At 42.3% G+C, this 72,089-nt stretch overlaps 2 protein-coding genes across 2 annotated transcripts; both read right to left on the bottom strand.

Annotated features, from left to right (window-relative positions):
• Positions 1 to 4,061: 4,061 nt before the first annotated feature.
• On the bottom strand, positions 4,062 to 12,710 carry serf2b (small EDRK-rich factor 2b). Its single transcript, XM_084081967.1, has 3 exons — positions 12,577 to 12,710; positions 5,520 to 5,631; positions 4,062 to 4,786 (listed from the first exon to the last, which is right to left on the bottom strand). The coding sequence occupies exons 1-3, from the start codon at positions 12,581 to 12,583 to the stop codon at positions 4,714 to 4,716; spliced, it is 192 nt and encodes a 63-aa protein (XP_083938093.1). The 5' UTR covers positions 12,584 to 12,710; the 3' UTR covers positions 4,062 to 4,713.
• A 567-nt stretch (positions 12,711 to 13,277) lies between these two features.
• On the bottom strand, positions 13,278 to 51,828 carry LOC311042210 (RNA polymerase II elongation factor ELL-like). Its single transcript, XM_084052804.1, has 12 exons — positions 51,688 to 51,828; positions 49,475 to 49,522; positions 28,898 to 29,037; positions 26,150 to 26,313; positions 23,575 to 23,879; positions 22,099 to 22,262; positions 20,815 to 20,968; positions 19,892 to 20,360; positions 18,152 to 18,209; positions 17,731 to 17,902; positions 17,242 to 17,286; positions 13,278 to 16,982 (listed from the first exon to the last, which is right to left on the bottom strand). Exons 1-12 carry the CDS (start codon positions 51,817 to 51,819, stop codon positions 16,872 to 16,874), a joined length of 1,962 nt encoding a protein of 653 aa, XP_083908930.1. The 5' UTR covers positions 51,820 to 51,828; the 3' UTR covers positions 13,278 to 16,871.
• Between the last annotated feature and the right edge of the window lie 20,261 nt (positions 51,829 to 72,089).

Here is a 72,089-nt window from a genome sequence, read left to right on the forward strand (position 1 = left end):
TTTTCTCTTCATGAATGTTTGCTGGAGGTGAGACAGTGTTGTGGACATTTCCAGCCGCGGGTCCTCTGCATCAGATCAAACAGGGTGACTTTGTGTGGATCAGGAAGTTCGCAGCAAGGACTGGAGGTCACCACTGTAGGAGGGTCCGTGCAAAATTATTATTTCAGATTTTAAAGGCATGTCTGTTACTATACCTGTTACCGGCTGAATTTAATTACATGGGTTGCGTCACCCAGCCAGTCATAATGGTTTAGCAGAGATGCCTTACTAACCCAACCTCACATTAGGCCATAGATTAGGATGATTTTTGTGTCTGTACTCAGTAAAAGCAGTACAGGCACTAGCCTATGGGTATTTGTCTTTCTTTCTTATCTTATGTCCATTGGCTTCGTTGAGATAGGTGTTGCTTTCATGCTGTTTGCATATATAACTCGGCGTGTTTGATGTTTTGAGGGAATGTCTCATTATTAAACGCTTTTTCCCACAGCCCCCATTGCTTTTTGTTCTGTTATTTACTCACGTATGCAATGTCATGATTCTCAAAGAATTGTGGAAAGTATCTTGCTAAGGGTTAAAGTTTCTATCATGTATTTTATTGTTGATAATGTTGAATATTGAATTCATGTTTGCTTCTGAGGTACTGATTCACACCATTTTGTACTCAAGCTTTAGTTAGTTTACTGTAGATATTTTGCTTCCCTGATTCAGTTTGGTGATTAAATGTGTAAATAAAGGCGAGGCGAAATTATATTCTTATATTGCTTAGCATTGATGAGCTTGTTTTCCTAAAAAGCTGTGCACTGAGAAACAGGGCTTAGTCTGCTATCTGCTTAGATCAAACAGGGTGATAAGGCCAGAATGTAAAGGAGTACAGATCGCAGGTCACACAGCTCAGCTGCCAGCAGTAGAGTAAGCTTTTGTTTTATGGCTGTGCGCTTTGCTGGTGTAGGATGTATGTGTATGTTGTGTGACTGTTACAGTGCTGTAAATAAAACTTTATATTGTCATTTAATATTGTATCCGAGTCAAGGTATTTGCAGATCTTTTGAGAGTTTCAATTCCGCTAGACTTAAAGATTGGAGTCCATAAATTAAGCAAGGATTTCCATGTCAGTAGTGCTCTGATTAGTGCTACTAAACTAAAACAAAACTGTATACTGTTGTAAAGTTTTGGCTTACTATGTAATCATTAAACAGTCATTATGCATCTCAGACACAACAGGGTTTTACATTCATAGCAAACAATATAAGCCCAATAAACAAGTATAGGGCTTATGTGTTTAACATTTTGATGTGATGGAGACATGCTTTGTTCATAGAAATAGCAGACTGGAACTCAACACAGATAAGATGACGTCCTGATGTAGCTACTATCAGAGAGACAAACTCTTGTGAAGAAAGGGTTTAATAAAGTGACCTGAAGATTTAATCACTTTACTGCTTTGAAAATGTATTCAACTAGAGGTGCGGGTCGCTACGCGACCCTTCCGTCTAGTCGCTGGCGCAAGGCTCTCGTCTAGTAGGCTGTAGACGTTTTCGACACGCAAACCAAAAGCGAGAGCAACAGCAGTGTTTGTTTCGAGACGCAAACCGAAAACGAAAGCTTGTAACGATTGTTACAAGTAGAAGTCTCGTATTCAAAATGTACTTGAGTAAAAGTACAAAAGTATCGGCATCAAAATATACTTGAATGCCAAAAGTATAAGAACTCATTGTGCGGAATATTCAAAATGTATACAAAAATATTTTGAAAATAGGCGATCTACAAGCTCACTATGCGTCGCGGGCATTGTCAGCTTGTAGATCTGCTTTCTTCAAATGGACGAAATATATATATATGGCTGAAGTGGTTGGTGTGTTTGGTAATAATAATCAAAATCTACAAAGTAACTAGTTATGAAGTTTTCATATCATTGTAGTAAAAGTACAATATTTTCCTCTGAGAAGTTGTGGAGTAGAAGTAAAAGTATTGAAAAGTGGAAATACTCCAGTAAAGTAAAAGTACATCAAAATTGTAGTAAGTAAAATTCATTCATTCTATGTATTTATCATTGCTCACACTTGCTCAAGTCTTTTCTATTCAAGCTATTCTGCTTGCACAACTTCCTGTATTTTTGTGTTGAAAGACTGTGCCTAGACTGTACACAACAAACAATTAACTATGCCACTTAACCACATGAGCCCTAGCATCCTATTGTGGGTCCAACATTCAACTGAAATAGGCGATCTATAACGCATTGTGAGATTTGGAATAGTATATACAGATTCCATGACTAGATTCCATCATCATTCATATATACATATATGGAATCTAGTCACACAAGCACATATGTTATTTAAATAACAGATTTAACTCTACACATGCTGCTGAGCAGTTGAAGGTGCAGAAAGTGATCTTTTCTTTTGTTAAAATAAGTGTTAATTAGCTCTACATTCTGTTAGTAAACATTGCTATATTATTTGTTCAGTAACAGGGTCCCCCTTTCTCTCCAGCTAATAAGAAAACAGAAAATGCATTTTCAGGTTAGAATACCAATGTTATCCAATCAGGAAAGAACACATACAGCATACAGGTTAAACAAGTTCAAATTGGAAGTGAAAAAGAAAATGATCCCACAAAATTGGAAATGGAACATTCTCTTCTGATTGGATGGAATTGTTTTAACACACCTGGAAATGTATTTTCTGTTTATTAAAGAGCTGGAGAGAAGGGGAGACCCCTGTTACTGAACAAACACTCTATAGCAATGATTACTATGACAATATATATAGCTTTAACTTTTAAACAAAAACCTGTTTTAACACAAAAATATTTATATATCACTTAAAGCACCTTTAAATAAAAGGGCTTACACTTTCTCCAAATTTTCTTAAGCGTTTGATTTACCCAAATCCAAATCAATCTAGTGAAACATTTAGTCTTAAAGGTAGGGTAAGTGATATTTTTTGGTTAAAACAAAAAGTATTTTGTTAAAAGGTTAAAGCACTATATTCGGAGAGTAATCATTGCTATAGAGTGTTTGTTCAGTAACAGGAGTCTCCCCATCTCTCCAGCTCTTTAATAAACAGAAAATGCATTTTCTGGTAGGTGTCAGAATCTCAGCCAATCAGGAGAAAGTACCCATTTTTAAGCTTAATATTTATAGTGTTCCAGTTCCAATTTTGCCTGCTCATTTCTTAGTGTCATCACTTCCAATTTCACTTGTTTAATCTATATCCTGATTGAGTTCTCTATCCTTATTGGATAAAATTGAAAATGAAACTGAAACGAAAATGCATTTTCTGTTTTATAAAGAGCTGGAGAGACATGGAGACTCCTTTTACTGAACAAACACTATATAGCAATGAGTACTATCAGAATATAGAGCTCTTTAACACTTATTTTAACCAAAGAAAATCACTTACCCTACCTTTAACTAACCACATTAACCTGTGTCCCTATTGTGGGCATGTCATTATAGGTGAAAATCTCAAAAGTTCCCAAAAAAGCAAACCTATTGAAAAATACAACCTTGTAGATTGGTTATCGCTATTTGTGTTATCGCTGTTTGTCATAAGAATATCGTTGCTGTCGGGGAGAAACCTTGTATCTCCATTTTCTTTTATGAATGCCCTACTTCAGTGTAGCACAAAAGTAGTGAAAATAGCCGATCTACAAAGCTTGTATATCAGCCATTTTCACCATTTTAAAATATGTTTCGGACATACATGGTTTCCACCCGACAGTGATGATATAGAGCTTATGTGGTTAATATGGTTAGGTAAATAACCCATCTGCAACCTGTGTAAAATGTATTACTCTTGAACAAAAGATAAATTATACATTAAAGTCCAGACTACCTTGAGAAAATGCTGTTTTTATTACATTGTCATTTCTCCAGCCATCACCCGATTCAAACTTCATGACGTGATGTAATCTAAACAACTTGGTACTTAACATGAAACACATGAAAACAAATCAAAGCCAACCGTTTGTCATCATCTGTGGCTGAGGTACGGAGATAAGTGACTAGAAATTTGATTTTTGGGCCAATATACAAAATAAATCAAGTAAGCATGAACTAAAACCATACACTTTATTTGGAACCAGCGGGGACACTTTGATACAAAAATACATAATAGTTACGTAGTAGTTAGACCAGATGTTTTGTGCTGACATTTTTTCTTCCTTCGACCTGCTGCTACACTGAAATCTCCTCGGAATTGGCTTTTTTAGACTACGAAGGGTTAATCCAGAACTTTCCAGAACCAGTTTCCATAACCAGAACTACCCCTGCCATTAAAAAACAAAAGGAAAACTCATAAAAGAAGTGAAAATAGTCAATCTACAAGCTCACCACACGCATTGTGAGAGCATGTAAATGGGCAATTTTCACTATCCCAGAACTCTGGGTTAGTACCACCTCCTGAGCAGGGCGCAAACTAGGTTCTAGGAACATTATTTGAAACCAAGCCATAGCGTATGGAAACAAACCCAGAACCCGTGAAAATACGTTCCACGACACTGAAGGGTTCGCTTAGTCCTTGTAGTCGAAAAAAGCCATGAATGAGACATGCAGGACCATTTTTAACTCACCCTCACACGGGTAAAATAACACAATTTCATAATGTCGTCATTTTCCGTAGGGAATCCTAGATTTCTTGAAAAATGTGAGGTCAGTTCCCACGATTATTGAGAAGAATGTGGAACTAACTAAGGGTTGTATACAGGATGTTATTTTGCCGTCGTCTCGGGGCCCTTTGGGTCGGTGGCCTTTTTCTGCTTCTGTCGCATCACCTCTGCATCCCTTTGAAAGAAGAAGAATACAGGACGTGAGATGGAGCAGCTTGAGCTACAGAATAAACATAGTATACTGTTGTTTAAAATGCAACTTAAGTATATACAATATGAAGTGGGGGTCCCTGCTTCATCTCCCTCAGCTAAAGGGTTCTTGGCCTGAAAAACGTTGAAGACCCCTAGCTTAACCCATTGAGACCTGAAGCCGATTCTACATGTCTCCTAAATCTCAACAGCTTTCTGAAAAACGTTTGTTTCTATTTAAGTGGTGCTCAATCTTTTTCATGTCAAGGACCCCCAAAATGATATGTATTTGGCCACGGACCCCCATCAAAATATTTTGTTCCAGGGACCCCCAGAAGCAAAGATTTTAGTTAAAAATGTTCGCTTAAAAATATATATATTCAAAGATTTGCACACATTTTCACTTTTTTTCAAAAATAGCGATCTACAAGCTCTACGAGCTTGTATATCTGCTATTTTTGAATAGCCAAAGTGTAAAATAATGCTTTTTAGCTCAAATCTAAAAACGGATGGGTTCCAGGTCTTAATGGGTTAAGTAATTAATTCTCAACCTTTTTAATTTAAGGAACCACAGCTTGACACTGCAAAATGAGTTCAAATAAATTAACTGGAACAGGTGTGCAAACCTTCTGGAAACCCAGGACTACAGTTATGCACAGAGCCTGGTGTAATACAGTTTTTGTTCATTTTGACAAATAATGAACATGTTCCTACAGTACCTCTCCTTACGAGCAGCGGCGGACAGGCCATCCTCTTCCTTCTTCTTTTTACTCGAATCACCACCATTTTTCTTGGCATTCTTGGCGCGTGCAAGTTCACGCTGGTTTCCTCCTACACAGCAAACAAAAACAATAAGTGACCCAACAACACAAAGATAAAATAGAGATACCTATTCAATAAAAAGGGCAATAACTATGATAATCAGCACATAAGTGAAGTGAAGAGAGAACAATGTAGTGCCTCAAAGAAACTAGGATACCAGGTACACAATGAATCTTATCTAGCCTTTGACTAAACGACATGCTACCTAAACTAGGATACTGAAAAAAACAAATCTAAGAAAACAAAAACATGAGAAACATTACAATTTAACCACTATCAAAATTGGTGGTTCTATTTCATCCTTCCTGACTGCCAGAGGCAGTGCTTAACACTGGATATATCCGTCTCACGCACGTGCAGTCGAGTAATTAATATCAACAAAGTCACAGCTGTGACATAATGACGGTGGGCGTGGAACGCAGTAGCCAGCGTACATAAGCCCACAGCCGTCATTAATGACTTCCCTTTGATCTTCTCGCAAGCTACGCGTTGCAGGTTTGAGGTTCTAAAAAACAAACTACTAAACCATCGTCTTTTTCGCAGGGAGCCCTGTAACCTACAGTAGGTTGGAGCTTCGCGTGTCGCGTCCTCCAAGGGCTGCGATTAAGGCTCGCTATTTTCTGTTCTTTCCGAAGACCAACATAGCTCCCCAGCAGAGCAGTGTTTGCGCGGCCACGCTGTGGGAAACGCACAGGTTGGTATAGTAATCAGAGTCTGTTTTCGGTCTCTGTCTCTTTATTATTTAAGTTGGAAAGACGCCATATATATATATTTAATTTGCATTTTCTGTTGAATTGCATGTTTCAGTAAACTGAACAGCCTATGTTGCAGATTTAAGAATTTTTGATTACCTGTTGAGTGTTTCCGCTCTTTACGGTGTTTTCTTTTGAGTTGAAATTATAACTGTCTCCCTATAGTGGATCGTATTATAATACTTATTTCAGCTTTATAGCTCTTTCCCATTTTTGGGTGTTTTTTGTTTGTTACTAGGGGTGCTTTCGCTCCACAGTAACTGAGTTGAAGTTCCCAAAGCGTGCACGCTTAGTGGGTGTTTTTTGTTTTTCCTTCCGGAGTGTTTTCGCTCCGTTATATACTGGCCATGGCACATGCGTGCCGCGCCTGCGCGGTGCCTTTGTTGCCCGACGATGGCCATGACGAATGCCACAGGTGCCTGGGTGTAGCACACCTAAGGCAGGGGCTGACAGAGGAGCAGTGCACAAACTGCAGTTTCATGCCGCATGATCTGAAGCTGGCCAGACTGGCTGAAGTGGAGGGGCAGCAGCCAGAGGACCGGATGCCCCCATCTGGTGTCCCTCCACAGGCAGGCAGGCGGCGGAAAGGGTCTCCGCACCGTCATGCCCCGCACAGCAAGGAGAGGAAGAAGGACCATCTGGCTACCAAGGTAGACACCTTGGCATCCCAGTTTGAGGAGTTGAAGGAGCTGCTCCTTAATATCCAACCGGACAGGCCTGTTCCCCGGGCCGGCAGTCCACCGGCAGCCGCCCCTGCCCCAGGGTGGGAGGTTGATTCACTGTCGACAATGGCCTCCTGTACCGATTTCAATGATGGTCCAGAGGAGGCAGAAGAGGCCACCCACACCTCATACCCCGGCTCTCAACGGTCGGGAAGTGAGTCTAGAGCGGGCTCGGGGCCTGCCTCGGCTTCAATCAAGCCTGTGATCCGGATGGCGCTAGCACGCCTGGGCCAGGACGAGGCCCCGGCAGCAGCAAGGCCTGCAAACGTTTTCTTTAGACGCGCTCCACCTCAGGCTGCCTTCACTGTACCTCCCGCAGAGCAGTACATTCAGGAGCTCCACAGGTGCTGGGAAGACCCCAAGTCCCAGACCCATCGGGTCTCCGACGCTAGGGCCTTGGCGTCTATGCGGGATGCGGACAGGTACGGGTTGGGCAGCATGCCATCAGTGGAGCCATCCATCGCCTCCCTGATATGCTCACCCGATGAGGTCCTGCGGCCGGTTTCCCGTTGCCCCAGGCCCCAATGCCGCATCACAGATGACCTGCTGGTCAAGAGCTACGACGCAGCGGCCCGTGTCGGCCGCATAGGCAACTCTCTGTCACATATCTTGCTGGCCTTGTCCCAGTCTCTGCAGCCCCTGGGCACGGCGGCTCCCTCAGGCGCGGAGGCTACGTCTGCCGCAGACACTAACCCAGGCATGGACGCTTCCGTCCAGAGCCTGAGCGACGCTTCTCTGGAAGCGTTCGCCTACATGACAACGGAGCTTGGCAGATTACTGTCAACGCTGACTCTGACGCGCCGACAGGTGTGGCTGGCTCAGTCCCCACTGTCGGAGCCATGCCGGAGGGTACTCCGTGCACTCCCCGTGGTCCCGGGGCAGCTGTTTGGCCCTGCAGGACAGCAGGCCTTGGAGCGTAGCCTCCAGGCCAACCAGACACGGCAGCAGTATGCCAGCCTTCAGGGGCCTTCCCCTGCAGTGAGGCAACGGCCTGCGCCAGGTTATGGCACCGGTCGCCCCCGGCCACAGCCGCGGCAGGACAGCTACCCGAGGTCCTCGACCTTCGAGCAGCCCGACCAGCGTCGCCGCGCCCCTACTCGCCCAGGCCCTCCACGTCCGGCACCTCAAACGCAGAGGGCTCGAGGGTCTGGGTTTCGCCCCTCAAGGGGCCAGAGGGGTAGGCAATGAACGCATGGGGCCGGCGGTGGGACGCTTCTCCCAGCAGCAGCTCAGCTACTGGGAAAGCTGCGCTTCAGACCCTTGGGTGGTGGCCACGCTCTCCCAAGGGTACAGTATCCAGTTCCGCCGCCGCCCCCCCACTTACAGCGGGATCAGGATGACCATCGTCAACGATCCCACCAAATCCGAGGCACTCAGACAGGAGGTGGCCACCCTCCTGGAGAAGAATGCCATCGAGGAACTAGATCTACATACACGGCAAGGTGGGTTTTACTCAATGTATTTTTTGGTTACAAAAAAAGACGGAGGTTTTCGCCCTATACTGGACTTACGGGGGCTCAACGCCTACCTGAAGGTGTTGCCCTTCCACATGTTGAAGACAGCGGATGTGCTCCAAACGGTCAAAGTGCACAGTTGGTTCACTTCAATCGATTTAAAAGACGCATACTTTCACGTCCCTATAGCCCCGCATCACAGGCAGTACCTGCGCTTCGCGTTCGAAGGCAGGGCCTACCAATTCAGGGTGCTCCCGTTCGGGATTTCCCTGGCCCCTCGGGTATTTACGAGATGCATGCGGGCTGCGTTGGCCCCAATGCAGGGCCGGGGCATGCAAATCCTCCCATACCTGGACGACTGGTTGGTCTGTGCTCCAACCAGGGAACAGGTGGGGCGGGATACGGCGGCCCTAATACGTCATGTGACACGACTAGGTCTCACAGTCAACCACAAAAAAAGCTGCCTTGTTCCCAGCCAGAGGGTTGTATTTATCGGCTTGGCCCTGGACTCCTGCCGAATGCTGGCCTCTCCCACTCCTCAACGGGTGGAAGCCATCCTGCAGCTTCTTCTCTGGTTTCGGGGGAACAAGAAGTTGAGATTCAGCCTTTTTCTCAGGCTGTTAGGGATGCTGACGTCAGTGACTGCGGTAGTGCCACTGGGCCTCCTACGCTTGCGGCCATTCCAGATCTGGGTCAATGGCCTACAGCTAGACCCAAAGTTCCACGGGTCCAGGAGAGTCAGGGTATCCGGCAGCTGCCTCCTCACACTACAGCCCTGGAGAGACAGGGCATATCTGTCCAGAGGTGTCTCCTTGGGTTCGATCCCCTCGCGTCGCGAGGTGGTGGTGACGGATGCCTCTCCCTCCGGGTGGGGGGCAGTATGGCAACACAGGGCTGTGAGGGGGCTCTGGACGAGGCAAGAGAGGACGGAGCACATAAATGTGCTCGAGCTTCGTGCTATATTCTTAGCGCTACAACACTTCGTACCGCAGTTGGAGGGCCGGCATGTGCTTGTGCGGTCCGACAGCAGGTCAGCTGTCTACAACGTGAACCGGCAGGGGGGCACCAGGTCGACCCTGTCGTTACAAGTGGCACGGCGACTCCTCATGTGGGCTTTCCCTCATTTTCCCAGCCTGAGGGCTATGTATCTGCCAGGGCCACAGAATGTGGTGGCGGATTTTCTGTCACGCCAGAAACCTCCTTCGGGGGAGTGGAGACTCCACCCGGAGGTAGTGGAGGAGATTTGGCACAGATACGGCGCTGCGGAGGTGGACCTGTTTGCCTCAGAGTCCACAACACACTGCCCTCTTTGGTTCTCCCTGACGGAGACATCGAGTCCGTTAGGACAGGATGCTCTGGCGCACCCATGGCCAGATCACCTCCTGTATGCTTTCCCACCTTTTCCGCTGATAGCATTGACGCTACACAGGGTCCAGCAAGACAACCACAGAGTCCTGCTAGTTGCTCCGGCATGGCCGGGGAGGACGTGGTTCTCGGCGCTGCACAATCTTTGTTGCAGCTCTCCATGGCACCTCCCCAACAGGGAGGATCTCCTGTCCCAATTGGATGGCCGCATTTGGCATCCGTGCCCGGAACGCCTACAACTGTGCGTGTGGCCCCTGAGGGGCCGGACCCGCTCCTGAGTCTGTGCGACCAGGCTGTGATCCAGACCGTGTTGGACGCAAGAGCACCCTCCACCAGGGCAATCTATGCAAACAGGTGGAAAATATTCTCGGAATGGTGTGGGGTGAACCGAGAGGTCCCTGAGTCTTGCTCGGTGCCGATGATATTGCGTTTTTTGCAATCTCTACTGGAAAAGAGACTATCAGTGTCGACACTGAAGGTCTATGTGGCCGCGATCTCGGCCAGTCACTGCAGGGTGGACAACCAGACTGTGGGGTCCCACACTCTGGTGACCCGGTTCCTTCGTGGGGCCCAGCGGCGGAACCCCCCGCGGGCCGTGAAACACCCCTCATGGGACTTAACCCTGGTCCTGGAGGCTCTTCGTCTCCCCCCCTTCGAGCCCCTAGAACGATCAGGACTGAAGTGGGCTTCAGCCAAATTGGCCTTTCTTCTTGCAATGGCATCGGCAAAGCGGGTGAGTGAACTGCATGCCCTATCGACGAGTGACGCGTGCATACGCTGGAACTCTGATGGCACGGGGGTGGCGCTTTGGCCTAACCCCTCGTTTTTGCCCAAGAACTTGGCTTCAGACCATACTAACCAGGTCATACAACTGGCGGCTTATGACCCCTCAGGCCTGCAGGGTGAGGCTGCTTTGGCAAGGCAGCTCTGCCCGGTGAGGGCCTTGAGACATTACATACAGGTGACTGCTGGGTTCCGTCGCTCGGACAGCCTATTCGTCTGTTATGGTGGGCACAGAAAGGGGCATGCCCTGTCCAAACAGAGGCTTTCCAAATGGGTTGTCATGGCAATAGAGGAGGCATATAGATCAAGAGGCCTACCACCGCCTCATAATATCAGAGGCCACTCCACCAGGAGCGTTTCCACTTCCTGGGCGGCCCTACGGGGAGTTCCTCTGAGCGAAATTTGTGCAGCAGCCACGTGGGCTGCACCATGCACCTTTGCCCGGTTCTATAGGGTCAATGTGGCTGCAACCAATGCGGTGGCAACCGCTGTTCTGGGGGTCCCCTAGGCCGTTCCCGGCAAGGTAAGATTCCTCGTGACTTTGTTGATATTAGTCATCCAGTGTTAAGCACTGCCTCTGGCAGTCAGGAAGGATGAAATAGAACGTAAGTTACGTATGTAACTATGGTTCTATGAATCCTGGATGACTGCCAGAGTTCCCTGTCACTCGGAATCTCGCGAGAAGATTCCGCAGGGAAGTCATTAATGACGGCTGTGGGCTTATGTACGCTGGCTACTGCGTTCCACGCCCACCGTCATTATGTCACAGCTGTGACTTTGTTGATATTAATTACTCGACTGCACGTGCGTGAGACGGATATATCCAGTGTTAAGCACTGCCTCTGGCAGTCATCCAGGATTCATAGAACCATAGTTACATACGTAACTTACGTTACTAGTAGTCCCTATTTGGAGAGTGTCAATTTTAGGTAAAACATTTCTAAGAATGTATAGACAAAATAGCAGATCTACAAGCTCAAAACGCATCAAGCCACTATTCTTTTTTTAATAGAGCTTTAACAAAACAATAAAAGCAAGTTGTTCAGTTACTTAAGTAAGTTGAGTTATTCAAAGAAAATGATCTATCAGTGATCAATCAATGAATCACCTAATTATTAGCATAGCTCATTATCATTAAATATATTATTTTTCTTTTTTTAGTGTTATGCTTTATAAACTTGTATGAACACTGATGACAACAACAGCCGACGTGGCAGGGAGGCGCTGTTGAGCAGCTCAGACAATAACACTGTAGTGACGAAATAAACACTGATCAAACGGAACAACACCGTCCGCCACTAATAACACTAATAACACCCGATATGATCGAATATCGATGCATCGTCTGTCTCCCTGCTGTGGGTTTAATACACATCGGGCGGTGTTCAGAATGTAAAGAACACATGTAGGCTACACACCCTGTGTTACAAATGTCTTTAAACGCCGTCATATCGCCTTGTGAGTGAGGACCAACAAAGTCATCAAATCGCCTTTTTTTTTTAAATCCATATATAGAATTAGAACATTTCCACTTACACTAGCGTGTGAGAAAATATAAATACATCAAAACAACTCGCTTTTAAAAGGTGCGTTCCGTGAAAAAAAAAAACATATATTGCTTGTATTTATGCTCCGTCGTAGGACGGTATAAATAGCAGTTCTACAAGCTCACAACACGTCACACCCGTGACGCACTGTGAGCTTGTAGATCTGCTATTTTTTGGCTCGTCCAAGTCTCTTTTCCAGCAAATAGACGGACGCCATGTTCACTAACTAACTACTGCTGCCGAGGCTGTCATGGTGATCAAATCGATTAAAAAACGACACGACGAATCGACAAACAAATCCCTTAGCGATATAAAGACATAAGGTACCCACTCGTCATGTTGTGTAGTTGATTGTTGTTTGGTAACGTTGTCGGTTGAAATCCCAGCAAAGAGGGCCGCTCTCTCACTGGTGTGTCGTGCTCTCTCTCTCCCTCTTGACTATGTTAGTCTGTTGGTGCGTCAATGGGGAAGGGGGATATCGCGAGATCTGCTGCTATTGAAGACGTCATCAATTTCACGTCATTCATGAATCAGTTCCAAGGGGATTATCTCTCTCTCTCTGTGTGCGTGTGCGTGTGCGTGTGTGTGTGCATGCGCGTGTGCAGGGGGCTTTCACATATAGGAAGTGGCCAAACCCCAGAAGGGAGCTTTTTTTCTAGTATAGTATATATATATATACACCCACACATAAAGAAGTCCAAAACATCACATCACACGTCACTCATGTACACATGAATCAGTTCCCGGTACTCCCCTGGTGCGCCTGATCTTGTACAATCATCTTCTATTTTCACTATTAGGTTTCTGGAAAATATTTTTGTACCTTTGAAAACTTGAGTATGTTTTTAAGCAAGTTGTCATGTTTTGTTTAGTGACTGAGTGTTGAATGTGTTTAGTGGACCACAATAAAAAAAAAAAAAAAAATGTTGTGTTTTTTTCAAAAGGGTGTTTTGCATTAAACAATGAAAACTCAAAACCCAGATCACCTTGAGGAAGGTTTTATTGTTTTCTGTTTTTATTTGAACTCCAGAACAACAGAAAGTATAACATTTGTAAAATGCAGTTTTTAAAAAATGCAACAGAATGCATATCGTTGCTGTTGGGGCGGAAACCTCTTATCTCCATATTTCAACTTTGTTTTTTTTCGTTAAATGAATGGCTTGCTGTCATTCATTCTAGTGTCACACAAAAGTAGCAAAGATACCCCACCTACAAGCTTGAAGATATGCTATTTTCTTTAAAGTGGTTAAGTGTGTGGGTTTTATAAATACTGAACCAATGAAAAGTATTAACAAGGATCCATTGGACGGTTATTTTTTCCATTTAGAAAGAAAAAAAGGTTTTGGACATTTGTAAAATGCAGTTCATAAATAATGCAAAAATAATTCTCTCCTACAACCTGTGCATGAAATAGAGATTATATTTCCCTAAAAATGTTAACAAATAAAAACATTAAGTGCAGTGATTCTCAACCTTTTGAATTTCAAGGACACTCAGTTTGATTATATATATTTCTTAAATCTCTGGGATCACAGGAAAAAGCCAGGTCTGATCAGCTCAGAGACAGGTGCGTAGGCAGGGATCAGGTGTCTAGAATACAATAAAATGATCCGCACACAGTCTACACTTGCACAATAAAGACAACTTTATTTAGGCAACGTTTGGGTCAATGGACCTTCTTCAGGCATCAGATGCATCAGTTGTCCTTATTTTGCGAGTGTAACACTGTAAAACCCTCAGTGTTAACGTTGAGAGTGTACAAATGGAACCAAATGAGTTATAGACCTCTTAAGGCAGTGGTTCTCAAACCTTTTCATGTCAAGGACCCCCAAATTGACGCATATTAGCCTGCAGACCCCCATTTGAAAATGGATGTCAAACCTCCTGTTTGACATGCATTAGGGCTACGGACCCCCATTTAATGGCATTTCTATCTCTGGGACCCCAATTTATATTGTAAAATCAATGTTAATTTAACTCTGTGTACAAATGGAACCAAACTGTACACTTACTGAGTTACAGACCCATAAGGGTCCATTTTGTTCCTAACTATCTATCATTTAGCTGGGTACCCCCTGGAACTCCCCCGGACCCACTTTGAGAACCACTGCCTTAGGGTCCATTTGGACCCCTGGTGGTTGCTGGACCCGACGGTGCAAACCAGTGATCTAGTGTGCACTCATCTGACCCAAAAAAACTAAACATGAACCATTTATTATTCTCATCGTTGTTATCGTTATTAACGATTAGAAGACTTTCACTGATGAATGTGATCTTCCTTTAGTGATTTTTGCTTGTAGATCTGTCCTTTTTATTAGACTCAAGTGGTTCTTTCATCAGCCATGACAAAATCCACAGTTCATTAAGATCTGCAATCAACTGTTATTTAACTTAATCAAGATCTTCAATCAACTGCTGTGTGGCACTTAAACACTATTACACTGATGATCTCCACAATCCGTATCCCCCCCCCCCCCCCTCAAGTGGTGGACAAAGTACTCAACCCCAGTCCTTGAGTCAAAGTATAGATTCTGAAGTGAAAGTTGAAAATGGCAGGCTATGGCTATTGTATGTGTTGTGGACACTGTGACATTGGTGGTTTGCTTGGAAATTCACTACTAGAAAAGTCTAACTTCCCTCAACTAACATTCAGTAGAATACAATCTGCAGCCTACAAGTAGTCATTGCCTTTTCTTGTAACAGTCTGGATTAATGCAAAACTGCCGTCCCTAGCCAGAAGGTAAGCCTGAGAATTGTAGTCTATTTGTAGGCGGTCCTTTATTTTCTTACTCTATGGATAAATTAGTACCTTTTCACAGTCCGTTGATGCTTCATATACATGAGTAAAATCGCTGGACTCATTTTGAAATCTTTGGAACAAAAAAAAATGTCTATAAGATTTAGATTAGGAAAAACAACTCTGTGACCCTGGGGGGGTAACGGAAGTGACGTCATACTTCGGTGCTACCCAGTCATCTCCTCCTGCTTACAAATGCTACTAATATGACATCACACTTCAGACCCAGGACAGAGGAACCCATTATAAAAAAGAAAAAGAAAAAAAGAACGTGTCTCATAATAAATACATCAGTAGTTTAAAGCATTAAAAAGTTAGAATGTAGTGTAATGTAGGGCATTTGAAAACACTTACTACTAGACTTGGAGGCTCATGCAGGGAAATTGTTTCAGATTTTGATCCTAAATCCCATTGTTCTGTTGTGAGGAGTGGGGAAAATGTCTTCAGTGTATTTCTGTGCCTTATGATGTCAAATATGGCGTTTCACGTAATCGTCCGTAAGGAATCTACACTTGATGACATGAAACCACACGTTTGACATAATCGGGTGTACACTTTCGCATTTCATGGAGGAATACACAGAAGACAGTAGGCTCATTTTACATCAAATATGTGATATTTCCCTTAAAATGGGAGGAAGGCACATAGTAAATCTCTCCCAGCACCAAACCTGTGCATCAGTCACCAAGGCTAGCCTCCATGCTTGTCCCTTTAGTTGTCATTCAAAAGAGAAGGGAATGGTCAATAAATACTTTCTATCTTTGTAACAAAACCTTAAAGGAACACCCATTTTCAACCTAACTTGATATAATTGGTCCTCCTCAACAATTATATCATTATTATACATTTGTTATATTTGTCAATATAATTATATTGGTCTTCCATTATGAAAGTAAAGTTAAGTATTGCAAAAAAGAAAATAAATGGAGCAAATTGGTCAATTACAATTGTGATTATAAATGACAGCTCCAAATTTCCGTCAGCAGTTTACAAGACTATCCACGGACAGAAATACAAGACACACAGGGGAGAAAACATCTCTCCCCCTTGACTTTGGCCTGATGTTGATAATGAACTGAGGGTTTTTACTGGGTGTCCAAATTACAGACTTGATAAGAGGACATATTTTATACCTTTATCATACTTTGTTGCTGTCGGGCAGAAACCTTGTATCTATATATTTTACATTTTAATGTAATAAATGAATGCCCAACAGTATCACACAAAAAGTAGCAAAAATAGCCGATCTGCAAGTGCTGTGAGGTTGTATGTTATTCTTTGTTTTGGGACATATTTTAATAGTGAAAGTGGTTTAGTGTGTCTGTGGGTTTTATACATATTGAACTAATGAAAAGCATTAAAAAGAGCTTGTGATTAAGTAGATTGGAAGACGGTTCTTTTTTCCCCTGAAAAAGTAACACTTTTGGACATGCAAGATTTGCACCCGACAGCAACAACTTGCAAAACAATGAATGACCGGGTTATAAACAGGACCTGATCCCAGGTCAGGCTCCATGCCTGAACGCAGCGTCAAGGCGTGGCCCCAGTAACTGGAATAACCTTTGACCTTTTTTCTCCCTCATCAGGGACAATGCCTGTACTTCACACTCTGTGGTCTGATAGCTACTGTATTCTTAAAAAAAAAGAAGCTTTGTGTATCAGTAAAATATCACACCAAATGGACTTGTAAGGGTCCATCTAGCGCCAATTGTACACACAGAGGTAGAGACCTGTAAGGGTAGGACATCGTATTCTGTGATGGTAAGTTTTAAGTGAGACAGTTTTTTGTGGATGTAAGACAGTTTTTCATGGAGGTACTCGCAGCGCTGCTAGGAGGCATTGTGCAGAACATCATAATCTGTGATGAGGTGTTTGATGTGGGACAGTTTTTCGTGGAGGTACTGGCAGTGCCTTTTCTCTGCCCGTGCGTCTGGGAACGTCTGTACGGATGAGAGAAACCAGAGGTTTTCAACATAACTTGATCCCTCTGTGTGTGTGTACTGTATGTGTGTGTGTGTGTGTGTGTACTGTATGTGTGTGTGTGTGTGTGTGTGTGTGTGTGTGTGTGTGTGTGTGTGTGTGTGTGTGTGTGTGTGTGTGTGTGTGTGTGTGTGTGTGTGTGCCCCCATAAAGGTTAATCTTATTTTATCTTAATGTGTATTTGTGCATTTATTCAAATTCAAAGATAACATCACATACCTTTCTATACTTTGTGTACTTCTCCAGTATTTGGTCTTCTAGTATCTAGATGGTACAAAACGTTAAACAATCAATTGTTATTATTCACTTTAAAAAGTGCTTTTCGCGTTCCAGCATCCTCGGTGTACAACGTTTTTGTGGAGCGCTCTGAGCAACTCAAGCTGAAAACAGTTGAACTTTTGGTAGAGGAGTGATGCTCATCAATGTCACTTTGCTATGCAGAGGGTTGGAGAAACACGCCCACAGTCACTGAGCAGAGGCGTCTGGCTCAGTGCACATGTAGCTCTGGACATGATGTCCAAAGCACTCCTTCACTCAAAGAACACTTTTGTGGACACACATAGCCCCTAATATTTCTGTATGTGTGTACCATTATGTTCTTGTGTTCAGGGGACAGTATATGAGTATACAATATTATTTCTATAGTATGTGAACCTTATATTCTTGCGTTCCCAGGGACAGTATACGTATTATTTCTATAGTGTGTACCTTATATTCTTGCGTTCCTGGTGACAGTGTTTTGATTTTGTGTCCCAGCTGGACAAACAGTTGTGTGACGGTGGCGATTCTGGAGTGTAGGTCTTTGTACTCGTCATATTCTGCACAAAAGTCGTCCTGGTAGCGCTGACGCTGCTCCACGCTGGTGATGGTCAGATATGTCCTATATGGGGCGACATGGAACATGAGTGATGTGACAATAAAGTTGATGATGGCTGAAGGCCGTTTCTCCTTCCATCCTGAAGATGGCAGTATGGTGCCAGTATAGTGTTTCTTTGCTATGCCTAGAGATGAGATTTGCCATCAACATACAATACACAGCATATTTAAATGTGCAGTGATACAACATGAAGAAAAAAAAAAATCAATCAATCAACCAATCAATCAATTCATCAATCCTGTTTGTACTCACGTCAGGTAATCTGGCTTGCCTTGGAGTGGTGAGCTCACACAGTTTGTGATGTTGGGATCTGAAAAAACACACACAGATGATGATATAAACTAACTCAACAGGACTGTGATGACCAATGACACTTTGTCAGTTAGCTAAAGATTTATTTTCATCTGCTAAACGCTCACACAAAGCTAAAGATAGCTTTATTGTCCACACAACCAGCCACAAAACAAAAACACACACCCGATGACCCAGGAGAGAATGACAATGAGACTGTGGTTGTACTGGGCAGCCACCAGGTGTCACTGTGTGACACTGTGGTTGCGCTGGGCAGGTTATTTTTCCACCCATTTCCTGTAAAGTAATGGTTTTGGACATACAAGGTTTCCACCAGACAGCGACGCAAACAAAAAGAACACAGACAGGACTTATGGGTATTAAGTGTACAGACGGCCGGTAAAATAAACACTCACTCAAAGAGACCACACACACAACTGTGATTGGTCAACAGCTCAGCACAAGCAGTGGTAATGTGTTATTTTGTGGCAATGTGTGTTATTTTTGTGTGCAATGATACTCAGGCGTGCCATGAGTCATTTCACAGCAGAGATCATAGCATAAGGTAGTGGCGGTAGCTATATTTACGCAGATTATGCACTAGAGTACAATTTTAACCGGATATTCTAATGAATACTGCAGCATTTAGTACTGTAAGTATATATATGCAAAATATGTCTCATTGGTGAGACATATTTTGCAGAAACCTGCCTACCAGTGACATCATCAATGGGGATTCCAAGCTAATACAAACTACAGCCTGTCTCTTCCTGGCATGCTGAAATGGAAGCCATTGTTCTTGCATCAATAAAAAATACAATAAAAAGCTTGAAATATTCTTTGAAATGACCAAACCTGCCTAATGACGTCACTGGTAGGCAGGTTCCTGAACTGTCCACAGCCCTCCTCTGAGACACAGAGTGAGCAGACCTAAATGGAGCTTATTATAATTAAAATGATAGTGAGTAGGTTGAAATGGGTGATGTGCTCCTTTAAGTGAAAAGAAATTATTTGAGTACTTCTTCCAAGTGACGTCATAATAACACATAAGTTACATTAACATACGTTAGGTGTTTTCAAAGCGCAAGCTGCTGCCACATCGTGACACATGAGAATGCGATATTCACAGGAAAACAGGTCCGGTCCGGTGCAATAAACTCTAATCACTCATCTCTATACCCGGCCAGATGTAACTCCTCCCACATGGGCGGAGTTACCTTCACACACAAAAACAGGAAAGACTTCAAGCTTTAAACAGGAAATGCAAATATGGATTTCTGCAGCTCCCTGGCTCCCACTCTATTGTGTTTCTATCTCCTATATGATAAAGGTAGAAAGTTTAACAGGGAGGCAATAGAGTTATGCCTAAGGCAGTGTAAGACAGTGGTTCTCAAAGTGCTGTCTGGGGCCACACAGGGGCCCTAGAGGAGATTCCAGGGGGTCCTAAGCAAAATGTGTTAGTATAGCACACTTTAACCCTATATGCATCAGCTATTTGAAAACAGCCGATCCAGATCACAACACGTCGCATCACCATGACTAAAAGGCAAAGCTAAATCAATCAATCAATTAGTGGTTCTCAAAGTGGGGTTCTAAATGGATCCTTACAGGTCTGTAACTCTGAGTTATGGGGTCCTTGAAGTTTGAGAACCACTGAAATAAACAAACAAACAAACAAGCAAAAAAATAAATAACTCTTACTGTCCAGTTTGTCAGGGTTGTGCTTAAGGTCAGGGCTGCTCTCTAAGCATCCAGGGTTGTTTTTTAACCTCTCTCTCTCCTTGTCTTTGTGCTTTTTGGATTTCCTCTTCCTGTGGTCTGAGTCGCCCGGCGGCGCCCTCTTCTGTGCGCCCGCGGTGGGGCCTCCTTGCCTAGCACTGTCTGAAACGCAGAGCGGCGTGTCCGGGGAACTAGACAGTTTGTGCATAGGTGGTGGGGAGACACCATTTTGGCTGCCAGCGTGGTTACTGGTCCTCTGAAACGCAGTGTCTGTGAGGAAACTGGGGTTGAGCGGAGTGGGCGTGGGCGTGGCTGTCGCAGGGTCCCGCCCACCTTGGGAGATCAACGGTTGGTTGGCGGGCGGCGGCTGCGGTCGCAGCCTCTGGTTCGCTGGTCGCTGTCTCTTAGCGGCCAGGCTGTCCTGCTGCGCGTCTGAAGGCACTGGACGTTTCTGCAAGATGAAAAAAATTATAATAATGGAACTTCATTACAAATGTTTACATTTAGCAAATGTTCATGTTCATAACCAGATCGAAACAAAACGTTGCGGTCGGGTGTATGTCCAAAACAAACTTTTCAGAACACTTTTCAGAAAATGCAAATAAGAACGAATGTAGTTATTCTTTAGTCATAAGTTCTTGCTAATACTTTGGTTCAGCATTTATAAAACCAACAGACACACTTACACACCTTCACTTTAAAACTGTACAAAAATTGTGTAAGCAGTCAATCTACAAGCTCACAACACGTTGCATTGCAGCGCATTGAGTGTGTAGATTGACTATTTTCACTACTTTTGCACGACACTGTACGAAGAAGTAGGGCATTAAATTGCAAAAAAAGAATAATTATGAATTATGGAGATACATGGTTTCTGCCTGCTAGCAATGATATATCATTTTTACCATGGTAGGGTTCCTGACTGTGCTCTGATGAGACGATGATTCCCCTGACACCTTGTGGACGGACGGTGACTCCCCTGGGACCTTGTGGATGGACATGTTGCCGTGGACACCCCTCGACTGCCCGCTGCTGCCACTGCTTTGAACCTGCAGCTTCCTGCAAAACAGAAAGGAAGAAAATGCCAATTAGGAGACTGGGCAAATAGCTGTCAATAGCTGTTTTCAAGTTTAACTGTTGCAGAAATAACAGTGTAGCGTTTATAACTGTGAAAGTATGGGGCTTTACAGCAGAACGGGCCAAACTGTTAAGAATGCTAAACGCTCCACAGCTAGCAGGTTGAGGCAGGCGCTGTATTGAGGAACACCTGGACACCGTTATGCCTCATTTATGCTCTGTGATACGACGGTGTTGCACGCCGAAAACAGCAGATGTACACGCTCACAATGCGTCGCATACACAACGTGTTGTGAGCTTGTAGATGTAGATCTTTATGCATAGGTGGTGGGGGCTTGTAGATCTTTTTTTGTTGAATCACTTCCCATTTCACTTGTTAATCCTGTATACTGTATGAGTTCTCTTTTCAGATTGGATTAAATTAGTATCCCGGCCTGAAAAGGCATTTTCTGTTGACTAAAGAGCTGGAGAGACGGGGAGACCCGTTACTGAACAAACATACTATAGCAGAATATAGAGCTATAACACTTATATTAACTAGAAAACGTTGGAGCACAGGTCTCTGCCAGGTCAGGTTGCAAAAATCGGCCTCCTGGTGTGGCTAAAACAGGCGTGTGTGAACCTTCACGGCAATCGGACGCTGCATTCATGATTTGAGGCATTTTGTTCAAAACGTCTCACTCGTGCAAACTTTAGATGCCAATCTTAGCCAATCAAGATTGACTGTAAAAGAAATCAGACAGATCCGTCTTGATCACATGACTATAGAGATAATATGTACCGATTTGCGTGATGTTTGGACAAAATGTGTAGGAGTAATATAAATAATGTGTTTTTATCACAAATCGGCCTCCTGGTGGCGCTATAAAAGGCCGATGGGAAAAATGCAGGGCAGAGGTTCTGCTCTGGCATTCAGGGAGTGTGTGTACACAGTTTCACGTAGCTGTTCACAGACGGACGGACACACGGACACGGACGGACAGGTGGCAAAACATAGTCCTGGCAGAGACAACAACAGCAACAAAAATGACTCCCCCCCCCCTAAATAACTGTTTCACAATCTCATTTTCAATTAATTAATGATTAAAAGGGGACTTCGGGTAGACACCCACCCGGTCAGCATCCTGCCCATCAGCTGTCTGTCTTCCTTCCCGTCTGTCTTACTGCTGGTCAGCTGTCTCTCCTCCTCTGCGTATCCAGGCCTGTCTCTCTGCAGCTGTTTATACAACTCCTCCTTCAACACGTAGCTGCCGTCCTTAACATTCACCCTAGCCACCTGAAAGCCACACAGCACACCCAACCACCTTCAGAATTACCTTAACACAGCGCTAGGGCTGTCACCATCATGACATTTTACTTGACAATAGTAAAAAAAATATAATATAAATAAAATAATTGGATTGCCCTTTGTTTTCCGAAATATTCTGTTTTGTTCAATAAAGAGGTGATTAACCCCGTCTGTGCCATTGAGCTACAGTATATTATATCGGTATGTGCCAGAAGTTGTGGTGAAAGCTTTTATTACACTCCATGGAAACATTAAAATACAAAAGCATTCAGGCACAGATGGGATAAAAACAAAGAGGTACGGGCATTAAACACGGAACTGCAGGGGCTGTTTGGGAAAGTCTCCAAGATTGTCAGAGACACATAAAAAGTGATCAAGAAAGTTAATCAAAGAACAAGGATTTCCTCTTTTGTCAACAAAAGTGCTCTCAAGACTCTAGCTGGAGCCCTCATTCAATGCCATCTTGATTATGCTCGCACCTCTTGGTTCTCCACCATCTCAATGTCACTAAAAACTAAGCTTCAGACCTCCCAAAACAAATTGATACGACTACTTCTCTGCCTTAAGCCACCTAATTCCAACACACTTTGTTAGTTTGGGATGCTCAGGGTAGAAGACAGGTTTAAGAAAATATCACTGATTGGTATTTAACCCATTAAGACTGGGAACACGTCTGTGTAACCACTTAATCCATTATTTTATTTGAATGGCTATTCAAAGCTAGCAGATCTACAAGCTCATAGCGCGGCACAGAGTGCTGTGCTATGAGCTTGTAGATCTGCTATTTTTAAAACATCTTGAAAATCTGTGCAAATCTTTGAATAATCTTTTTTAAAGCAAACGTTTGTTACTCAAATCTTTGCTTCTTTGGTCCGAGGCTAAAGCAATAGAAGGCTACAACAGTACAAACATTACATGGTTGGTTATTTATACTACAGTGTCACAAAAAAAGTAGCAGAAATAGCAGATGTACAAGCTCACAAGTTGCAATGCAAAGCGTTGTGAGCTTGTGGATCTACTATTTTTGGAAATAAATAAATAAGTGAAACTGGAAAGAGTGTGTGTGTGTGTGTGTGTGTGTGTGTGTGTGTGTGTGTGTGTGTGTGTGTGTGTGTGTGTGTGTGTGTGTGTGTGTGTGTGTGTGTGTGGTAAATATTGAACCAATGAAAATATTAACAAGAGCTTGTGAGTAAATAATAACTACTTTGGATCCATTGTTTTTTTTTTCCCATTACCTGAAAAGTAACAGTTTTGGACATAAAAAGGCAACGATAATCATTTATTTCAGAGTATAATGTACCTCGTCCAGCACTGATCCCAGGTCAGCCTTATCTTTGGGCGTCGTGGCTTTCTCTCTCTCCAACCACAACACGAGTTCTGCTTTCCTGTACGGTTTGACAGCCAGCAGGTGGATAATGCGTTCTCTCAGCGACCCGTGATTGGCCACCGGGCCCAGGGGGGCGTCGATGCGCTCCTTCAGTGGCCTCTGATTGGCCAGCGAGCCCAGGGGGGTGGTCCTCCGCGTGGTGGGCGAGTGCTTCTGGACGCAGCTGTCTGACACGGACAGAAGGGCTCCGGGTCTCTTCTGAAACTTCACACATTTACCTGGAAAAGAAATGATGGATTCCTTTATCCATCTTTTTGACAGATGACTGACTTTCTGGCCAACGTTCACACTTCACAGTAACAGAATCATAATATCAAGAGAGAAGCATGGTTTAGGCCAGTGCTTCTCAACCCTTTCTGCATCAGGGGGGGCCAACTTTAAAATCTCAAAAGTGGCAGTGAATTTTCACAGCATGATTATCTAAATTTAAATTGTAATCAATCAATCGTGTTCCGGCTTGGATCAATGGAACTAAAGTAGCATGCTTTAAGCTCCTATTTATCCGTATCAGAATGAAAACACATTCCTTTGAAGGTTTTAAAGAAAAAATGCGACGGAATTATTTCTACATAAATGTTATAATTTGAATGTCATATCATAAAAATCTGCCATCCCATTACATTAAGCTCTGCTTTGGAGGTCAGAGCAGGGCAAGTGAGACATGCTGACAAATTGCCAAGATTAAATAAACCTATGGCAGTGGTAGAAATAAACTAAGTACCTTTTATTTAAGATTAATTTTTGGGGCTTTTATGCCTTTATTTATAAGACAGTAGACTGATAGGAAATGGGGAGAGAGATGGGGAGTGACACGCAGCAAAGGTCATCGGGACTCGAACCCGCGACACGCTGGCATTGCAGCCTAGGGTGTCTGGACCGCCACGCTGCGTGTGGTACTTTTACTTTACCTGAGTGTGTCCATTTTTCGATACTTTAAACTTCTGCCACTTCCACCACTTCTTGACACTTTTACTTAGGTAAAAGAAATCAGAGTACTTCTAACAGTAGTGCAAGTGAGAGAGGAGAATCCACAGGCAGCACATAATAATGCTACATATTATCATTAGTTCACTAGCTGTCACTAACACCTCATAAAACATTCACTGAATTACACAATAACCCTGGGGTGCTAAGCAGTGGTGGAACAAGTACTCAGATACTTTACTTATGTAAAAAGTAGCAATACCACAATAAATAGCAATAGTATTGGCATCAATATATACTAAAAGTACCAAAGTAAAAGTACTCACATTTTTCAGAATTTTCAGAATCTATAAGCTCATAACGCGTCGTGTTGTGAACTTATTTTTTGCCTATGTGGTTAATGTAAATTTTGGAATAATAATCTAAATCTACAAAGTAACTAAGTAAGAGTCAATGGAGTAGAAGTATAAAGCATTACAAATAATTACACACTCAAGTAAAGTAAAAGTACCCCAAAATTGTACTTAGAACTTGAGTAAATGTATTTCACACCACTGGTGGTATGTTAATGGTGTACAGAATAATGCGCTCCATGTTTTGACATGCCTGATAATAGCACATGTATCACAGAAAAGAGAATGCAGAACACGTTAAAAAAGCTACAGTACGTAACGTTTATGTCCTACCTGGGGACTCAAACCCTGGTCTCCTACGTGAGAGACCAAACACCTACCTACCGCTTATCAAGAGGGAAGCCCTGCCTGGCCACAGTGGCCACTGGCCATGCATGACGTTGGGCTCATGATTCAGGCAGTACTACTCCTCAACCAGTAGGTGTCCTAGTTCTACCCAGAACCAGTGTCTAAAAACGTCAAAGTAGGGAGACCACCTCCAAACTACTTACAGATAAGTACAATTTTGAATACACAACTTTTACTTTGTAACAGAGTGTACGTTGTGGTATTGCTACTTACAGGTTATATTGTATAATGCAATTTAACCAGTGTTGGAAGACGTACTCACTAAATTGTATCAACATACTCTACATACACATTGGTTAAAATAATGTTTCATTCATTAAAATAAGTTGCGGACAGTAGCTTCAAACGTGTCTCTATTGTGACATCTGTTGCAAACTCCTCATCAGCTGAGGACCTGATGTTACGCAACACAGCCGGTCTAGAACCGGCCCAAACTGCCCCGAGCCAGAGCTAGAATTATGAAAAGTAACAATATTGCATAATAATGTGAAGGCTTGTCAGTGCATGTCTCCCACTGTACCACTGATGCACTTTAAAGCACAATGTACGGCATAGGCGGCGGGTAATGAAGACTAGGGTAAGCCTTCCCAAATGTTATGCTGGGAAATTCTGGGAAACGTTGCCCATCTACAAGCTCAAGTGTTGCAAAATGTTGATATTATTATAATTTATGATATTATTTTTGAAAGTTTTGATTTTCCTTTTCATTTATGAAAACATAAAAAAATGTTTTTACAATCTTTAGAAAGATTTTGTGAATAGAGTCAACTAAGTATAGGGTTTAAGTGGTAGAGTGGTCTTACTTGGATGTGTGGCCCCGGGTTTGATCTCAATGGCAGAGCGGCTCCAGCTGTCCTTCTCCACCTGGCTCATCCTCTCCCGGGTCATCTGGTACGAGTCGTCAGTGGCGCACACTGTGATCTTGTCCTGGATGCTGCCCTGGCCTTCCAGGCGGTCCCGACCATCGCTGTGAAATCAACAGAAAATAGGGGTGAAGCAGTCTCAGGGATTAAAGCAAAGAAAAAAAAGAACTGAAGGTTTTTGTCAGGCCGAGTACCAGTCTGTGATTTGTGAAATGGCATGAAAGGAGCCCTGCACGCTAGCGTTCTGTTTCCTAAACAGGGATAAAAGTGTGTCTAAGAGAAAACATCTGAAACTAAGAACAGGGTGAGCGCGTGCGCTAACTTTTGGAGTGGGAATACCACATGGTTAGGCTATTAAGATGTGTTCTCCATGACTAGAAAAAATGTTTTCCCTGATGTTCAATGTCTTCACTGTGAATGTAAGTGTGCTAATCCATTGCTTCATTTTGTATCAGGCTGTGACACAGGACATTAAAAGCTGCTGTAAGGCTTTTGAATATTTGCTGATGGATGTGCTTTGGATACATCAATAAGCACAGGAAACATAGTATTGTATATGATACAGAATGCTCAGCCAGACAGGAGTACACTAAGAATCATACCCCACTGAGAAGAACATCAGACTAATATTATTTCTTAAGCCTACATTTACCATGTACTGTTTGCTGAACCAGTAGTCTACAAAAAACCCATTAACATGGTAATGTTAACTATTGATATGGATATGGCAAAATCACAAGCAGTCTAGCAGTGTATTATTAGTCATGTAACTGTCCCTACAGGAACCTACCTACTACAGACAGCCTATCAGTTCATTTATGTAAAATCCAAAATAAATGTTATACAAATTGGCCACCCGTTACAGACCCTGCTGAAAACAAAACAGCAATGCATGACTTCACGTACAATTTAGGCAATTGGGCAGACGCTCGTAATCCAGAGCGACTTATAAGTAAGCAAGGAAAACACGTAAACAATGATACAGTCTCTGATGTAGTTATTATGACATGAACTTTCATCCATGAGCAGTTAATCAAAGTAATCAATTTGATAATTCATTCATTCATTCATTATCATACATTTTGGTAAGACTTTATATTAAGGTTGGTTCTATAATGCATTATAACCACATTTATATAATGCACGTATACTAAGGCATTTTAACACTTGTTAAAATGCCTTGTGTCTATAATTATGCATAACAACACCTAACAACTTGAAACAAAGACACTTTATGACTAACTAAGTTAAGGTAGTTATAATGTGCTGTTCCACTGTGCTTATAATGCATTATGACCAGCACTTTTAATATGTTATATAAACCTTGATAAAGGTTGTCAAACATGACTATAAACATTTATAACAGTGTTATAATGCCTCATAAGCGCATTATAAATGTGATTATAATGCGTTATAGACCCGACCTTTAAGTAATATAGTGTTACCGACTGCAACTTAGAATGTACTGGGGCCGGCTGAGGACAGCGTTCAACCATTACAATATATAGCTGCCATAAAGTGAGGCCAACACAGTGTCAATCATGTGGCATTGTGGTGCTTTATGGTGGTGTTTATGTTATGTCACGGTACAGATATAGCTCTCACGCTAGACGGGTTCAATGTAGGATTTAATGTGTGGAAAACCAACTGGGATTAACATGATCCCTGACTACAGGCTGACAAAACAAGAAGAAGAAGAAGAATCACTCCTTGTATTTAAAGCATTGGTTCTCAAAGTGGGGTCCTTGGGGGGGCAAAATGAGCTAATAAAGCGTCATTTTAACCACTTTATCCATATTTTATACTTTGGCTTTTGAAAAATCTCGAAAATGTGTGCAAATCTTTAAATCTTTTTTTAAAAGGCGAACATTTTGAACTCAAATATTTTGCTTCTGGGGGTCCCTGGCACAACATATTTTCAGGTGGGGGTCCACCGCCAAATACATATTAATTTGGGGTTCCTTGGCACGAAAAAGTTTGAGAAGCACTGATGTAAAGGAGCACAAATGTGAAAAAAAAATACATTTTTGTTTGGCTTTTAGGCTTTCTAAACAAAAGTTCCACTGGGCAGATATGACAAATAACTTAAATATACAAAGAAATGGCTGACCTATTTAATAATTTTATACATATATTTTTTTAGAAAGTAAGTGGAACGTCCCTTTCTTCCCTGCAGTGTTGATTTTGACAGCACATTTTGATTTTGTTTTAGTCTTTTGAATAAAATTCCATTTAGTTATATTTAGTCATATTTTAGTCATCTGAAATGTTTTAGTTTTTGTCTAGTTTTAGTCGACTAAATATCATAAGACTATAGTCGACTAAATCTATAGTTGATTTAGTCAACTAAAATGTATTTTGGCATCCCTTGATGGCGTCGTAAATGCCTGATTTTACACTTGGTTGCATGCTCAACATAGCCGATCTACAAGCTCACAACGCGTTGCAGCACGAAACGTTGTGAGCTTGTAGATCTGCTATTTTCAGAGCACAACACCGAGCGCAAATATAAATAAAATGACTTGTATTTTAGTTCTACTGGATCTCTTCTCCACTAACCTCTCCCTAACATTTTAGTCTAGTTTTTATTTGTTGACGAAATTGTCAATATATTTAGTCTAAGTAGCTTAGTTTTTATTTTGTTTTCATTTTGTTTCTGTCAGTGAAAAAAGGTAGTCATCTTCTTACCTGGTGACATGCTGGTGGACACAGTCGAAGCTGGCCTGAGGCTGGTCCTTGCTGTCAGTGGACAGGTAGAAGGAGAACACACGTACTGTAGAGGATGAATCGGCACCGTCGCCACCCGCAGACACCGGGATCTTTATGTACTATGAGAGGAAGACAAACACAAAACCGTCAAGATACTGTGCGCACACACACACACGCACACGCGCACGCACACACACACACACACACACACACACACACACACACACACACACACACACACACACACACACACACACACACACACACACACACACACACACACACACACACACACACAAATCTTAAGTTGCACCTGCACACCAGTAAGAAAAAAAAGAAGAAGATAAAACAAAATGACACAAGGCAGCACACATGCATGTGCATACATGAAATGTCATAATGCATGTGCATTATGACATTTCTGTGGACTGGTTAGGGTTGGCAATATTCATGTATACAGGAACATTTATGATCATAATATAGAAATACATGTCAACCACTTAACCCCATTTTATATTTCCTCTGCAAACGTTGCCCATCTACAAGCTCAAGTGTTGCATTGCTATTTTCACTATTTTGAAAATGTGTGACCATTTTATTTCAGAAAATGGCAAACTTATCCCAAACAATGGCTTCTGTCCTATGTGTATAATGCAGTCTAAAACAGTTCTCAACGTCAGATGTTGAGAACCAGCAGGGAAAAAACGGATCCTATTGTGTACAGTTTGAACAGCAGCCAGTGTTTGGTTTCAAGTCTTTAACTGGTCAGTGAATGATGTGACAGCACCATGCATCTCTTATTATGGTTTTAACTGTCATCTCATCACAGAGGGAAGGAAATTACCTAGTCAGCAGAATGTGAGACGCTGCTAGCTCTCTGCTGCCAGCTGCATCATGGCTGTTGTAATCTGCACAAATCAATGGATCACAGCCCAGTGTGGGAGCCACACATTGAAAAATGCAGCTTCTATTTTAATGTTAGGCCTTGAGAAAGAGACCATTTCTCGAAGTTCATAGAATGCACCATAGGCTGGTGTGTTTTGATTTGAACTATCCCAAGGGATCATATGTGCCACGCACGCATGCACACACACACACACACACGTACATCTTTAAATAAATCACCCTGGGTAAACAGTGTTTTGAAGAGGCTGCTCCAGTGAGGCGTGCCTCAGATCCCCTGGCAGACGCGCTGGAGCACGGCACAACCTCCAGGGCCACACACACTTGAATTATTTTATTTGGATCTGCACAAAGAGTGCCATACATAATAGATCCAAACACTGATCAGAAGAGTGTTACATTACGGTCAAACCAGATACAACTGCTGCACATGCTTATTAACGCACAGAGGAACACACACACACACACACACACACACACAATCTTCTATCTTGGCTTGGTAAACGGTGTATTAATATAGCACCTTAACCAAAGTGACAGCAACAATATGCAACATGTGTTGAGCCGCTGGTTTTTCATCAGGACACCGCATTCCCAGTCTTCCAGAGTTGTATGATTCAGATTCAGGTGTTTGTTCTCAGGCTTGCGGTGGCAACAGAGCAGCAGAGACACACCTAGTCGACTGTATTTTCTTATAACACCACAGCACATGTCTGTGCATGCAGGCCTTCCCTGCAGGAGCCAACACTAAACACTATCTATGCCCTGATAGTACTGAATGATGAAGATGTTGCAAGACTGCCTTCATTGTGGCTGCACAGGTGGCTTGATTTTATGCACGGGAAAATCCTCAGTGTTGACTCTGAGGATGGACCATTACAGGTCCATTCGGTTTCATTTGTACACTCACTCTCAGAATTATTTTAACTAGACCATACCCGGTCGACATATCCGTGGGGGGATATGCGCACATGATCTGGCAACCCGGGAGGCAGTTCGTCCCATAGCTGGGCAGCCCCGTAACCATGGCGACAGTGTTTGACACAAAAACGCTAATAAGAAGCTGAGATTTGATGAAATTGAAAAACGGGCTTCACAGTTAAGTTCAGATGGTAATGGTCAATGGCTGTGTGCAAAATCAGAGCAATTGCTCCAGCCACTGAGGAGAACCGGGTAGCTTCACATACTCACGTACTCACCACTACAGACAGAGGTTACTACTATTTTTGTTCTAGGAGCATTTAGCATAACAGCTGCAAAACAAGGTTCACAACGTTGACATTTCAACAACCGCTCTGACAAAATAAATGAAACGCTGTAAAAAAAAAAAAAAAACGTTTCCCTTTCTGTTTGGTGCCACCCATCTTAAAACACCTACGAAAATCTGTCAAAGCAATCTCATGTTCCTCGTTGCGCAAACACTCATGAAACTGGAAGAACAGCTGGCACCAAGGGTTTTATTAAAACATTTTTTTTTATTCTCTCTCCACTCCCTATAAACTGAGGTTTGGAATAAATTGTTTATGGAGTAAAAGTAACAGGATGTCTCATAAGAGACAGAGTCAGGGTCAACTGCCTTTCAACCCCGCCAATTCAGGAAGGGAAGGGGCCATGTTCATGTCAGGTCTAAATGAAAGAATTGCAAATAAAACCGGCATTGTTAAAGATGTCGGTTTATCTTTCCAAAATCGACATCTTATTTATGCGACTGCAAAGGCGAACGTAGGTGGAGAGGCAGGACATCTGCTTTATGTTCTTTGCATTTTCAGTGCTCTGATTGTGTTGCACAGACTGTGGTGGCTCTCCACCAAACACACTACTTCAGACTATTACCGACTGGCAGTCGAATGAAGTCGAGACAACTCTGGAGATCAATCTGTTGGAAGGTGTGGAATAAAAGTAGCTTTCTGTGCACCTGAGCCGACACCGACAGACGGCTACTATGGTGCTAAAAATTGGCTATGGCTTGATGTCTTTTTCAACAACAAACACATGAACACGTAGATGCTTAAATCATTTGAGAAATTATAAACATAACTACCGCACTGCAGGGTGCTTAGGGCAAGGGCACAAGGTTATCTGTATTTAGACTATTTTGTTGTGGCATATATCTTTTGTATTTAATGTTCATCAAAACAATACCCATTGCGTGCTCGCACCAAGCGCAATGCTTGGCCGTGTGCGCACACAGCCATTTCATTTTGCTTCAACTAATGAGAAGGCAGAAGCATTTGAAAATAATGTGAGCCAACAGTCTGCCTCAAGAGCTTAATGCATAAGTGACTTAAACCTGCATTCTATCTAATGGCCAGCGGGGGGTGGCTTCACTGGTTGCTAAAATAAATCAGATTCTATCGGTCTATACGAAAATGACCCCACTTCTCACTTGATGTATTGTCTCTGTAAATATTTAAGTTATTGTTTCTAATCACTAGTTTCAAGTCTTCTTCAGGGTACATTGTGACTGACGTCATTACCACGGCGATCAGGAGAGAGGCATCGCAACAGGTCAAAACCAGGCACCGTAAAGTAATGTTTATAGGCTAAAGTAAAAAATAGCCGATCTATAAGCTCACAACTCATCACATCGTGATGTGAGCCTACAGATTGGCTATTTTTGCTATTTGTTGTACAGCTAAGTATATAGGGCTTAAAGCTGCACTAGGCTATATAACTTTCCTGTTCTACCCCGGATTTGAACCCGGGTTTCCTGTGCAATAGAGTCCGTCTGCTGGCTCGGGGGAGAAATTTAATTTATTCGTGTCAAACCAGAAACAGGATTGTGTCAAAGGTCATGTCCAACCTCTACACAATAATTGTCTCAATAGAAGAGGAGGGAGACCAAATACAACCACCCCAATTGTATAAGTTATATTGTATTAACATACTCTACCATACAGATTGGACAAAAGGACAAAATGAGATTTTATTCACACAAAACAATTACACAATAGAGCTTTAAGTGGGTTGGCAGCTGCAAAGGTCAACGATGAGACCTATTTGAAGCTCCATATTTCCTTAGGAAAAAGCAGAGAAAACGGGCCGCTGTGTCTCTCACTTAAAAGCCACCTGATCTAAATTAACACCCTCTCACTTAAAACCCAACTGATCTAATGACACACACCATCTCACGGCAACCATGTATGGGAGCTGATCTGTAAACATTTAAGAGCCAACTCAACACAGTCATAAAACTACAAAGGCCTTGTTCAAACGCAAACATGAAAAAAGAAATGGCCCTCACAGTTTACACTAACTGGAAGAATGAGGCCACCTCTCAGCTGGAGATGCATTAGTGCATTTTAGTGTTGAGGGCCCCATAGGGCCCCTGAGCTGCTGACGCGGGGAATCCCGACAACTCTGCCGCAGGGTTTTCCAACCTGGGGGCCAGGCCCCACTTGGGGGGTGCCAAAGATCACAGTGTCCGGACTTAGTCCAATTTTCTTTTCTTTTTTTACTTACACAAAATCACAATTCCTGCCTGTTAAATCATACAATCATAACTGTCTGTATGTTCTCAATGTGATACCAGTCCAACTTGTCTTAAAGAAAAGAAAAATTCTAAATCTTTTAAACGTTTAAAACTAAAGTAATAGGGCTTACTAACATGACCAAAAAACACAGGTGTGTGTGTGTGTGTGGGGGGGGGGGGGTCTCAGCTTTTGTCAGATGTTAGAAGGGGGGCTCCATGGAAAAAAGTTTGGAAACCACTGAACTACATAATGACTTTAATCGTGTAATGACTTCTGAACCTGACAATGGGCTGGTACTCTATTGCGCCTTAATGTCTACAATCATGTACGTACGTACATACAGTACCTGCTGCTATGTTAATGCACATTATGTCTAACATCGTGTGCATACTGTACCATCTGGATTATGCTATGTGTATTCTAACTGTATATGTAGATTTCTTTGTTGTTTGCCTCTCCTCGCCATGTTTTCTTTTTTCTCTAGTGTTTGATTTATTGATATCCTTGCTCTCCCTGTCCCCCCCCCCTCTTCTTTTCTTTTTATGAAAATAACAGAAACAATGGAGCTTGCACAAAAAAAAACATTTCTCACACGTCTTTACACCTGTAAACCTGTGATGTGACAATAAAGTTGAGTCTGATTCAGAAAATTCAGCATTTAAATCAGCGGCTCAATGAAGTAGTTAATTTCAGACATTTAACGAGCTGTGCAAAGGGAACGCTCTCTCTGCTGACAGACGCCAACGTAAATATTTGATGTGTAGCACTGGCATCATCCTCCAGCATCGATTTAAAAACAACAAAGGGCAGGATTCAGTCGGGCATGAAAGTATTCAGGAGATATTTCACCATATTTCACTTCCTTCCTCTTCACCAAGCACAATGCATGATTGATGGGCCTCATGTTCACAGGATGGTGCCATGGGGCGAGTGCCCTTAGTGGAAAGTAACTAAGTACATTTACCCAAGAATATGTTTACTTTACTCGAGTATGCTCACTTTTTCAATATGTACACTCCACTTACCACTCCGTCTCAGAGGCAAATGTTGTCCTTTTTACTCCAATACAATTATTAGAAAATCTTAGTTACAAGTTACTTTGTAAATTTAGATTAAAAAACATAAATTAACCTTTGATGCCCTATTTTATACTTTGTCTATTAGAAAATAGCATAATATGTATTTTCTGTTTACTAAAATGCTTGACAGACAGGGAGAACCCTGTTTTTGAGAAAACACTGTAGCAATGATCAGAATATAGCGCTATTTAAAGCTGCACTTCTAACTTTCCACTTCTACCCGGTTTCCTGCGCAAGTGCTGAAAGGTTTAGCTAATACAGATACAGTAGAGCCTGCCTGCTTGCTAAGGGCATAAATGTAATCTTTTGTGTCAGATCCTGTGCCAGGGTGAGACATGACCTTTGACACGATCTAAAGGTCTCAATAGCAGTGCAGGTAGACAAAATACATCCACCTCAATTGTGTAAGTTATTGTATTAACATACTCTCTACCATCTCTCTCCAGATTGGACAAAATTAAATTTTATTCCTAAGAAAGTTACATAGTGCCGCTTAAACACTTATTTTAACCAAATAAATCACTTAAACCACCTTTAAGTGTTTTTTAAACAAACACTGAGGATTCCGCTGTGTGGCCTGCTCATGCAGAGAAGCCAGAGGGGAGACTTCCAGGCATTTAGCCAGTGACATCTCTTCCTACCACCTCCACGGGCGGGCAGACCCCTCCAGTCCAGACCCCCCACTGGGATGTCTGTCTGTCTCTCTCTCTCATTCCCAGCCACTGGGGCCCCTAGCAGCACTATAAGGCCCCTGAGCGCGTCTCGTTCCCAGCCATCGGGCCCCCGGCAGCAATGAGGGCCCCCGAGTGTGATTCTCCTGAGAGAAACAACAACACTGTCTGCAACTCTGAACACAAGACGAGCCGGCGCTCTCAACAAAGGATTTGGCACTTAAAAGAATCCAACTGACCATGAATAATTAAATATTTATTGCCCGCCTTTCAAGTGAAATATTCAGGGAATCTGTGGTTCGCTTCTGATCTTTGATGATTTTTGGAATGGAATCTTGGAAAAAGAAATGGACGATGAAAAGATTTTTAAGAATAGCTTGAAACGCACATTTATAAGACCTGGAACGCATCTGTGTCACTTTAGATTTCTTTGGCTTTTCAAAAATAGCAGATATACAAGCTCATAGCGCGGCACCGAGTGCCGCGCTATGAGCTTGTAGATCTGCTATTTTTGAAAAAAATCTTGGAAAAAAAATGTTTTGATTTTTTTCAAAAAACTGTTAGGATCTAGAAAACATTTTTAAGAATGGCCTCAGGTCTCAATGGGTTAACCACTTAAACCCTAGTCTTAGTGAAACGGACCTGAGACGCAACTGTAACTGCCGTAATTTTTGGCGAAGACATTTACAGACTCTACACCAAATGTCTTCGCCAAACACAGCCGATCTACGGGCTCACTCATAGCTCGTAGTAGGTGAGCTTGGTAGATCTGCTGTTTGACCGGAGCTTCTCTTCCCCTACACTTGGGAATGACCCTACGACCTCCATAATGCTCAGTGACCCCCTCCCCCCTCAGAGAGGTCAGGAGTAAAGCTAAAAGAGACAGAGTTGGAGGTGACTGCAGACTGAGTCGTTCTTTTAACACAAACCTCGACCCCTCTTTACGCCCACACACACTGACTACACATCTACACACTGACTACACATCCGCTCCCAGACGGGAGCCGTCAGCGCCCTCGACCCGTCTCTGGCTCTCCATTCACATTGTAATCAATGTCACTGGGGGTTAGGCCGGTCCTGGTGGCTCCGTCCTCGTCACCCGGCAGATGTCATAGGGCAGAAGCATGGGTTTCTCCAGTGGTGGAAGAAGTAGTCACATGTATTACTTTTGTAAAAGTATCAATACTGCAATATAGAACTCCGTTACAAGTAAAAGTCCGGAATTCAAAATGTACTTGAGTAAAAGTACAAAAGTATTGGCTTCAAAATATACTTAAAGTTAGACGTAATATTTGCCTCCGAGATGTAGTGGAGTAGAAGTTAAAGTGTTGGAAATTGGAGATACTCAAGTAAAGTACAAATACCTCAAAATGTTACTGAAATACAGTACTTAAGTAAATGTACTTAGTTACTTTCCACCACTGGGTTTCTCTCACAAGTCCTCAGTGTTAACTTAACTCATTGTAGAACATTACGAGTACATGGTTCCATTTTATACACTTTTGGAGGACACACGTTGATTTCTTTATTTTGGTTTCATTACCTTATTAGTCCTTATTATTGCGGAAAATTTGGTTTTCACCTAGCTGGTTGTGATGAGTCCTCGGGGGAGCGGTTAGGGGTTAAGGGTCTTACTCAGGGACACTTGGACAGGACTGGGGTTGAGAGGTGAAGCGGTGACCTTCTGGTTATCAGACGGCCTCTCTACCCACTAAGCTACGGCCCCCCAAGATCACATGGCAAATGGCAATATGATAGACAGTAGAGGTGTGGAAAATGTATCGATTCTAAGATGAATCGTTTTTTAGCGTTTATTGTAGATTTTACGACCTCGGTTGGACAGTAAAGTTTGTGGAGTTACAATAACATCTGGGAGCAGTATTCCATTACATCCCGGCTATTTTCACAATCTTTTAAACAGATATGAAGTGGTTAAATCACAATGTATTATTTTAAGTTTGGGTCGCAGAGGTCCCTTCCAAGAAATGTAGAGTCAAAAGTACATTATTTGTCTTTGATATGTAGTGGAGTGGAAGTTAAAAAATAAGTTAAAGTAAAATATAGAAAAATATGTACATAAGTACGTTTTGCGCACAGCACTCGAGTAAATGTACTTACACCACTGCAGCTAGACCAAACTCAACACAGTAAAATCCTCAACGTTACTTGAACTGGATGGACCCTTACAGGTCCATTTGGTTCCATTTGTAAACAGAGTTAAATGAATGCTATATTTTACTGTGAACTCCTATTACTATATAGTAATAGGAGTTCACTATATACTATTGTACACCAAAAACACACCCTCTATCGTGCAGACGTTGGCTCCCTCAGGCCCTCTACAACAACACATACATTTTTTATAATCTTGTTAGTTTAATCAGGTTAGATGTTACGGTGAATAACTACCAGCACATTTCAACTTTCGACCCCGGCACTTGTAAAGATATTTGCAGAACTTTAAGTTTGAATAAGCCGCTGTGTGTGTGTGTGTGTGTGTGTGTGTGTGTGTGTGTGTGTGTGTGTGTGTGTGTGTGTGTGTGTGTGTGTGTGTGTGTGTGTGTGTGTGTGTGTGTGCGTGCATGTGTAAACGTTGTAAATATGCCACAATCGTTTTTCTCTTAAACTCAAAAGTGATCGCTGCAAATATTTAAAAATAATAATGATAAAATCAGACCTTTTTGCATTTGTGCCAGAAGTGAAAGTGCGTTTGGAGGTGTGCTCTCTATAGAGGCCTCTCAACATGCGATTCCAATTAGGGTTTTGCCTCAAAATATAACATAAGACAGTGTCTGATAACGCCACAACTTTTCTGTGGAGCTCTGACATCATATTGATTACATCAGTCATGCCCAAATATGGGGGGATGCGACGAGATTGTGGATGTGAGATTATGAATCCACAAAATGTGAAAAAACATATTGGAGTTGACTTCCATGGCCTGTTGGCAGCGTGCTCCAGACATCGACACTGATCGTGTGGTGGATTGGGTGTAGGGTTGCCAACAGTCCCTTGAAATACGGAATGGTCTCTTATTTGGAAACTAAAAGACATGCATGTCCCTTTATTGCGATGGTTCTCAACCTGTGGGTCGGGACCCCCTACATGATTTTTGTGGGGTCCCCAGATGACAGTGAAGTGACAATTTAAGGACTTTTAAGATCTTTTTAAATACCTCAAAAACAAAGAAAAGATAAAGAATATTACTGCATCAAAAGTAATCAACAAACTATGCTATAAAAACTGGTCAAACATTGGCCAAATTGTCAAAACATATCAGAAAGAGGCCCAAAGAAATGTAATAGACGATCTACAAGCTCACAACCCCTCGCATAGATCTACTGTTTTCACAATAGTTATCTGTGGAACCGAGTCAAGCTAAATTGAATGCCTAAACTCTTACAATTCCAAGTGTTTGTCAGGGTGGGGGTCCCCATTTCAAATATGATGGTTTTAGGGGGTCGCAGGCTTAAAAAGGTTGAGAACCACTGCCTTATTGAACTGATTAAGGCCACACTTTCTTCCTTATCTTTGGCCAACAAGGAATGCCCGATCGACCGGGTGTCCTTTATTTGAATTTCAGGTAGTAGGCAATCCTAATTGCGAGATTAACCCTGGACAGCCACGGACGGACAACATCAACCTGCTCATTGGGAGCAGTTAGGGGTTCAGTGTCTTGCTCAAGGACACTTTGACACAGTAACACCTGATACACTGCTGCCTCACATACGGACACATGACTCTTAGGCACTACTCCGCAAAAATAAATGAAACACTAAAACAAAACTACGATGACGTCTATGATGAGTGATCAGTAAAGTCGTCAATAATGTCACCTCCACAGCGTCCCTCTGATGCCCAAAGAGACCAGCATACAGTGTGGATGTGACAGTTGAGTAGATATTAACCCATTAACCCAAAACCAGGAACGCATCTGTGTAACCGCTTTATCCATATTTTATACTTTGGCTATTCAAAAATAGCGGTTCTATTGAGCTTGAAGATCTGCTATTTTTGAATGCGAAATAAATCTAAAATGACAGAGAAACGTTCCCGGATTGAATGGGTTTATACTGTCATGTTGTGGGAGACAGGAAGAAACTAATTCACATGCGCACGCACACACACACACACACACACACACACACACACACACACACACACACACGCACACACACGCACACACACACCTCCAGAAAGACAGATCTAATTTCCTCATTAAGGCCACGTCTTGTGCCATATCCTGTGTAACGATGCCAAAAACTGACACACGCAAACAGCCAATCTAATTGAAAAAGAACTGGGATGGTTGAAACAAAATAAATGTAATAAAAGGTAAATGGTGCAGTTATATAACGATTTCATCTTAGGGAATTTAGGGGTTCACTGGGAGGGACACTTCAACAGTAATCTCTTAGTGCTACTACCTTAATCCATTAAGACCGGGAACGTATACTGTGTTATTTTAGATTGTTTAGCCATAACCATTATTTTATACTTTGGTCTAGCAGATCTACAAGCTCATAGTGCGGCACTGAGTGCGGCACTATGAGCTTGTAGATCTGCTATGTTTTGGGGAAAAATCGTGAAACTTTGTGCAAATCTTTGTTTTTTAAAGCATTTTATACTAAAATCTTTACTTCTGGGGATTCTACAAATGTCTTCTAAATCCTACTTATGTTGCTATAATATCAGTGGTTCTCAAACTTTTTTCAAAAATGATATGAATTTGTCCGTGGACCCCCCCTCAAAATATTTTGCTCCAGTGACCCCCAGAAGCGAAGATTTGAGTTAAAAATGTATACAAATATATTCAAAGATTTGCACATATTTTCACGTTTTGTTTTTCAAAAATAGCCAAAGAAATCTAAAGTGACACAGATGCGTCCCCAGATTGAATGAGTTAAACATGTGATGTTTCAGATTGCTTCAACAGTAACAGCCCGGATCGAACCGGGAACCTTCCCATTCCCAAGCGGCCGCTCTACCTCCTGACCTGAGCCACTGCCGCATCTCTGGAATGTTTTCAAAATGTTGATTGATAATTATCTTTGTTGTTGTTTGTTTGTGTTTGTTTGTTTGTTTAAAAAAAGGCCTTCCTAGGTGTACAGCATGGTGCGGTGACTGGTGACTACTCATAAACGTGCCAATGTCATAAATACCTCCACATGTTTATGAGACGGGACAGGGAACACAGGGGTCACTCTCCTGACCTTCATCGAACCATAAAAGCAATTGAACAAAAATGGAGAGAGTGCTGTCAGTGTGGGTGGTGTTAAGCCAAACCCATATTGTCACTGTTGGGTGGAGACCTCATATGACCAAAAGAGTTCATATTTATTAAGATAAAAATAGCTGATCTACAAGCTCACAACGTGGTCACATTGCAACGCGCTTTGAGCTTGTATCTACGACACTCTTGTATGATGAAGTAGAGCATTAATTTACGGGGGAAAAAAAGGTTTCTGCTCAACAGCGACGATATATAGATTTGGCCTATATACATATATTATATATACACATCGGACATTATTTGACTTTTTGGCGATATGGGTATTGGCAGTTATGCAGCCAACGCGTCCTGATTTCAACGTGACGTCCCTATTTTGGGTATGTCATTACAGGCAAAAGATTCAAAGGTTTTCCAGAAATTGCTATGAAAAATAGGCCATCTACAAGCTACAATCTTTTAAAAATAATAGGCTATCGCATCACATTGCGACACGTTGTGAGCTTGTAGATCGCTTATTTTAAAATGTTCTATTTTTGAAAAACTAAAAGACAAGAAATGTGTATAGAAAAAATATATATATTTACTCACACCCATGAAAATGGGTCCCCGAGGCATTATTTGGCAAACACTGGTGTAACATGTCGTGCATCATATTGTTTCCACATCCTCAGCAGACTGACTAAATGGCCTTCTGCAAACAGGCTGTCTTTTGTTCTAGCCCCCTCCCTCCTGTCTCCTTCCAGAAAGTGGAAAGGAGCAGTGCCATGACATCCTGCTCTGTCTGTCATGGCTGTCGTCATCACCACCGCTGCCTGCTAACAACAGGGGGGCTTAGTCACTCTGAACCCCCCTGAGTCACTCTGCATGGGGATTGGATTAATGTGCCTGTGCCTTTGCCTGCGTGCGTACGTGTGTGTGTGTGTGCGTGTCATCAGTATTACTGGGGAGTGGGGAGGACTTTTCAAAGTCTAGCTGTCAGCCTAAAGCGGGCAACACGCCAAATTTTGTTTTGTCCAGACTGTAAACGTTGAACTCGCTGAAGTCGGGAAATCAGTCAGGTGAAAGGTGTGTAAAAGTTGCTGAATGCAACTTTTTCACCGCACAGTCGGCTGGTATGGTGCTAAAAACAGAGCTTGACGCTCGTTTTTTTTAACAACAAACACGTGAACATGTCGGCATGCTCATTTCCCCCGGGCTTGCGACGTTGAAAAAGTGAAACTTAGAATGTTGGATTTTAACGACCTAATAAAGCCACATGCGCACATTACGCAGTGAACGTCTTCTGTTGTTTGAGACCCACACACGCACTTTTGCGCTTTCCCATTCTGTGCCCCTCTCAGTCACCCCACTGCTATCGACATCCAACAAACGACTGAGCTGGCATGGTTAGCAAGCGCCACGGGCGTGTAAACAACGGCCACAGATGCTTTCCTACACTTCAACTATCAACGCTGACGTCGGGGCAGTGTGTGGGGTCTAAAACATCTCAGACACGCACGCACGCCAGGGGCGTAGCTAGGATTAACATTTTGGCAGGGCATGCAACCCCACTCCCCCCCCACTCCCCCCCGGGGCGTAACACCGGCCTATGGCAGCCTTGGGAAAATGCAAAGAGCGCACATTTCCTTCATATATGTACACAACACCTAATTACGGTGCAGGTGCACAAAAGACTGCTGAACTTTAAGGTGAGTAGTACAAGTATTTCCCGACAGCCTGACTGAAAGAAATGTCAGAGTAGCAGCTAGTACAAAGAACAATAACAGCCTAATCCCCAAAGGGCTAAAACAGTAGTAACAGACTAACTAACAGTCCAAGAGCAACACACTTTCAACACATGTATCATTGGTAGTGTAATTAAATAATAAGAAAAACGACACATGGGATTGGGGGAAAAGTTTTCTTTTTTGGTGACCGACTCATTCCGTTTGTGTAGCCTACCGATTCTGATGAAGGTGTTGTTGAGGGCGTGAATTGCTGCCCCACTTACCCAGTCATCTTTTGTTATGCAATGGCCCATTAATCACCACGGCAGCACTCTTAAAGAGAAATTTGCATGCAGTTTGTGATGCTCCAGCAGTATGGAGACGCTTGGAGGAGTTGTTGGGGGAAGGTGATTTGCTGCCCGTCCATTTATCGTTAAGTCAGAGACGTCAGAGGGTCCTTTTTTTTCAGCCAGTCTTTCGGCAGCGGGCAAGGGCTCAAACTGGACTGGGCAACTGCCTCCTCCTCTGCCCATCACTGGCTACGCCTCTGGCGCATGCACGTGCTCACGGACACACACACACACACACCCGTAAGCAGTAGAAGTTGTCATTGTGTCATCATGGCAGACCAAAGCAGCCAGAGCTGTGTTGGTTCCCAGAGCCACCAGGCCTCAACATGACATTAAAAGTTGATCCACAATGGACCGTCCCCAACCACCAGCCACCACAATGGAACACACAGTGTGTCTGTCTGTCTGTGACCAAGTGACACGCAGAGAGAGAGAGGAGGGGGGGGGGGGATGTTGCACCAGGCCAGGTTTTGCCTAGTCCAGGGCTCGCAAAACTTTGGCAGACAGTCATAGGCAATTGGAATGGGATCTGATAAGTCTGACTTCACTCCTGCAAACTTTGGAAGCCAATCAGGATGGAATATGCCAAATCAGACAGGTACGGCTTGATCACATGACTATAGAGATAATGTGTACTGAGTAATGTGCCAATGTGAAAAACTTGAGGCAGAGGTTGTGGCCTCCACAGTGAGTCAGCCTACAAAGTTTCACACTGATCGGTCCAACAGTGCCAGAGATTAGCTGCTCACTAGCCTCGATCTCCAGGCTTTTATTTTTTAGTTTTGCTAAAAAATAAAAGTCTGGATCAGCGAGTCGGTGTTCCGGGTATAGGAAGTGTTTCATTTCCCCAACCACGGGCGGGGCGGGGGCTGACGGACAGATCGGTGAACCAATGGGATCACACGCATTCTCTCTCCGGAGATGTTAAACTCACCCCTCTAGGCACGAAAGCTAGAAGGCTAGGGCAGCCTAGCTGCTCACAGACACACACACACACACACACACACACACACAGACACACAGACGGACAGGGGCGAAAACATAAGTCTCCGGACTGGCGGAGACAATAAGAGAGAATGATAGGTGTTAAAAGAGAGTGGTAAATTGAGCAAGAGAAAAAAATAAACATTTTGTACGTGTACTACTGTGTGTGTGTGTGTGTGTGTGTATATGTGTGCTTGTCTCTCTTGTCTGTGCGATCTCACAGTCAATCAGTGTTTATGGACGCTCAGCGGTCAGCTCTCTGTGTGCACAGTTCCACATGCGCTGCCAGCCAGCCTGTGATTAATGCTGCTGTCTTGAGTGGGAGACAGTGCACGTAATCAAACCCCAGCCTGTAATCACCTTCCATTCCATCTCATTTGCACTTTCACAGAGATAGAGAGAAGCCCTAAATAGAGAATACACAGTGGCAGAACACCTGACCACTGTGACTGATCTAAAACGAAGGAAAGCCTCTACTATGTACAGATTCAGTGAGCACAAGCTCGCAATAGAGAAAAGCCGGCAGATCTGGCTTCCAAAATGTGGTGGAAACTGGACGGACAGCGAGTGCATTCTCCGGCAGATTCCGCTGCCGGAGACTGCACGCTCGCTCCTTCTGGGAAACTGAGCTACACTTCCTAACCACCTGCCCAAGGTGGTTGGGTGGCTCAAGGAGGAAGATAAGAGTGCAGCAACTTGCAGTGGGTCTGGAAGTGGGAGCTCCTCTGACCTGGTTCCCCCTAGATTCGGCACAAGCATGGGGAAAAAAACGTTCTACTATTTTAACCACCAAAATCTGGAATGCCTTACCAACAGCCATTAAAGACTTGATTCACTGTTCGAACTGACCTAAAAACATGGCAGTCCTCAAATTCTAATTCTAATTCTAATTGGACGTAGGACATTTTTATTCCCTACTATCTTGCCCACAGAGAGTACAAATAACGCAGTCCCTCAGCGAGCTCCACGGAAGGAGCCCTTCGCCCCCACTCCCCTTTGTTCTGTAAATATATCTAGTATTGCTTGTTGCTGATATGTTATGTATTGTATGTCCTGATGATGAATTGAGTACAATGGATCACAATGGAAACAAGCCTCCCGAGGCTTTTTGTGTCATCTTTTTAGCATAACTTTTGCAACTGTACTGCCGTACTGTTTCCAAACTTGCAAATAAGCTACTCCATGAATGAATCAATAGAGCTTTTGAAGCAATTAGCTGTACTTTTTTCAGGTTTAGCAGTCACTTGGCACACACACACACACACACACACACACACACACACACACACACACACACACACTAAAAATCAAAATTGACGCAAATAGCGCAAATAGCCAATGTACGATGCGATGTGAGCTCGTATATCGGCTATTTGATGTTTTCTCTACATCTGCATGAAAATAGGGCATTCATTTACACCAACAAAAATGGAGATACAAGGTTTCTGCCTGACAGCAATGACAGCTAGCTCTGCCCACTGAAGCGCAGAGGAGCGTAATCCCTCAACAGTTTCTCTTTGTCCTGACAATGGAATGCAGTTGTGATTAACGTGGCTTATCACTGTATGTTTACATTAAACAAAACAGTGACACAGCAGGACCCCAACATACACTGTCTGACAACACGGTGCACTCAGTCTCCATCACTTTCACATTAACAAAAACCTGAGAAAAAGAAAGGAAAATAAATGTATTTTCAAAAACACAGCCAAAGCTGAAACACAAAGTGCTACAGGACAAGCCATACAATGGTGTGGAGTGCAGAAAATATAAGATTTACAAGCTCAGAAAATGTCAAGATTTTTGAATTGTTTCTTAAATATCCCCTATACCTATAATGACATGCTCAAAATCGGGATGCCAGGTTAAAAGTGGGATAGTGTGTCAAAAAATCTACGCGATTATTTCACATGAAACGTATCTTTTGGTGATGCCTCATTCATACAGGTTGATGAATAATCAACCTGGTTTAGAAAAAGTATGATGTTGCTTCATGGCCTCCTTATAATGGCGCTCGGTGTGCATGTACTCACATCACACAGCAGTTTAAATTCATGCAAATTAAATCACACAGAATAAACGCTCCCAGTTGTGTACGGACCTTTACACATCCGGACCTAAATGGACAAAAATGTTTTGTCAATGTGGGTGATGCAAGGAGGGTGACAAGCAGTGGTGGAAAGTAACTAAGTACATACTCAATCACTGTACTAATTTCGAGGTACTTTTACTTTACTTGAGTGTGTCCATTTTCAGTGCATATACTTGTATACTTCTACTGTAGACTTTGCAGAATTAGATTATTATTGCAAAACATACATTAACCACTCAAGCGGCATTATACTTAAGCTATTCGAAAATAGCATATCTACAAGCTCACAATGCATCGCGGTGAAATGGGACTTTCAGCATAATGAGTAAGTAGATTTTGACGGCAATATTTTTGTACGTCTTCTGGTCAAGTAAAATGTTCAATACAGGACTTTTACTTAAGAGTCCACATTGTCATCTTCCACCACTTCTTTGCACTGCCCCCCCCCCCCCCCCCCCGACACACACACACACACACACACACACACACACAGTGTTATTGAAGTGGAAAGGAGACATAATGACGGGGGTAGGCCAGAGACACAGTTCACTGTGTCTTAGGGAGATAGGCCCAGGCAGGCTAAATACACACAGTCACACACACAGACTAAAGTGTCAACAACAACCACACACACACACACAAACACACACACACACACACACACACACACACACACACACGCGAGCGAGGACATCAATAACTTTGGATGCCGATTTTAAAGCTGGAATCATTTTTCAACCATAAAATAACCATTTCTCTTGTGAGGACCAGGAAATCGTTCCTCACAATGTCTATTTCTACACACACAGGATGGTAATGTAGAACCAGCAGGTCAGACGTACAGTATGTATGATATATGAACAGTGAACACACACACACACACACACACACACACACACACACACACACACACACACACACACACACGTAATGTAGAACCAGCAGGTCGGACGTACAGTATGTATGTATGATATATGAGTCAGGCAGACAGTGAAAGCTGCTGCTGAGTGCAGACTGTATAGTTAGGATACTATAATCAGAGGATTACAGTATCCTGTAGTTAGGATAGTGTAATCACAGGATTGCAGTATACTGTAATTAGCTCTAGACATTCATTTGGTCAAGAACTGAGGTCCGAAGGCCTCTTGTCCACAAGGTTTGCTAGAAAGACAGAAAAGGGCACTACGGTGGACTACAACGATGATATACAGTGTATCTACAACTTGAGCCCTATTTTATGCTTTCCAAAGCTCTTTAAAAAAAGTGGGAAAAAAACGAAGTGCCGTCTTCATTCTTGTTGGCCCTTTCCACTGTAATTTACAGACTAGACGTGCCCCTAAAGTAACATCTAAACCTAACTTATGAATGCCTTATCCTAACCTGAATTGTTTCCTAATTCTATACCCAACTCTAAAAATATTGTCTTAACCATTTCTCCTGAGAGGGCCAGGAAAATTGTCCTCACAACGCTTATTTCTCCAATTCTACTATACTTGTGGGGAAGTGTGGCCCTCACAAGTATAGTAACGCAAGTACACACACACAGCCTCCTTAAGCATGACTGTCCAGCTGCAACGTGACAGCTTGGACTGAAGCCAGCTCACATGGGGAAACGTCACACTGCTGAACATGTTATTAACTAAAACTAACCAAATTCGCAAAAACTGCTGCTAAAGTGGAGGTGTAGCTGGGACCAGCAGGGTGGAGGGGGTGAAGAGGAGCAGGTCCTCCACAAATTTTGACCTGCAGGTCAAAATTTGTCCTCCTCAGAGCAAGCATGCAGGCTGTAATAGCTCAGTGGTAAAACATATATCTGCACTTGCGCAGGAGAACCAGGTTCAAATCCAGGGTAGAAAAGGAAAGTTACAGCTTTTAACTGTAAATATATAAACTCAGGCTTGAATAAAATGGTGACCAGACAGTCTGTTATTTCTACTTGTTCATGGTGTCATTTCTACTGAAAAACGCAAAGCAATTCACTCCATGTTCCTCAATGACAAGACAGTTAAAGATCACAGGGTAGACACACGTTCCTTATTTCCTGTCTGCCAGTCAGAAAGAGCACGTGTCTTCATGCGTGCGCGTGCACACACATACACACACAAACACTCTCTAAATAAGGGTTCCCTAACTTATGACCCAAAAGAAAATTTAGTTGTCTTCCCGGGACCCAAACTTACAAAAATAAATAGTGAAAATATACCTAAAATACTAGTGAAAATATATCTAAAATACTAGTGAAAATATATCTAAAATACTAGTGAAAATATATCTAAAATACTAGTGAAAAAATATCTAAAATAATTGTGAAAATATATATACATGCGACGCATTCTGAGCTTGTAGATCAGCTATTTTCACTATTTCCTAAGGTTTTTTAGTTTATGGAAAACATATTTGTTTTTTGGGGGGTGGTTCTTTTGAACGTTTTATTTTACATTTTAATTTCTGATTATTATATATTTGTTTTAAATATAGGAAACGTAAAGAATATATTCACAACCCATGAAAATGGGTCTGCGGCCCAAAAATAGGTCCCAACCCAGTGTTTGGGAAACACTGCTCTAAATGACACCAGTCCACTCATAAAGCTCCCATCTACTCGGTTAATTGTCCAGATATGAGACAGACTGCAGACAGCTTACGCACATCTCAGCCAATATGAACATGAACTCGTTCCAATTGGATTTTACTGTTCAGGCCTTTAGCCTACAGATGATCTGGGTTATGTCTGCATAGATTAGGTTACATAGGTTCCACATCACAAACCCCACCATATTGCTTACAGTGTGTGTGTGTGTGTGTGTGTGTGTGTGTGTGTGTGTGTGTGTGTGTGTGTGTGTGTGTGTGTGTGTGTGTGTGTGTGTGTGTGTGTGACGCTATAGGCTATTCTCTGACAACACCAGCCACTGTGTGTGTCTGTCTGTCTGTCTGTCTGTCTGTCTGTCTCTCTGTCTCTCTGTCTCTCTGTCTCTCTGTCTGTCTGTCTGTCTGTCTCTCTCTCTCTCTCTCCACCCTGCCCCCTCCAGTCTCATTTTCCCAGGCAGCGCTGCTCGCTCATCTAACAAAGCCTCTCCACAGTCTGCAGGATGACCCACTAACCTGCGCGCAGCGCGCGCGCACACACACACACACACACACAGCCAACATTACAACACAGCCCAACTGGATTATCATCAGAAATAATACTAGTTGACAAGATGAATCAAAACAACTAAGATTATAATTTATAATTAAACATCCACCTTGTTTGCACACATCATGGCAATGGTTCCCAAACAAAAGGACCCATAAAGATTAATTGGGTCGTGGACCAATTTTTATGGGTCGCAAATTATAGATATATTTTTCCTGCAAAGAAAATCTAGTAAAAAATAAAGGAAATTCCCCAAAATGTATAGCTGATCTACAAGCTCACAACGTCCTGCATCATGACACGTTGTGAGATGAGTGACCTCTGTCAATTAAGAGGGAGTACAAAGGGAGTGTATCAGTGTGCTTCAGCCTAAAACGGCTAGTCCGGTGCGTCACAGGAGCAGGGACAACAGACGCAGAAGGGATCGACACTGGAGCTGCTCGGACAGTTTAAGCCTTTTATTCAGGTGCAAGTACAAAAAGAAATGACTGACGATTCGATCTTGCGATCTTCCTCAGAGTCATCAGTGACTGACTATGAGGAAGACGAAACATCAGTCATTTCTTTTTGTACTTGCACCTTGATAAAAACTGTCCGATCTGCTCCAGTGTCGATCCCTTCTGAATTAAGAGGGAGTGTGAGAGAGGATTAATTAATATGTCAACATCACTGGTCCAGTGTCAACAAATAGCTGGTTTAACAAAAGCATTTGCATTAAGCTTTTTAAACCGGTTTAACTGCAGATAATTGTATGTTTTTATCGTTACACTGACATTTCGGCAAGAGACAGATACAGTAGACAGACAGACAGTAAAGATAATGTAATGTGCACTGCCATGTATGTATCTGTCAAAACACAGCCCAGTAGCAGCAGTGTTGTAAAACTTGGTGGAAAAAATTATAAAGACCCTCTCTCTCCCATAACTTACCCCTTGGTTTCCTTTGAAACAAATAGAGGGTTGACCTGGTAAGGATCCCTGCAGAGACAAGAACAGAAGAGAGATACATTTCAGCACAAGATTCTGCCACATAATGTATGTTTGTTTGTTTGTTTGAACTCAACCAGTGACTCTCAAACATTTTCATTTGAAGGACCCCCAAATTGATATGTAGCTATTTGGCCACAGACCCCAATCTGGAAAAAAAATCGTACCCCCACAAGAGAAGGTTTGTCAACATTTTTTTGTTTGTTTGTTTTTTCCTCCTATTTAGAAAATAGGAGAAACAGAATACAACAGGACTTAACATGTTTAAACTGTTCCTCATTTTGCTGGGGACCCGCTGGAACCCCCCCCCCCCAGAGACCCTTGGGGGGGGATCAGATAAAAAAAATCAACTTATCAAACATAAGTTTTTATCCATCATGTGGAGTGGGAGCAGAGTGTACTAGCGCTGCAGAATAAATCATTGCTGTCGGGTGGAAACCTCTTATGTCCAAAACTGTTAACTTTTCAGGAAATGTCAAAAACACTTTCACTTAAAAAAAACACCATATTATTATAGCAAAAATAGCCGATCAACAAACTCGATGCTTCGCAACGCATTGTGAGCTTGTAGATCGGCTACCTTGTAGTACGATGACAAAGCGGGCATTCATTTTATGAACAAAAAATAAATAAAACATGGAAAGTTGAAAGATGGAGGTACAAGGTTTCTACCCAACAACAAAATAGTGTGCAGCAGGTCCAATGGTTGCTGGTCACTGCATGGGGATTAAATCACAACCAAGCAGACCCTCAAATGTTCTAATGTTTATAACTAATTCATATTTACAACTAATTCATATGAATGACCCAGTGGTGGACAGTAACTAAGTACATTTACTGTCTTGAGTACTCTACTTGAATAGGCTATATCTATGTATATGGAGGTTTTTATTTTTTTCCATGTCTTTCACTCTACAATTGCACTTGTGACTCTGCACTACATTTACATGGAGGGACTCTTGGTACCTTAATTGCCTCAGAACGCATTGTGAGCTTGCTTGTAGATTTTTTTCACTATTTTCTCAATTTCAACACAGCAAAGCATTGATATTAAAAAACAAAATGTAATTCGTAGTTTGTACTTTTTAACACTTGAGTAGCCTATTTACTTGATAGGCTATGTCCAAACAAACAGAAAACAGAGTCTCTCTGCACTCTATCGATGTGATTATTGACCTTATTGTTTATTGACTATACAGTTGATGTTTAGGCTGGTCTGCTTATTCTGATCCCTCATACTTGTAAGTTTCTCTGGACAAGAGAATCTGCTAAATGCCTACATTATATACATTGTGTGCATTTAGTAGCCTAAATAAATAGAAATACAGTTTCTTTAGCTTACAGAAAAGAGAATGCTCCTTCCAGCCACTGTGGGCTTGCAGATCGGTACACGCATCAGGCACCAGCTTGTAGATCAGCAGTGGTGTGAGGTTTACATTTACTGAAGTACTGTACTTAAGTACAATTTTGAGGTATTTTACTTTACTGGATTATTTCCAATGTTCAGTACTTTTACTTCCACTCCACTACATATCAGAGGCAAATATTGTACTTTTACTGCAATCAAATTATTTGAACATTTTAGTTATTAGTTACTTTGTAGATTTTGATTACTATTACAACACAAACATTAACTACTTCAGCCCTGTATACATTTCGGACATTAGAATATAGCTGATCTACAAGCTCAGCTGGTAGATCTGCTATTTTCAAAATATTTGTAATACATTTTACCCATTTGAAAACTTTTGAAATGGGACATTCTGCATAGATACTTCAAGTACATTTTGATACCAATGCTTTTGTACTTTTTCTCGTACATTTTGAATTCCGGGACTTTTACTTGTAACTGAGTATTTCTACATTGCAGATTACTTAAGTAAAAAATGTGAGCACTTTTCCCACCACTGGTATAAATCAGACTCAACGCACTTAAGTGCCGCTGTGGCAAAACTTGTTGGAGCGACTTAATAACATAAACACATCAGCAGCAGCACGCCAATAAAACAACAAAAACAGAAGAAAAACTGTAATGACAACAATAACACAGCGTCATGAGTCACATTAAACATTAACACATGTAACAGGGCAACAACTTTGACAAGTAGGCTATAATGAATAAACGTTAATATAAAGCAGAATAAGGATCTTTGTACCTTGAGGTTCTGGAACGCTTCCAGGGAGCGCAGGGCGCTGTCGGTGAGTTTGACGTGAAACAACGTGTTGTTGTTGCTGTTGTGGTTGTTTTTTAAGCCATAACGGTGCTGCTGTGTGAGCGAAGCCATCATCCCCACCACACTGTGTCTACTGTCTAATGACTCTACTACACAGCACGGCTCAGAGCTCAGGCACATTGTTGCCAGGTTTTGAGAGAGAAACAAGCAAACCAGGTATAGGAAAACAAGCCCAAAAGAAGCAACTTCACATTGATTGATTGATTGATTCAATCAATCACATTGATTGATCACATCAATCAATCATTAAATCAATCAAACAAACGAACAAACATTCTAACAAAACATTCTAGCTACATATTCATTTGTTGTGTGGTCCATGATGACATGAAAATGTTTGAGAACCACTGGTTTAAATACAACATTTGGAAACAAGCCCAAGTAAGCAACTGTGCTTTAGAAACAAGTCCAGAAAACCCGCAATCCGCAACATTTACTAACGACAGAAAAAGAAGCCAAAAGTCGCTTATAATAAGCAGACTTGGCAACACTACAGACAGACGACGTCATTGACAGGTGGGCGGGGCTGCGTGGCCTGCTGTCTGTGGTTTTCAAAGTGCGGTGCGGGGAGCTAAATTTGTATTTAATTTAAGATAATAAGGTTTCCCAAACCTTTGTGGCCGTGAACCCCCAAAATAATCATATTTGAGTTGGGGACCCGGACCCCCCTCCCCGACAAGCACTTGGAATTGTAGGCATTGCTTGTCTTTCTCTATGAATTGAGTACAAGGACCCCAATGGACAACAAGCCATAGGCTTTCTTGGATTTTAAATCCTAATAGCTGACCTTGTATTGAACTGTAGTTTCCTGTGCTTTTTCCTGCAAACTGCTAATTAAGTATTCAATCAATCAATCACTTCACAGATAAATATTGTGAAAATAGCCGAACGACAAGCTCACAACCTGCAAGACGTTGTTTGTTTGTTTGATTGATTGATGTAGCCTACTTTATTTAGTAGCCTAAGACATGAGAAAAGAAAGTAGGCTGACATGGAAGTACAATTCACAATACAAGGTCTACTATTGAGCTTGTAGATCACAATATTTGCCTCTTTCTTACATAATATTTGACAATTTGGTGTAAAAAGGTTGTGAAAGTCCTTAAATTGTCTCTTTGGAAATGTGCAGATACCCTGTATACACTTATACTGTATGTTGGTTTGTTTACTGTTGAGTGAGAAAACAATGTTGCAAATTAAGCTATCATCTACCCCCAAAATAATTTGGGGACCCCCCTGGGGATCCCGACACTCAGTTTGGGAACCAAGGATGTAAGTTGAAAGGGAGAGCTTGCTGCCCGGGAACCCCGGTACCCCCTCAAGGACCCCACTTTGAGAACCAGTGCAATATAGGTTATTCAAAAATATGAGTGACTATTCTATAGTATAATGTTTAAAATTCACCACGATTAATCAATTTATGCACACTTTTTATGGCAATTTAATGGAATTTGAACAAAAACATCTTTTCATGTCCTATGACACTCAGAATCATTTGAATAGGGGCTCGGCCTGATTGGAGTCAGTTTGGGGGTCTGTGACATGAAAAGCCCTGAAAACCCTTGTCCTATACGACAGTAGCTATTTTCCCAAACTTTTTCATGTCAAGGATCCCCAAATGAATAGGCTATACTAGTTCTAGTTCTCATGTCTTTCTTACTAAATAAAGTACATCAATCAATCAATCAATCAATCAATCGCCTATGGGGCCATCCATGTCGGGTACGATGCATGTCGTTCCATGTAGGCCTATTGCTTTATGGCACAATGTTATTTGAAACTCTGCCAACTAGTTAACCTGTAAGGATCTTCTGTATAATCAGGTTGGGTTAGCCAATCAGGGACTTAGTGGCTTAGCTGCACAAACGTGACATGACGCCAATCTGTGAAGCCAACAGTTTGGGTTAGCCAATCAGGGAAGCTGATAAATACAGTCTCCCGAACACACAGATAATTTCTGCCTCTTTCTCAAACCTGTGGCCTGACAGATAGGCCTATACAGATATTCGTGATCTTTTGGTTCTCAGAAACCGTTGGTCCGTCCGAATTGGACGACCCCTGGGGGTCCCCGGACCACCCACTTTGAGAGAACCACTGTCCTTCTACACTGTGAAGATATAGATAGCCTACCACATGGCTTCTGACAACATTCATTACAAAACATACAATGGATACTTGATGGGGACATACACACACAGTACATCCGTTATGTGAGTAGCAGCTTATGATGCTAATCAGTAATAATTAATAATTTAACAGAGACAGTCGAAGCAGGAATTAAAGGGCAATGCCAAGGGGGAAAAGTGGGGCAGTTTACAAGCAGTATAATCTCAGAGAGCTAAGATACTTATCCTGACTGTTAATGGGATTAGTTATCCACTTTTCTGAAACTCATCTCATATCGTTGCTGTTGGGCAGAAATCTCTCATCTCCATATTCAAACCTTTTGTGTTTTTTTTTTGTAAATGAGTGCCCTACTTGATCATACTATAGTGTCACACAAAAGCATAAAAAGTAGCAGATCCGCAAGCTCGAAACGTGGCGCAAAGCAACGCGTTTTGAGCTTGTAGATCTGCTACTTTTGCTGTTTTTGAATTTGAATCCTGAAAAGTAACTTTTGGACATATGAGGTTTCCACCCGATGATATAGCCTACTCTTCTTGCAAGACAACTTTGATGAGTATGATGAGGGACAACTTTGAGAGTAAGATATTTCCTGAGAACCGGAACAGCGAAATTTGATATTGCACTAAACCAGTGTTTCTCATTAATGTCAAGGACCCTCTGAGAGAGTTCACTTTGGACACTGGTCCAAGGTGGTCCAAGGTGACTGACATTTCGATGTCTACGACATCTTCCTCAGAGTCGTGAGTATCTTGGTGTCAGACAAGTGTATCTACAGTACAGCCTGATTGAAACAAATGCAGTGTTTGCATGAGTGTGAGATAACAGTGCAAGTGAAGGCAGCGGCTTGCAAAGCAGATGCGTCTGACTAGTTAAGCCTACTTACTTAAATAGTTAAGCTACTCCCTGAATGAGAGTGGATGGGAGGCTCGGGTTCATGCAGGTTAACAGAGAGCAGGTGGCTGTGTGAATCCTTATATGTCATGCCTTGATTCCATGAATCAGAGGTTTTGAAAGGCCTGTATAATGCCATCATAAAATAATCCTAATCATAATAATAATCATACTACAGATGGCATCATCAACTCAGTTTCATTATTATGTATGTTTCAAAATAGTTCTGGAGGAGAATATTCAGGTTGGGGTCAGGGTTAGGATAAGGCATTTAGAGGTTAGGTTTAGTTAAGGTTGAGGTTAATGCCTCATTTACACTTAATCGTGCGCCGGCGGCATGCACCGACAGCAGCAGGTCTACAAGCTCACAATGCGTCACACTGCGACGCGTTGTGAGCTTGGTTAAAAATGGCAAATAAATGTAAAAATGGCATTCATAAAATTGGACATAAAAAATGTCGACGTCCTCACAACTTAGTATAGTAATACAAATGTGTGTGTGTGTGTGTGTGTGTGTGTGTGTGTGTGTGTGTGTGTGTGTGTGTGTGTGTGTGTGTGTGTGTGTGCGAGCGTGCATGTTCTTCTAGTTTTCCAAAGACCAAGTAATGGGGGAGGATTAGCCTACTTCCCTCTCTCTCTCCCGTCTCACCTTCGACCCGTCTCACCCTCTCAGACTGCACGACGCCATCTGTTGCTGATGCCCTCTGACCCCAGGGGAAGATGCTTCACACCTGAGGTCAAACACTGCCAGGGCCAGGACACCTGCAACCCTAACACAGACATTATGGGACTCTAGTGTAGTCAGGTGGGAAGAGGTACGTTGCACTTCTCCAGAACTACCGTTATATACAGTATAGTATGAAGTATTTCTGGATTGACCTGTAATGAATGTGTGCGTGCGTGCGTGCGTGCGTGCGTGCGTGCGTGCGTGCGTGCGTGCGTGCGTGCGTGCGTGCGTGCGTGCGTGCGTGTGTGTGTGCGTGCGTGCGTGCGTGAGTGCATGCGTGCGTGTGCGCGTGTGTGTGTGTGCGTGCATGCGTGTGTTTGGACACCTTTACAATATTGACATGGCTTAGAGAGACACAGTATTTGATGACATATCAAGGACATATATAATAAAATCTCATTATAAGGATGCCTCCTTGGCACCTCCCTAGTGAGGGAGGCTTTCCTGGCATCGCCTAGCTGGGAGGAGACCACAGTTCAGACCAAGTACTGTAGATGGGAGGATTATATCTCCATGCTGGCCTTGGATCCCCCAGTTAGAGTTAGCTAATGTGGCCTGGGAAAGGGAAGTGTGTGGGATTCTCTGGAACTGTTTCCTCCATGACACAATTCCGGATAAGTGGTAGATTTTCCCCCTCAACACGTTAGCCCCAGAAGGCCTAAATTACTAATTATTATTAAATGATGTTGTGATACTCTAAGGTTATTTATTTCATTATTGATACAATGTCTATCCTGTTATGTATTTTTTCTTTGTTGTTTGTTTATCCTTTACTCAACAGGCCTTTGTATTGACCTTGTGTGAAGTCCTTTTGTTGTATTTTCAGGTCAGACCCTTATACCTCTAATGTTTGGTCTGACCACAAATACAATCTTTTGGAGATTATGCCTCCCTCATCTAGCACGGAGATTTCTTTTATCATTTATTCACTGACTACTAAAATGTATTTTTGTCATGTTTTTTACATTTACTATGGATTTGAAAAATACCACCTTTTACCTGTATGGGCCGTCCTTTCTCCATGGTAACAGATTGGCGCGGTTCCCTGATTGGACCTCGCCTCTCTGAGTGCTTACATGTATAACGGTATGTGTCTGTTGCTTATTTGACCCAGATAACTAATGAAGGTCAGTTGGACCGAAGCGTTGTAGCCTACTCGCAACAAAATACTTTTTTGCTGTACGTGAAGATTGATGACTGACATCATAGACTGGCCACTTCAACAAGACACACAGTTACAATGTCTTGTTCACATTTCAATATCTCTGTCTCTTTTCTTTTCTTATATTGTAATTTCCTCCCCCATGTCTTTTATTTTTATTTTGAATTGTGTTCATTGTCTGTCCTTGCACTTCATCTAGCACTATAGTGTCACAGCAGATTATTGGCTTAGGAATGCTAAAAAAAACTCCTTTACTCCTTTAAGTATACAAGTTACAACTGCAGAGATACCTTGGTCTGAGTCTGGTCACATAACCAGCACTTACTGCACCCAGTAATATCTGTGTGTGTGTGTGTGTGTGTGTGTGTGTGTGTGTGTGTGTGTGTGTGTGTGTGTGTGTGTGTGTGTGTGTGTGTGTGTGTGTGTGTGTGTGTGTGTGTGTGTGTGTGTGTGTGTGTGTGTGTGTGTGTGCGTGCGCGCCTGCCTGCGTGCGCGTGTACATGCGTGCGTGCGTGTGTGCGCACACATGTAATTATTTACAACTCATATTATCAGTGTATCATTGATTCTTTGACCAATGCTGTCGTAGAAAATAATCATAAATAGGTGAGCCCTGTGGTTTGCTGACACAATCTACAGGAATCATCACCCCATGTCCTGTTGACAGTTGACAGGGCTGCCAATTCATACTGCCACAGAGACTTGCAGCCTTATTACTGACTCCCCACTGCCTTATGCAGCCTTCTTCTGACACAATACTGCCTTATGCAGCCTTGCTACTGACTCACTATTGCCTTATGCAGCATTATAACTGACTCAATACTGCCTTATGCAGAGTTATAACTGACTCAATACTGCCTTATGCAGTGTTATAACTGACTCCCTATTTATTGCCTTATGCAGCATTATTACTGATTAAAAACTGCCTTATGTAGCCTTATTACTGACTCTCTATTGGTCTAATGCGCATTATTATGACTCAATACTGCCTTATGCTGCCTTATTACTGACTCCCTACTACCATATGCTCCCTATTGTCTTTAAGTGGCGTGTGTGTGTGAGTGGTGCACCGTGCCCCCTGTTTGTGTTAAATTAGTGTAATCTTATCTGGAGAGACAGAGGACGGCCGGAGAGGTGGCGACTCAGGGTGGAGAGGGTTGGCAGCCCAAACCACTACTTCCGTGAGGAAGAACCAAAAGCTACAGGCTGCGGTAAAACTTGCAATCCATCAAGGCAGAATGAGATGTTTGTGCCCAGCAGCAGCGATGACGCAACGCACAGAAGATCACTTCTGGTCAGACGGGGGAGGAGCCACCCGTCTCTAACCCCCAGGAGACAGTGGGGGCAGTAGCATGCCACTTGGACACAGGCCGGAGTCTGATCAGCCTCGGTCGGGTCGCCTGGAGGAGGGTATCTGTTGCAAGACCCGAAACACCCAGTGACTTCAGGAAACACTGATGATGTGTCCAAGTTTGAGCATCAGTTTTATTAACAAAAACGAATTAGTTGCCGCTTTGTTTTGCAACTAGTTGCAGCTGTTTATGACGTGAGCATACATGCATAGATTGCATACATACATAGTTACAGACAGACAGACAGACAGACAGACAGACAGACAGACAGACAGACAAAGTCATTTGCAGAAGCAGCTGACACCGCATAAAAAGAAAAGAAAAAAATGTAAACAAAATATTATAAAAACAAACAACAAAAAAAAATAATAATAAAAAAGTAGTAGTATCAGTATGAGTCAGTTTGAGTCAAGGTAGTCTGACTGAGTTAAAAGCGTCTTGAGTTAAAGTATTCCACTCAAGTTTCACCTTTCCGATTTAAACCAAAAAAGTGAAATACCCCTTTAAGTCATCCAACTGAGTTAAGTCAGTTAAATCTAATTCAGTCAGATAGTCAGACTTTAATTAATTTCACACATAATCACTACATGGTACTTTTGAATCATCTGTGCCCGGTTGATCAAATGGCTATTAGTTAGTTTTTCAGTTGTTTAGTGATTTCACATGGAACTTACAACTTACACAAGTTGTAATACACAAAACTAGATTGATTAAATAAAGGATAAAATCTACATTTACATCTGTATTTTTTCAAGAGGTTGAGCACCAGGACTTTGTCAATATTCCTGGAAGATGACACTAAAATTAGCATCCCAGGTGTGGGACCCTCTGCCATGGTAACGTGGGCTTCGCTGGGCCTTAATTAGCAGAGTGCTAGGACACGAGGGGACCCTCTAACTGCCTAGAGGGGACAGAGAGAGCTCTGTGGGACACGAGGGAGGCAGGGGAGAGACAGGAGACGAGACTAAATCTGCACAGTAATGGTTCATTTATATTCCGTCGTATGTTGTCACGCGCCAAAATTAGGCGATCTACAACTGCCGGTGCGTCGCATTGTGACGCGTCGTCAGCTTGTAGATCGCCTGTTTTCGGCGTGCTGCACCATTGCACAACAAGGTATAAACGAGGCTTAATGCCCATTGGTCGCTGATCCAATGTGTAACAAATATCCTCAGTGCTTTTTCCCCACAGACTGAGACGCAATGACAATTATGAAGGGTGGAGTCCACCACTGTGTTCTGGTTTATTCTAGTTCTGCTTCCCAAGGGTCTGTGGCTGTATAATGTAGACAAATGCATTACACATGACATGCAGCTTCAGATTGGATGCAATGACTTACATGTGTGCATTAAAGGTGCTGTGTGTAAGTGATATTTTGTTAATATAAGTGTATATCCCTTTATTCCCATAGCTATATTGCTATAGTATGTTTGTTCAGTAACAGGGGTCTCTCCGTCTCTCCAGTGATACCAATTGTATCCAAGCAGGAGAGAGAACTCATACAGGATACAGTATAGACAAGTGAAACTGGATGTGACGAAACAAAGAAATGAGCGGACAAAATTGGAACTGGAACACAAGCTGATAAATTATCTTTGTGGGGTTCTCTCTCCTGGTTGGATAATATTTGTAACCCACCAGCGATTATTATTGTTTTGCATTGACTTTGAATGTAATTGCTGTGTTGCATGATGTGTCCAGCCGCTGATCCAACCAACTTCACATCCGCCACTACCCTCCCTTGGGATGTCAGTGATACACACACCAAATGTGAAGGCCATTGGTCGGACGGTTTTGCAGATATGCGAAGGACAGACATACTCCCTCACAAAGTTTTGTGGAATTCATAGATAAGATGTGGTTTCTTCTCGCTCAAGGTTTCTTCCCGTTAAGGGGGAGCTTTTCCTGGCTCTTGGGGATATTGGGTCCAATGTTCCCTCAACATTTTCATCGGTCTACATAACACTCCAACCGGTACATCAGCAACTACTGAGCAACATCTAACGTGTACACTGGGTGCACTGCGGTCACAGTGTACCTGTCCAACCCTTAGATGATGACAAGTTTTATTGTTTAAGAATCTAATTACGGAAGTAGGCTAATTTCAGTTGGATTACATTTAATAAATTGTACTAAAGATCAGTTAAAATAAAAACGTTGACGCAAACGTTGAAGCGAGTGCTTGTTTTGGTACAGCGTCGCTGGCGCACGTTGGGCAAAACCTGGACAAATGTTAACGTAGAACCGCCTTTCTGAGTAGTTTGCCCGGGGCACAACATTGGCTTGCGTCAGCCCCATGGGAAGGATGAAAGAATGCAGGGAGGTCCATGCATGCCAGTGTTTTGTGTTGTCTCACAGTCACATAACGGTTATGTCAGAAGAAGTGTGTGGTTGAAGTGGCACAAACACCTCTTAGCCAAATCTTTGCTCACTCGCTCACTCCGCACTCGGCCCTCCAGCTTGACCCGGAAATCTTTCGCATACCAAATGGTAATTTACTTTTGGAGGAGTCTCGACCTGAGAGAGAGTGAGCTCCTTGGAGCAAGAATCAGTGAGTGTACATCAAGGGTTCTGGGTTCACTGTGTTGATGACTATCTGTTTTGTTATTGCGCTGACCGTCGTCTCTTCGGGCTATGGGATGGAAACTATGCTGTCTGGGAGATGGGGTCTAAAAGCCCCGGACAAATCAATCTTTTTTTTTATTTGCTCATATTCTAATAATGTAAATAACACAGAGCGTCCACCTGTCTATCTAACATGACATGCGGAGGAGGGAGGAGGCGAGCAGGCAGAAATGTGAGTATTGGAATGTGGCATTCAGTCCAACCAGCTCGATTCCTCTGGACATCTAATCCTCGCCTCCTCGCTTGGAGGCGGGACTACGAGTGTGGAAGTTAGAGTTTGGGAGGAATTTGGCTCTAGTGTCCTAGCATGAAACATCTCATATCATCCTATATAGCATGCCCTAGTTTGTGATCTCTCCCTGTAATACATTAACCCACTTTGATGCTAGCCTTTACAATGTGAGCCGCATCTAATTGTTACAAGCTTTGTGTGGTGCGTCTATATTGTTCCAAGCTTTGCGTTGTTGTGAGTATGACACACACCCAGTGAAACACAGCACTGTGTTGCATAACACTACAGGTTGTTCCCATAGGAGCATCCATAAAGGTTATGAGATCTCTTTGAATAATGTGGAAGGAGGGAAGCACACATCTTTGCATCCTTACAACATGATGGCGTGACAGGAGTCTAGACGTCAGAACAGAGGTTCTTAAACTATGGGTCGGGACCCCCAAATGGGGTCACAGGAAGGTGATGGAGGGGTCCAACATCGGCAACTGAAAAAATGTAAATGTTTTATTTTGTTTTATTGTTTTTTGAAAAGCATAGCCTGTGAATGCATTGTCTTTGTGTTTGTTTTTCGAGGTTCTGGCAACAGATAAACTGTACTGTATGCTTCCATTTACACTTTTTTGTAGCTTTTTAACTACATTGATGAGACAAAATATCAGCAGGAATCACAGCATTGTAAATATATTTTGTAATAAATATTCTTATTCAAGGCTACCAATGTAGGCTTTTCAACTTTGAAATTGCACCATAAATCAAGTGGTCGCCAAAAAAATGTTGTTTGTGAAACTCTATAAGTGTGTGTGTGTGTGTGTGTGTGCGTGTGTGTGTGTGTGTGTGTGTGTGTGTGTGTGTGTGTGTGTGTGTGTGTGTCCAGAGCATAGACTGTATAAAAGGTCCAGAGCTAATCCACAAATGTAGACCAGGGCCGGGACTCGGGAGCTCGAACCGGTGATTTTCTGGTTACCAGACGGAACAAGGGGTCTTTTTTCCATTTCCCCAAAAGTCCCAGCTTTGGGACGTACAAGGTTTCAGCAACCATACGCAGTTATAACTTAGGACAGCTTTAGCTTTTAAAAGTGTCTGGAGCAGAAGTGGTCAGAAGTGTCAGGATTAGCAGGTGGTGATAATTGCACTGGGAGACACAAATAGCTTCATGGAAGCAGGACATGCTCATTGAAAACAGCTGTGTGTGTGTGTGTGTGTGTGTGTGTGTGTGTGTGTGTGTGTGTGTGTGTGTGTGTGTGTGTGTGTGTGTGTGTGTGTGTGTGTGTGTGTGTGTGTGTGTGTGTGTGTGAGTGTGAGTGTGAGTGTGCGTGTGGTGCAGAGCAGACAAGCCTTGGTTTGCCTCTGTCGCCAGCAGTCCAATAAACACTGTCCACAGACTGTTAGACACGCTGGTAAAATCTTCACTCTTCATAGTGGAAGAAGTGCAATGACAAGGCCACTGTGGTTTAGCCCTTCTGTGCCCTGCAGTGGTGGAAAAGGTGCTCAAATGTTTTACTTAAGTAAAAGTATCAACTTAAGTAAAAGTATCAATACTGCAATGTAGAAATATTCTGTTACAAGTAAAAGTCTGGAATTCAAAATGTACTTGAGTAAAAGTACAAAAGTATTGGTATCAAAATGTACTTAAAGTACCAAAATTAGAAAGTACTCATTATTGCAAGATGTCCCATTTCAAGTTTTCAAATGTATAAAATGTATAATCATCTTTTGAAAATAGCAGATCTACAAGCTCACAATGCGTCGCGATGAGACGCATTATAAGCCTGTAGATTGCCTTTTTTTTTAAATTGCCCAAATGTGTATAGGGCTGAAGTGGTTAATCTGTGTTTTGTAATAATACTCAAAATCTACAAAGTAACTAACTATAGTTTTCAAATAATAGTGGAATAAAAGTCTAATATTTGCAGCTGAGACGTTGGCTAGTGGAGTAGAAGTAAAAGTACTGAAATTTGGAAATACTCCAGTAAAGTAAAAAATACCTCAAAATTGTACTGAAGTACTTGAGTAATGTACTTAGTTACTTTACACCACTGGTGCCCTTTAACCTTTATTTCATGTTTTCACTTGTACATTCATGTGGCTGTGGCTAATGGCCTCTATACACAGCAGCCATATTAGCCAGAAATTGGGCCCTCCTTACTGATTGATTGATTGATTGATTGATTGATGTAATTTTATTTAGTAAGACATGAGAACAGTACATGACAGTGCACAGGTTTTACCAATTGATGATACTGCAGGTTATGTTCCATTCTGGTCAAACATCATTTCTCTTCTTTGGTTGGTTTGTCTCTGGTTGTAAAATCGACAAAAAGTTCTGAATGAAAAAATATTGTCCATGTAAACACAGAGACAGGGTGCTGCTAACACCTGTGAAGGAAGTCAGAAAGGCCCAATTTCTTGCCTACATGGTTGCTGTGTTGGAAAGGTAAGATGTTGGTTTATTAAAGATGGTTTGTGATATTTTAAAAGCAGTGGTCCTCAAACAAAAGGACCCTTTTCCCCCGAAAATAGTTGAAGTATAAATAGGGGTAAAGTGGTTCAACTGATTTTGAAGCTATATTAACTAAATGTGCTGGAGACCCACTGAAAAACCCCCAAGGACCCCTGGAGGTACCCGGACCAGGGACGGATTAAGACTAGGTAGGCACGCAAACAAACACAGTATTCGGATTGTAAGGCATTTTGTGGATCAAGAAAGCACCTGCAGAGACCCAACAGGATTTACAGTCTAAAATGGCCCTATAGGAGCCAGGGGCCCTATTACAGCCATATACAGTAGAAGGACGGGCCTTGTACTGTATAGGCTGAGGGACCTACGCATTTCAGCGTTAACCTAGCCTGGTTCCAGACGAATCTGCTATTGCAAAATAGAAAAATGCCCTTGGCAGATTAGGTCTGGCCCCTTTCAATAGAGATTTTATTTCTCTCCCTCCGAAGTTGTGAGGGACCAATCAGAGCCCGGGATGCAAATATGGGGCGGGTTTATCACCAGAGGCATTTTTTTTATTTGCCCCTCGGAAATGCAGGTTCCACTCAGAGATTCCAGACTAATATCTACGCAGTGATATTAGTCTGGCCATGCCAGGCTAGCGTTAACCTACAGTATATACATTAGGAAATTGTCATTGAGCCTTTTGTATCTAAGGCTGCCAAAGGACTCCTGAACCCAAGGATCCAATCAGGAGAGAGAACTATTACAGGATACAGAATAAACCGTTTTTTTTTAAATGAAGGTGATACATTTTCTTTGTGGGGTTCTCTCTGTACTGAAATTGGTATCCCGACCTGAAAACGTATTTTCTGTTTACTACAGTGCAGGAGAGACGTGGAGACCCCTGGTATGGAATATAAAGATTAACATTTGTAACTTAAAGTCTGACCTCATCTGTAGGCCTACTTGGTCTGACTGGGTTAGAACAACAACAACAACAACAACAACAACAACAACAACAACATAATGTATATAATATTAAGAGAATAAATAATTTATAATGATAAAACATATATGTGCAGTGAGCAATGAATCTAAGTCAAGATCTTATATTCGTTTCTCACTGTAGGCTACATATTTTTTTATTTTATAATTTCTTCTCTTACTTAATATTATTATGTCTACAGTCAAGGATGTTGCACAATCTTTTAGCGGTTCCAACAACATTTCGTTCCTTGTACTTGTTTAAGTTAGCATAATATTGTATAATCTGTTAATAAACATGAGAGCAAAAGGAGATAAATGGAAAGCAAAGACATGTCTTGATCAGCAGAGATCTCTGGCGCCCCCCTGAGGCCGACCGGAGTCAGACACCTGCATTAAGAGGAGGAGGAGGCGTTCCGTTGTCATGACGACTCTATAAACAACGCTGTTAACTTCAGCAAGCAAGCCAGGTAATGTTGTTTTAAAAAATACCTCATTTATTGTGTTCGTTTGTTAGTGCAGCTCAACAATAGAGGGTAAATTATCAGATTTTTGCAGATTAATATTACGATTGTGATTCAATTTACCATTATCTTGTTTAACTCAACCTTGAACCATCTGTTCTGTTTACTGTTAACATGCAGTACAACTAGTACCTACTGCCACATTAGATACACGACAGAAGGAGATAATGTCAACATAAATAAATGACTTGTTATCTCAGTCATGTCCGTTCATGGCCGGGTCGAGGATGATGATGATGATGATGAAGGCAGCTACCTTATGGATCCTGATCAGCTCAGAGATAGGCTGCCCCAGCCATACCGCATGATTGATAAGGTAAATATACACCACATAAATATAAATGTAGTATTATAGTAAAATTAATATACGGTAAATATATACCAACACATATAAATGAATATATTATAATGTCGTTGCTGTCTGAAACCTTTTTTCATGTTATTTTGTCCTTCGTCATAGCCTAATACAGTGTCATACAAAATAGGAAAAACTAGCAGATCTACAAGCTCAAAACACGCTGCAATGCGTTTTGAGCTCGTAGATCTGCTATTTTTGCTTCTTTAAAAAAAAAAAATCTTGAAAAGTAACAGTTTTGGACATATGAGGTTTCCGCCCAACATAAGCAACAATACTTAGATTAATATAAGGTAAATATAAGGTAATACAAACATCCATTAACCAATGAATAATGATTGATAAGGTTGTGGGCAGACTGCTGGACAGGACCTGGGAGGTCATCTCCCAGAGGGAAACCGTCCGGAACGCAGAGAAGTCCAAGCATACGCCACCCACCATGACACTGTCTGCCGTCACACAGGTACTTTATTTCAGTGGTTCTCAACCTGTGGGTCGGGACCCCCAGGGGATAATCAACAAACTATACTATAACAATAATAAATTGTGAAATAATATAAGAAAGAGGGAAAATTGTGAAAATAGCCGATCTCTGTTGCGAGGCGTTGTGAGCTTGTAGATCTGCAATTTTGGATCTGCTAATATTTCTAGTTATCTGCTAATATTTTCCAGATGCTTCTGATGATGAAGGCACTAATTGATTGATTGATTGATTGATTGAATACTTGATATGAACAGTTTGCCAAAAAAAAGTACAGAAAGCACAGTTTAATGCAAATACAATGCTAAAAGGATTGAACCCAAGAAAGCACTATGGCTTGTTTCCATTGGGGTCCTGTGTATTCAATTCATAGAAACATTTAGTGACAGACAAATATACCATACTATGCAAAAACATCATATAAACGAGTTGTAATCAAAAAGAAAAATATGTACAGTAAACAGTTCTGGGTGGAGGGGGGGCATTTCTGGTGATAGGCTTGAATTTAACTTCCTCGAAAGTTAGCATGCTGAAATAGAAGCCATTGTTCTTGTGTTAATAAAATGTACGCATATGAAATAACCAAACCTGCCTACCAACAATATATTTCCCAGCCCTACTTTTACTGTGTGGAGAGCAAATCAACCATTTTGTTTTACGTTGTGTTGTCACTTCCTGTTCCAGCTGCCTGGGAGCACCAGCTGCATGGCGTGTTCGCCGGACGGCGGGTTCATCTTCACGGGTCACGCTCAGGGCCTGTCTGTCACCTCTGTCACCTCCTTCAGCTGTGTGACAGCATGGCTGCAGGACGGCATGGACGTCACCCACATCCACGTCTCTTGCATGGGTGACAACACCTATCTGCTGGCCACGATCGATGACATGGGTACAGGGACGTGCACAGATAGAACTGATTTTTCTTTTTACCATAACCACTCGAAACCTAGCATCCCTTTTCTGAGGAGAATTTTAGCCAAAAATAGCAGATCTACAAGCCCACAACGCCTCGCGCTGCGAGGCGTTGTGGGCTTGTAGATCGGCTATTTTTGGCAAAGAGGTATTGGTGTAGAGGGGAGAAAAAGCAGACCAAGTAAACAAAAAAAGTATAATTTACTTGAGCACCTGCCCCTCAAAATGTCTGTGCACGCCACTGCATGGGTAGATGACTGGTTCCTTATTACAGCATCCTACTGTTCATGTTATGCTGCATGAGCAGCATAACATGAGCAGCATAACTAATTAGTTACCCACTGAGGAGGGTAACTAATTAGATTTACTCCGAGTGCTGTTTTGAGGTACCATTATTTTTACCTGAGTATTATGGTGTTTCGATACTTCTACTGCATTACATCTCAAAGGCTAATATTGGGCTTTACTCCACTTCAATTATTTGAAACGTTTAGTTACAAATTACTTTTTTGACCTGGATTATTATTACAAAACACATATTAAGCACGGTTATTTGCCACACAGTAAAATCAATGTGTGTTAATTAAACTCTTTGCCATTGCAGGTGTTGCAAGGGTGTTCGCATATCACGCTGAAACCATCCACCTAATCAGAGTTATTAATGAGCTGGTGCGTATCGTTATCTCCTTGAAATGATTTTTCTTTTTTTCATGATCATACACAGTAAACTGCTGTAATTTATGCACTTGTAGAGTGTGCAACGGGAACTAAATTGACCCTTATGGCTCTGTGATGGCTGGGATGAATAATGAATAAAGTTTTTGTGCAAATGTATGCCATATCATTTTATGTACTTATGCTTCGTTATATTTTAATATTTAATTAACACGAAAGACTGAAGCAATTCATTTTAAAACACTGTCCCTTTTAATTACCAGGAGGATGTTAATAAGAGGAGTATTTGCACAACGTTTGAACTCTCTAAAGGAGGAGAGTTTGGAGCTGCGTCTATGAGCTGTAAGACCTATTTCTGTCCACCTATATCTGCATAAGAGCTTGTACTGTAGATCAGCTATCTTCACTGGATGTTGGCCTAATGTGAGATGACATGCATTTTAGGTAACGGAGCGGTTTGGCTGCAGGTTTATCAGTTCCCATTAGAAGCATGGATGAAAGATTTACAGCTGATTACATCACCAAAACAGGTATAATAATTCAATCCGAGTAGTGGGTTTGAACTGATCTTAAATTAGATAAAGCATCCAATTACTATTTTACATGTTGGTTACTAGTCAATCAGTGACATTTGAGATGATCAACTATCATTAATCATGCATTTTATATACTGTGTGTGTGTGTGTGTGTGTGTGTGTGTGTGTGTGTGTGTGTGTGTGTGTGTGTGTGTGTGTGTGTGTGTGTGTGTGTGTGCGTGCGTGCGTGCGTGCGTGCGTGCGTGCGTGTGTGCGTGCGCGTGCGTGCGTGTTAAATAAAACGTGTTATCTTTTCTCATCAGCCACATAATCAGTCTGGAGTTACAGATGTCAAATGGTCTCCTGTTACTGTCCTGATGAAAATCAAACCTCCAAAAACCCTGGCCAGCGCAGGACAGGATGTTGCGTTCAGGTTTATATCTGAGTACAAGCTGACACTTGTAGAGGTTCAGAGGTTCAGCACTCACTCACTCTCTCTCTCACACACACACACACACACACACACACACACACACACACACACACACACACACACACACACACACACACACACACACACACACACGCGCCCCCGCGCGCGCGCGCACACACACAAGCACACGCACACGCACACGCACGCACACGCACGCACACACACACACACACACACACACACACACACACACACACACACACACACACACACACACACACACACACACACACACACACACACACACACACACACACACACACACACACACACACCTTCAAATAGAAGATGAACCTTTACTTGAACTCAAAGGCCAGTTAAGGTGTTTGGGACTTTAGCTATTCAAATCATCGTTAGGTCATTTTGGTGCCATATGGTCCAGATTACAGGTTTTAAGTATAAACTTGAATCAGTGTTTTGTTTTTTGTTTTCAGAAAAGGCACCTTGCACTTCCTGATGCCCTGTGCTGCATTTCCTGGACTTAATGGATCAAAGACTCATTCAGGTTCATTAAGGCTGGTGTGTGTGTGTGTGTGTGTGTGTGTGTGTGTGTGTGTGTGTGTGTGCGTGCGTGCGTGCGTGCGTGCGTGCGTGCGTGCGTGCGTGCGTGCGTGCGTGTGCGTGCGCGCGCGTGTGTGTGTGTGTGTGTGTTAGAAGTTTGAATGGTAAGAAGGTCAAACTCTGCATTTTTCCTTTAAAAAGCTAGTCAGATGATCAGAGCTCTCCGACAAAGCTTCCATTCTACCCGGTGTAATGGTAGTATGGTACCATCTGAAATACGGTCTTCCCTTCTTAAATTGACAGTTTTACTGATGTTTCTCTATAGGCTTTCATGCTGTGATATTCAGTTTTCACTAACAGCACAGTGTGATTGCAGCCCTGTTGATTGAATTTGAATCATATAAATATGAACCACGCAAGGGATAATGAACAGTCAGCCGCTCATTATTGAGAAATACATGTACACCCTTGAAGGAGATTAGACCCCATTGCAATGTGAAGGGGTCTAATCACCCTGAATGGCTTTATTTATCAACTACATTTTCAGGCTGTTAACGGGGCCTTCAAATCTAGTCCCATGGGTCGGGACCCCCAGCTGATCTACAAGCTCACAACGCTTCGCAGTTATTTTCACAATTTGTATCTGTGGAACCGAGTCAAACTAAATGTTATGCCTCAACTCCTACAATTCCAAGTGCTTGTCAGGTTGGGGGACCCCAGTTCAAATATGATTATTTTGGGGGGTCGCGGCCTGAAAAGGTTGAGAACCAATATTGCACTGACTGAGCAGAACAATGCTCACTGAGTTATGGCCATTTGAAGTATTAACCCTATTTGTAACTTTACCTTTCAGGATGGAAACCGGGGTTCCTGTTGCTATATATAGTATACTGTATAGCAACATACATTTGTTGTAAAGTTTTTCAGAAAACGTAGGTCAGGATTTTGAAGGCGTCTAAATGGGTTAAACACTGCTCCAACACTGCTCTAGCGCCCCATATGTATGCAATTTATTGTTTGTAGCTTTGTTGTAGCTATTCTCATGGAAGACCCCTGAACAGTGTTTGTGCTAAGTTTGGTGCAGATCGAATGTTAGGTTTTTTTGATGACCAGTCAAAATTTAATATAGGATAATGACCAGTTGACTATTCATTGTCCCGCTTATGACACGGCTACTACTAAGGAATGAATACATGTCAATATATTGACATGAAATATAGCAACAAAACAATTTCATTTATTTGAAAAGGATTTTGTTGTTAACGTGATGTTCTCTCAGCAGGGTCTTCTGTCTCTTTGTGTTTGTGGTGGAGCAGCACTCAGGATCTTCTTCAGTACTGGCTCTGCAAAGCACCTAAGGACAAACTGGGTAGACAATTTATTTTCAAAAGATGATATGCAAATTCTCATTAAATATGCTATATAAATAATCTATATCACTGGTTGTCAAAGTGGGTACAGGGACCCCCATGTGTCCTTGAAGTGGATCTATGGGGTCCCCAGCAAAATGAGGAACAATTTAACTTAAACCCTGATTTATATATTCAAAAGTAGACGATCTACAAGCTCACAGCGTGTCACATAGATTGGCTATTTTCGAATTATGAATAGTTTTGAAAATGTTTAACAACACATTATCTTCTCTTATGGCACAACATATTTTCAGATGGGAGTCCGCAGCCATATACATATTAATTTGGGGGTCCTTGAAAAGGTTTGATTACCACTTAAATTGTATTTTTGAGAATTTTCAAATCTAGTCCCATGGGTCGGGACCCCCAGCTGATCTACAAGCTCACAACGCTTCGCAGTTATTTTCACAATTTGTATCTGTGGAACCGAGTCAAACTAAATGTAATGCCTCAACTCCTACAATTCCAAGTGCTTGTCAGGTTGGGGGACCCCAGTTCAAATCTGATTATTTTGGGGGGTCGCGGCCTGAAAAGGTTGAGAACCAATATTGCACTGACTGAGCAGAACAATGCTCACTGAGTTATGGCCATTTGAAGTATTAACCCTATTTGTAACTTTACCTTTCAGGATGGAAACCGGGGTTCCTGTTGCTATATTAAATTGTATTTTTGAGTTCATTTCATTCAAGGGATTATTATGCAGAATTCTCATTATAAACTATTTCAATCTATTTTATATAAACTGGCTGCTGTGCCTTGTTATAAGCATCCTTTAATGTAAAGGACTTTCACACTGTTTGCAATAACAGATTGAGACTCGGCCTAACAAAAAGTTTCAGTTGTGAGATTAGTTTTTGCTTTAATCCCTGTTTTTCCTTGTGTGTCAGAGGTGGAACGCCAGGCAGATGTGCTGTGGCAGAACGCCCATCAGATCGTGTGTTCTGCCGTTAGCGACTGTAGCCGCTATGTCGCTGTGGGCCTGGACAACGCTCTGGTCACTGTCTGGGACAGGCTGCTGGGTAACATGAACACAAGATATCAGTGGTTCCTAAACTTTGTAGCTCGAGACCCAAAAGAGAAATTTGATGTCTCCCTGCCCAGACTATAGTGAAAATAGACGATCTACAAGCGGTGCGATGCAACATGTTGTGAGCTTGTAGATCTGCTATTTTCACTATATTCTACTTCTTATGTTTTTTAAATAATGGAATTTCTTTGATTGTTTTTATTGTCTCCGCCAGGCCGAAAGGCATGGCGAGAGTATGTTTTGCACCCTGTCCATCCGTCTGTGTGTCCGTCCGTGTGTCCGTCGCCCCCTCCGTCTGTGGACAGCTAATCTCCAGCACCGCTGGCTTGATCGCATCAAAACTGAGCACACACACTCCCTGGATGGCAATTCAGAACCTCTGCCCCAAAACATGGGCCTGTCATAGCGCTACCAGGAGGCCGCTTTTTGCAAAACACATTTTTTGACAGTACTCCTACAGATTTTGTCAAAACATCACGCAAATCGGTGCAAAGTATCTCTATAGTCATTAAACCAAACGGGTCTTTCAAATCTTTCATATTCCATCCTGATTGGCTAAAAATGTCTTCCAAAGTTTGCAGGAGTGCTTCGTTTTGAACAAAATGCCTCAAATTATGAACACAGCATGCAATTTCAGTGAAACTTTGCACGTTCATTCCCCCTATGCCGAGGAAGAAATGTCACTTGATTTTTTTTAAATCAGCCTCATGGTGGCTGGCCGATCCGTGTTTTCACCTATAACTGCACGATCTGTGTAAAATTTGGTATGCGCACTCCCTAGAGGTCAAGGAAAAACCTTTGCCTTGCATTTTTCACATCTGCCTTTTATAGCGCCACCAGGAGGTGGCGACTTATGTAAAACTATTTTTTTAATATTACTCCTTCCGATTTT

This window comes from Gymnoscopelus microlampas, assembly GCF_963454915.1.
Source record: "Gymnoscopelus microlampas genome assembly, chromosome: 1".
Taxonomy (NCBI): domain Eukaryota; kingdom Metazoa; phylum Chordata; class Actinopteri; order Myctophiformes; family Myctophidae; genus Gymnoscopelus; species Gymnoscopelus microlampas.

What these genes read in the sequence shown, in the direction of transcription:
- serf2b (XM_084081967.1), bottom strand. An exon ending in GCCGCTGCTCGTAAGGAGAG is followed by an intron (nt 4,787 to 5,519) that starts GTACTGTAGGAA and finishes CTTCTTTCAAAG; the next exon opens with GGATGCAGAGGTGATGCGAC.
- LOC311042210 (XM_084052804.1), bottom strand. Translation starts at nt 51,819, where the DNA reads ATGATGGCTTCGCTCACACAGCAGCACCGTTATGGCTTAAAAAACAAC. An exon ending in CAGTCAGGAACCCTACCATG is followed by an intron (nt 20,361 to 20,814) that starts GTAAAAATGATA and finishes TTCATCTTGCAG; the next exon opens with AAACGTCCAGTGCCTTCAGA. An exon ending in AGTACACAAAGTATAGAAAG is followed by an intron (nt 16,983 to 17,241) that starts GTATGTGATGTT and finishes TCATCCGTACAG; the next exon opens with ACGTTCCCAGACGCACGGGC.